Source organism: Barbus barbus (assembly GCF_936440315.1).
Source record: "Barbus barbus genome assembly, chromosome: 10".
NCBI classification, from domain to species: Eukaryota; Metazoa; Chordata; class Actinopteri; order Cypriniformes; family Cyprinidae; genus Barbus; species Barbus barbus.
The window spans coordinates 32,625,591-32,689,382 of record NC_136738.1 but is presented as its reverse complement, the minus strand read 5'-3'; the positions used below and the strand labels follow the sequence as shown (position 1 = coordinate 32,689,382).

Sequence of the window (63,792 nt, the reverse complement as noted above, 5' to 3'; positions counted from 1 at the left end):
TTCTGTTTGGGCACTAAACCAGAAATAACCTCTGGGTGACACCCAAACTCTACTGAATACTTTGATGCCATTTTCTGTCACAATATGACTTCTGTTACAAAACAGTCACCAGATATGGAGCCTTCACTGTCAGAACTTTCCAACAATGTGTTGTGTCAAGATTACAAAAAAGATTTGATTTTCTAAAACACAAGCCACAAAATCTCAGAGTCTATATATATGTTTTTATATCTTGATTTTTAATGATGCATTTTATTTTCTAATGCATCAAATTCAAGCCAGTTTTCTCGGTTTCCCAACACAGCTTTGACCGGACACTGTTTCTGTGTTTCTGGCCACCAGCAAATTATAGATTAAATTATAGGATAAAATTATAGGCTCCTTTTGCCCTTCACTGTTGACCTGTGACCTTTTGTTCCTACTGTTATTGATACAAGGATAGACATGAAGCGGTTCATTTAATTCGTTCAAATAAATAATAGATAACTGCATAAATTATTTTGGTCATACTTTAGATTAGAGTCCAATTCTCACTATGACTTTTGCCTCAATATACTCCTAATTACTAATCACTAATTAAAATAGTTGTTAAGTTTAAGAATTGGGTCGGATTAAGGATTCAGAATAAGGTCTTGCAGAATAAGACATTAATATGTGATTTTTGAGTAGTAATAAACAGCCAATATCCCAGTAATATTCATGCTAATAACCAACTAGTTAATAGTGAGAATTGGACACTAAAGTGTTACCAATATTCTTATTAACTCACCAAAGTATTTAAAGTGAGAAGAGTGCATAAAAGCATGCATTTTAATGTTTCAGCAAAAACAGACAAACCATCAAACCTCAGCAAACTAACAAACATCAGTGAGATAAAACACTGACAATGACTTCAGACCATCTTCTGAGCCATTCTTCTTTGATTCTACACACAATTCTACACAGAAAAACACAACAAACCATCACAACACGCGATTAATAGATTTAAACGATTTAGATGAAAGCTCTGGAACAAACTGTTGAAATCACTTCCAGATGAAAATTTGTTGCATTTGTTTAATTGTTTAAAGAGTCGATTCCATCTGCGTCTCATTGCTTTCTGTTAATGCTGTAAGAGCCAGTCAGCATTAAACCATGGAAATATGTGATGGTTTTGCTATTTCTATTTAGATGCTCCTTCAAATATGTCTCTCTGGAGGCACAATGCTACTAAAAAAGTAATAAATAAATTGTTAACTGAAATAGAATAAAAGTTAAATGGATGGAAGGAAGGAATAAATAAATACAGCTATTTGCCAAGGCATCTTTCCTTATTTTAATTTAGTTTAACGATGCAAAACTGAAAATAAATAAATAAAAACTACAGATATTAAAAAACTAAACTAATAAAATGGAGAAAAACAACAAAAAATACTGAGACGTTAACTAGAATTAAAACAAACATAGAAAATATAAAAATAAAAACTTTTAAAAATTCAAAACTCAATGAAACTAAAATGATTAAAAACTACACTCAGCAACATTAATATGTTATTATAACAATAGTTAATAGCATTCAATTTCACATTTAAACGCGATCAACATGAGCGCCAGAAACAATGAAAATCTGTGTGAGATCAACATGAAAATCAAAGAAAATTAGATTAAAAATGCAATAAAAATCTGATATCTGTGAAACAACAAGAAAGGGAGAAGAAAAACTCATTACTGTAGGATACATGGCAATCATTTCATAAATGCCAAGCCCAAGAAAACACTTATTTTTTATATATTTTGATGAGTTTCTAGGGATGAAAAACAGCTGCATGGCCAGAACTTCAGTAAATGATTAGAAACAATCAGCAGCAGGACGTCCAGACGCTTGAATTATGATCTTCAGTCTCACAGCAGCGACTGATCAAAAACTATGATCAACACAACTAATCATACAATCATAACCAAGCTCCTGTTTATCAATGCAAACATGAACTAATATGACATTGTGATGTACCTCACTGTTCTTCTGCTGGAAACTCCTAAAGCCTCTGGAAACCAGTTCAGCAAACCTGCAGCTAGAAATAATAAAGCAGAGTTTTTAAAGCTCACACTAAAGCATCTTTAAGCACACCGGTGTATTTTACACTCCTGATGTTTTGATGTGAAAATGAGAAGCAGGTGTGTCTGACCCTCTCTGAGTTTAACAGAAACCTGAGACGAGTGACCCTCAGCGATAAAACAAGAGCAGGTTTGTCCATTTAAAGCTCTTCTGTTTGATTCAACAGCACAGGTGGACCACTCTTACTGTACTAGCACTGAGACACTACTACAGTTTCTGCTAAAATTGTGTAAATTACTTCTTATTTTTATGTCTTCTGTTGTCATTTTAATGTTGGTTAGTTTTAGAAATATTTTTGTATTTGTTGTAATTTAATTAATTTTTGCTTTTTATAGATTTAAAAAAATATGTCTATATAGTTTTTGTTTTTATTTTATAGTTTTAGTTTATTTTGTTTTAGTTACTTTAGTACTATTTTAGCATTTTTTTATTCTGAATCAAATATTTATTATTATTTTATTTATTTTTTTTCTGTTAGTTTTGATTTTTGTCATTATTATTATTTTTTTTAATATATAGTTCTTATATATTTTAATTTCAGTTTGGTATTAGTTCTGAAGTACATCAAGATAAACTAAATAAAAATGAGAATGTTGTCTTGGCAAATAACTGAAATAAAATAAGTTATTTTTATTTCAGTTATCATTTCAGCGAACTATAATAACTCTGCTTTATGTTTAGCAATCTGTGTATTTTAGTCATTTTTTATTTAGATTGAATTAGATTTTCATAATTTAATATCATTTGTTTTCACTTTATCTTTAAAGTTTTTGTAATTTGTGTATTTTTTGTCATTTCAATTATTATTAATATTTTTTTGGGGGGAGCACATTATTTTTAATGGGTGCACATGGGGAGCAAAACACACACAGCCCATGTTCCTGACACGGAGTTTGTGAAGTGTGTTTCTCTCTGAGACACAAACATGCTTTATTTTCTGAGTACAGTGTTACCTCACTGCCTTCAGGATACTTCTCCCTTTCATCCCGCACAGAATAAATCCTCTTGCTCCGTCCAGATGCTGCGTTTGAGTCCATATGCAGTGATTTCTAACAGGAGTCCGCTCATCTCTTCAAAATGTTGCATTAAATTAAAGCAGAATGCTACGGTGACCGGGAGGGGACATGTTCGGTTCACTTAATTTTGTCATGGCCACAACACATTAACTCGTGGGAACGTGATGATATGTCATGGCCTCAAGATCGTTTGGTCGAGGAAACAACATATTTTCTCGAGGCCACAAGTTTAATGTGTTAACAAACCTACGTGACCATAGAAACCCAGGATTATCAGAGATGGATAAAACCTTTTTATTAACATTAAACATTTAATTTAATATTTGTATATTATTATTAGGATACACAGGGCTAAAGGCACACCTTAAGACCAATATTGATACAAATACTTTAGCTAAAATATATATTTTTTAAATATTTTAAAAATTTATTAAAGTTAATACTTGTTCAAAACAATCACTTTAGCAATGTTTTTCTGCTTTATAACAGCCTTAACCACTTTAAATAGAAGACTCTATAAATCTGATTTAGGGTGGGATCGTCAACTTAACTCTGCATAGCCATAAATTAATCAGATATACCTCAAATGACAGTAAGATACCAAAATGGTCATTGATATTTTATATAACCAACAAAAGGGTATATTATACACCAACAGTGAAAGTTTGAGAAAGAGAGAAACAATGAGCATATAGAAAAAGAAAATAAAGTATACAGATGCCAACAGGTTCGGCTGTAACTTCCCACAATCCTTGTAAATTGAGCCGCCTGATATGACCAACAGTAACAATCACATTAGTTGAGTGCATGAGCTAAAATGTATATGAAAGCCTTAACTGACATCCATCGGTGATGAGGAAGACAGTTCAGTAAAGATGAAGATGATAGTCTTGAACAGAGCAATCCCAGCTGCCAAACAGCTTCAATATTCAAGTAGTTCACCAAGAAAGGTTACATCTTCATAATCCTTGTGCATGAGATCCAAGTAATCCACAAGTTAAAGTCAGGAAATCGTTCATAAATAGTCAACCTCCTTTTGACCTCCAAACGATGAAAAGTTTGATTGCTAGTGGCAATAAAGAGTCCTTCTAAAAATAGAAGATTTAAACTTAACATTAGCAATGAATCTGATTAACAAGAAAATCTGAAACAATACAAAAAAAAACGTGTGCAAACCCATACAAAAACCAAACCAGCAAATACACAATATAAACAAAGGAAAATATCATACTCCTTACTTTGATTGAGCTCAAAACCAAGGTTTCCCAATCAGGACTACGAGTAGATAGTGGTAACACAGCCGGTAGGCCATGCTGCCTCTCCCCAACAATTCTCTCTCTCTCTCTACCACCCACCTGGGTATAAATACAAGTCGCTAGAGAACCCTATCACCCCTGGTGGTGTGTAGTAGTATTACTCTAAAAAACATGATAACAGGCCTAGGCCTGTTACATACCCTCCCCCTCAGAAGGCGGCTTGCCATGACCATGACACATCTTTAAATTTTGTACATGGTAAGTTTCAACATTATTAAGATCGTTGAGAAGAGAAACAGAGCAATTTACAGGTCCGAGGCATTTAACAACTTTGTCAGGGCCCTTCCACCTTGCTGAGAGTTTTGCCATGAACCCTTCATCTGCTCTGGACAGAGGATGAGTCCGCACCCAAACTACATCTCCTACTTGAAAATTAGCTTGTTTGCGGTGTAGATTGTAGTAACATTTCTGCTTGTCTTGAGCTCGTTCCACGTTCTTCTTTACCTGGCTGATGAGGTTCTGTTGTCTATCAAGGATAGGATAGGTAGGATTATCGGGGTCAGGTGGTCTATGTAAGGCTCTCTCCAAAGGTCCTTTCAACTTGCGCACCAGTGCCACTTCTGCAGCAGTATAGCCTGTGCTCTCATGCCATGCTGTGTTAATTGCGAACCGGAAATCGGGCAACCATCTATCCCAAAGACGATGCTGGTCCCCTACAAAGGATGCTATCATTGTTTTTAAAATTGCAATTGACGCGTTCTGTCAGATTTGTTTGGGGGTGATAGGCTGTTGTCAGCTTTTGTATTACACCCCACTGTTTGCATACTAGACTGATGAGGTTTGAAGGGAATTGAGCTCCTCGATCAGACACCAAATAGGCCGGAGTACCCCATCTAGTAAATATTTCCTCAACGAGAATCCGTGCTATTTGAGGTGCTCTTGCTGCCCTTAACGGGAAGCACTCAACCCACTTGGAGCAATAGTCGACAATGACAAGAAGGTGTTCGTTTTGTTTTGTGCTTCTAGGGAATGGTCCCATCAAGTCAATACCCAGCATATGTCCTGGTTCGACAACAGGGGTAGATTGCAAATGACCGGAGAGTTTTGAGAGAGAAGGCTTGTACTTTTGACAGGTGGGACACTCTTTACAATGTTTCCACATGTCCGTTCTCAAGCTTGTCCAATATACTACCTCTAGGAGTCGAAGGAGTGTCTTTAATCTCCCAAGATGACCGCTGAGGGGATTGTCGTGTGCGTAGCGTAAAAATTACCTAGTAGGAATGACCAATTGCAACTTCTGTCCTTTCTGTCCATCAGGAACACTGCAAAACAGAAATCCATTCTGTAGAACATAGTGAACTCGAGATATGTCGTGAATGGTCTGTGACTGTGCCTTACTAATTAACTCTTGAAGTTCAGCATCAGTCTGCTGAGAAGTGGCAATATGAGTGAGATCTACTGGAATGTCAGTGGAAAGTGCTGTGGTCTTAGTGGCCTTAACTATTGCAATTATATCAGGTGATGTGAGGTTCTCTTGGGTTCTGGATAATACATCCGGTACAACATTACATTGTCCTTTTCGATATTTAACGGTAAAGGGGAACCCTTGCAAACGTATAGTCCAGCGTGTGAGTCTCGAAGATGGCTCTGGGTGTTGAAAAACCCAGATGAGAGCTGCATGATCTGTTATCACTTCAAATGGCTGACCCTCGAGGTATGGCCTCCACTTCTCGACGGCCCATACAACAGCCAAACACTCCTTTTCTGAAACTGAATAAGCCTTCTCTGGTCCTCGTAACAGTCTGGAAGCATAAGCTATCACATGCTCTTCTCCTTCTGATTCTTGAGTAAGCACAGCTCCTAAACCCAGCTCGCTTGCATCAGTTTGCACCTTGAAAGGTTTATCAAAATCAGGTGGTATTAAGACTGGTGCTTGGGTAAGATCTTGTTTGATGGTATCAAATGAGTATTGACATTGTTCCATCCAAGACCAAGTGGAATTTTTCTGTTTCAGTGCATGCAAAGGTGCAGCTTTTTCAGAAAAATGTGGTATAAAACGATGATACCATCCCGCTAACCCCAAGAACCGTTGTACCTCCTTAATTGATTGGGGTGTTGGGAATGATTTAACTGCAGCTATTTTGGATGGGTCAGTTTTTATACCATCACCTGAAACAATGTGCCCTAGAAATGTAAGGGATTTTTGGATGAGATTACATTTTTTGAGATTGAGGGTGAGTGCTGCATCATGGAAGCAATGGAAAACTTGCCTGAGGTGTTGCAGATGCTCCTTTTCACTCTGGGAAAACACCACCACATCAATGTATACTAGGCAGCATTTGCCTTTGAGATCTCTTAGTACACGCTCCATTAATCTCTGAAAAGATGCCGCAGCATTTTTCAAACCAAAAGGAAGCCGCAAAAATTCAAATAACCCTGCTGATGTAACAAATGCAGTTTTCTGGATACTGTCCTTTTCCATCTCCACCTGCCAATATCCACTTTTCAAATCAAGAGTGCTAAACACATTTGCTCCATGTAACGACTCCAAGATATCCTGGATCTGTGGCATTGGGTATGCATCAAGGTGCGTCTTAGCATTAAGACCTCGGTAGTCCACACACAGTCTTGAACCACCATCTTTTTTTGGGACTACCACCACTGGTGAAGCCCAAGGGGAAATAGATGGTCGAATTATATCTTTGGCTAACAACTCCTTGACTTCTGAATCAATAAACCTTTGCTTATCTATCAAAACCTTGTAAGCACATTTTCTCACTGGAACCTTATCCGTAGTAATAATGCGATGTTTCACAAGACTTGATCGCCCAATCTCATGTGTGCAAACTGACGGCCACTTTATCATTAAATCTTCTAACTGTGCCTTAAACTGTTCACTGTTGTCGGCTTGTTGCGTGAGTTGATGGATGGAATGCCATGCTTCATCAGATATTGTAGAAGAAGGTAGAGCAAGGTAAAAGTTCATAGTTGAATAGCACTTGTCAGTTAGAAATGGGAAAGTGTTTTCTTCATCAGCCTCTTCTTTTGAAGTCAAACAGTACTATGCTTTTTGAAAATCTAACTTTATTCCAGAAGGGAGTAGGAAATCCATACCTAGTATGATCGGTACAATTAAGTCTGTATCATGCAAGATAAACAATGTCAGTTCCATGTGTTGGCCCTGAATCTCACAACTCCATTCCACCTTACCAATAGATGTTTGTCGCTGCCCATTGGCAAGCAGAAACGACTGTCCTTTACTTGAATGGAATTGTTCTTCTTTGCATAGCGGTTTCCAACAAGATTTCTGGATAAGTGACAAGGTACTGCCGGTATCAACCATAGCTTTGAAGTATCTGCCTTGTAGAATGATGGGAATGGTGACTGTCTTTAAATCAGATTGCACTGAATTATTATGGGATTGAACTATTCTGGTATTAGCATGTGGAGGTTTGTATTGTAGATCTTGAGAACGCTGAGCTTTCTTCTTTTGTTCCTCAGTATTGACCTGGCTCCAGTATCTCTTGTACTCGTCGAAATCTCTTTCTATTTGTGTCCCAATTCTGACCAACTCTCCAACCTCTTTAACAGTTCCTCTTAGTAAACTTGCAAGACGTGGGTTGCAGTTTCGTAAAATAGCCTGGACAACTTCCTTCTCAGGCATTTCACTCTTCCACCTCAAACATAAGGCTCTATATTGAAAAGCAAAATCTCTGATGCTCTCCTTCTGACCTTGTTTCCTTTCAAGTAGTTTCCTTACAGCAACTTCCTCATAATCTTCACTTAAAAATGAGAGCAAAAAAGCTTTTTTAAACTGTTTCCAATTTTGCACAGCCCTACGTTCAGCATGCCACCAGTCTTTTGCTGTACCTTTTAATACAGCTGTGAGCAAAGCCATTATCTCACTTTCCCTGAGGGGACGCACAGCGAAATATTCCTCACAGCGCTCAAGGAATACCACTGGGTCTTCATCCTGGCTATTACTAAAACTAGGAAAGTCAAGCTTCACAGGTGGATTATGTTGCATTGTGATCTGGCTTTCAGGGACAGGCAAATGCCTATACCTCATGCTATAAGTTTGGTCTCTAAGTTGGGAAGCATGATAGGCTACTGAAGGGCTTGGGCTATGGTGAACTGGCGTGGATATGGCTGGAACAAATGATCTAAATTTTTGATCAATTTGTAAGTCGCGTCAAACAGTCAACCATGGACTGGCCTAAATCTTGAATAGTGACCTCCAACTGTTTCTTAGTTCTGTCACATTCACGTGCTATACGGTAATTTGCTCTCTCTTCGTTGGCTTTGCACTTAGCCTCTAACTCAGAATGAGAGACACATTCACTCACCCCCTGGATGCATTCTTCCAAGCGGCCTTCCAATGAAGTAATTCTTCCTGTAAGTTTTTCTATTAACGATGTAACTTAAGTAAATGGGTTGTGTCCTGGTACTTCATCCATGTCAAGAGGTGGCGGTGGTAGATTGTCAACAGGAATGTTGTCCTCATCAGGAATGTTGTCCCCGATCCTTTCTTCCTCTTCCTCAGAGTCAATGTATAATTCACTGAACGTGTTGTGTGGTGAATGGCTCAGATGAAAAATCCGGTCTAGGTGCTGACATCCCCATCCAGAGCATTATTGTCTGCCATACTGAACTGGATGAAAATAAACACTAATCAATGGATGCAAAAGTATAAGTTTGAAGGTCCCTGTTCGGGCGCCACTCTATAACAGCCTTAACCACTTTAAATAGAAGACTCTATAAATCTGATTTAGGGAGGGATCCGTCAACTTAACTCTGCATAGCCATAAATTAATCAGATATACCTCAAATGACAGTAAGATACCAAAATGGTCATTGATATTTTATATAACCAACAAAAGGGTATATTATACACCAACAGTGAAAGTTTGAGAAAGAGAGAAACAATGAGCATATAGAAAAAGAAAATAAAGTATACAGATGCCAACAGGTTCGGCTGTAACTTCCCACAATCCTTGTAAGTTGAGCCGCCTGATATGACCAACAGTAACAATCACATTAGTTGAGTGCATGAGCTAAAATGTATATGAAAGCCTTAACTGACATCCATCGGTGATGAGGAAGACCGTTCAGTAAAGATGAAGATGATAGTCTTGAACAGAGCAATCCCAGCTGCCAAACAGCTTCAATATTCAAGTAGTTCACCAAGAAAGGTTACATCTTCATAATCCTTGTGCATGAGATCCAAGTAATCCACAAGTTAAAGTCAGGAAATCATTCATAAATAGTCAACCTTTTGACCTCCAAATGATGAATGAAAAGTTCGATTGCTAGTGGCAATAAAGAGTCCTTATAAAAATAGAAGATTTAAACTTAACATTAGCAATGAATCTGATTAACAAGAAAATCTGAAACAATACAAAAAAAAAAAAAAACATGTGCAAACCCATACAAAAACCAAACCAGCAAATACACAATATAAACAAAGGAAAATATCATACTCCTTACTTTGATTGAGCTCAAAACCAAGGTTTCCCAATCAGGAAGATAGATAGTGGCAACACAGCCGGTAGGCCATGCTGCCTCTCCCCAACAATTCTCTCTCTCTCTCTACCACCCACCTGGGTATAAATACAAGTCGCTAGAGAACCCTAGCACCCCTGGTGGTGTGTAGTAGTATTACTCTAAAAACATGGTAACAGGCCTAGGCCTGTTACAGCTTATTTTGATAAATAAAAGAATACATTTTTGTTCAATAAATATACTGTCATTAAAATATGTTAATATAAAAAATATATTTTAAAAAACAGAAACAAAATCATTTTAATAAGTAAAAATTCTGAAAGCATTGAAGGAGATCCAATAATAATTGAATATATATTTACAGAAGTAACAATAAATTATATTTTATTATACGATATGATTAATATCATGTTTTTAAATATGATGGTTTCATTCTAAACATGGTGATTATCTCTTTTTTGGACACCCATCATAATATATGATATTTACCATCTGACCATCTGATATTTACCAATCATGTCATGTCAACAAATGGAAAAGTCAGCCATCTATTAATTATCATGTTAATTACTTTAGCCCCATCAGATACCCCAAATACTATACTTTTACATATTCTTTCGTTATTTAAAAACTGTTGCTTTAATTATCTTAAACAAAACTGAAAATTGTTAAGAAGACCTTTGTCTCAAAATATATGCTTTAATTTGAGCGATTCTCATTTGCTACTTAAATCTACAACATTTAAAAAACATCCAATATTAGATGGAGTAAACACAGAATCAGCTTTGCTCTGCTGAGCGATCGAGTCAAGGATCAGACAAATATACACCTGCATCTTGAAAAGGTTTGGAAAGTGGCTTTGTACTCTATAATTATTATAATTATTATTATTGTATTAACTTGTTAGGGATATATTTTTATATTTATTATGCTTATTCCCTTTCGTGTATTGCTTTACTTAATGAATGTTCTGTAAAATTATGCTAGTATTTTTTGCCATATATTTAGCAAATACTGTAAACGCCTGACAATTATGCCAGTAAAGCTTTGACTTTATGATTGTATTTATGTCCATGTGTGATGATAAATGAGTGTGTTTGTGTTTTCATTTACAAATGAAACTATGTGATTGACTCATTCCTCAGCGAACAACACTAAATATAGTCTATTAATTATACAAAATAAAATGAAATATATGTTAAGTTTAAACTGCTTTCCAGTAAAAATTCCAGTCAGCATAATTAAACCTTTACTGGCATGTTGAGCTTTTACAGTAGGCTGTTATTTACAAAACTATTCAGAATGTTAAGAGATAGAAAATATAATAATAATAATAATATATAAATATTACAGGAAAAGACGATCAGTTAATGGACTTACAAGACTGTGGGATGGATAAAAATGTTTTCTTGTAGGCCTTTTTTATTTTTCATGCTTTTTGTAACATTTATTCACAATAAACTCAATTCAAATACTGCCTACATCACACAATACAGTCTGGTAGCCTAGACATATGGTTATTATAATACTTTAATAATGTAATAATTTATATAATGACGAATATAATCATTTCTTAATTCAAAATAAAATATTAATAAATCCATCTCTGATAATCCCGGGTTGCTTCACGCAGGTTTGTCTGTGCGTTAAACTATGCATTAATTGCTTAGTTAGGCTCTAAAAGATACTTAATATTCAGTAATATTATTGAATTGAGTAATATTTGCACAGACAGTATCAGCAACTGAATCAAATTGATGAGTTTTGCAACACTGACACTGTTATTGAACTGAATAAACATTAAATCTGACTCAACATCGACTTGGTCTTTAGTTCAGCTGCTTATCAATGAATTGATATGATTTCATAACTGATGAACTTTACAGTTATTGAACTAAACTGAATACACACTGAAGTTGAATAATCACACTATATACTATAATCTAATATTAACACCAAACAGAAAATATTAAAGAACAAAACAAACTTATTTACTTATTTTTTATGCAATTTTGCAAATGTGACATCACCAAAATAAGGTTTGGGGAGGTTTTGTAAGGCTTAGGTCACTTCTGGGTACAAATTTGTCCACAAAATATACTGTAGGTATGCACACACACACACACACACACACACACACACACACACAGACAGACAGACAGACACACACACACAGACAGACAGACACACACACACAGACAGACAGACAGACAGACAGACAGACAGACAGACACACACACACACACACACACACACACACAGACAGACAGACACACACACAGCTCTCGGTGTGGTCTTGTTGCTTCAGATGTTTCGTTCTCAGTCTCTGTGTCAAAACTTTTGCTGAAGCTGCTATAAAACCGCTTAACTAGTAGCTTGACGAACTGCAGTCAGGCTGCTCTTCTGAAAAAGACGTTTGCACTATTATCTCCTAACAAAACCTAGAACTGTTCAGCCATTTTTTTTGGGGGGGGGGGGGGGGGCACAAAATCTGAAAATTAGAGTGAAACCATAAATTATAATATTAAATATAATTATGAAATATACATTTTATATAATTAATGTAAAATATATTATTTAATATAATGTAATATAACATAATATAAATATATTTTCATAATTCTAAAAAATAAAATGCGCAACATTAAATAATTTGTAATACATCATAATAGCAGCATTTACCACATTTTATTTTTTTGCTTTTAAATCTATGATGGGATTTAAAGATGCAGAAACTCAAATCATATTAATTATAACTACTTAAGCAAAATGATTTACTCAAATTAATTAGTTGTTTCAGTTCTTCATATGAGAGAGATTGCGTTATAAAGCATGACTGTTTTGTACATTTTTAACATTTTATTTTTTAATTTTTGTTTGAGAAGTGTGAGATAATAATAAAAAAATATCTGCTAATGGGGTCAGAAAAATCAACTTGAATCAAATGGAAAGTACAATTATTTTTCTGACTCCAAAAAAACAAAAAACACACAAACAACAACAACAAAAAACAAATCCACTTCATTAATTTTTTTTTTTTTTTTAAATAAGACTTAATATCTTGCATCGCATAAATTACTTTTTAAGCAAATGTATCTTGATTTAAGAGTGTTTACATATTGAAACTGGAAAACAAGACAGAAATCCTGAGACAGAGCATGATTTTGTGCAGTCTGGAGCAAGTAGACACATTTTTAAAGCAGCTGGTCTGTATTTAAATGAACTGTGCTGCTATTTTTGGTTAGTAAGTCCAAAAAGCTGGTCAAATCTTGTGTTTCATTGTTTATTATCCGTGGGAACACAGACTACAAAGTTCAGACCGCTGCATGGGAAAGTCTGACACATGCTGCAAGCTTCATAATGAAGATCACGAGATCTTTGTGGATCTTTTGAGGAACAATAGCGGATAAAACTGAGGGCGTCACAAATGAGCTGCCTTTGCATTATTCAGCCACATAAATCAGCCCTGCATCAAACACACACAGATGGGAAGCGATCATTCCAGTTTCTGTCTCAGGGTGAGACTTTCTTAAAAGCATTAACATTCAGTCCTATAAACCTCATTCCGATGGCTTGATCTGCCCAAAAACCATGAATCCTCAGATCATCGCAAGGGAATTTTATATCAACGCTCAATTTACTTCACGTATTTTTTCTGAATGACTCAAGTTTTCATTTTACTGCTGACCAGGAGATCTTTGAAGTGCATTTGAGCAACATCTGCATGAAATCAAGCGAGTGGATGTCATAAACTCATACAATCTGTTTGAACATGACTTCGAGGAAGCATTTGATCATTCAGTTTAAGCAGACACACAAACACTTGATCAGGACGGTTATGGGCCAATGCAATGATTTCTAAAAGCTGAGATCAGACGTTCCTCCATCTCTAAAGCCTTGCAGAGATTCGTCTGTTCAACAAAACTCAACTTTTCAGGTCAAAAAACACCCCAAAGACACGCCATATCAGCACAAGACTGACGGAAATTAAAACAGTCATGCGAAATTAACTATAAAAGACCAATAAAAAGGGTTAATATGAGATACGGCCCTCATTTTTGCAAGTATTCAATGGGACAAACAATATTTTCCATTACTAACTTCTATTATTAAACATTCTCTCATCATTTCAAGATTGAAGAGCTGCAAGATTATCATGGATTAATTGTTAGGACTGTTGCTTGAACAATGATTTCAAACATATTCTCATTATAAACTCATCAGTCTTTAAATGACGGAAGACAGATTTTAATAGAATTTTATTTTAGATTGTAATTTATCTGCATCAAAAAAAAATATAAAATACTGTAGACTGCAAAAAGTGATTTTCTTCCTTGTCTTGTTTTCCAGTACAAATATCCAAACCCTTAAATCAAGATACATTTTCTTGAAAAGCAAAATGATGGAAGTTTTGTTTTCTAAGAAAGCTGATCAAAATTAAGTAAATCTATGCTATAAAAAGGAAAAAATAATAATAATATCTGCAATGGCATCAGAATGTACGTTGTAATGCATTCTCATTTCATAAATAATTGTAAAAGTCCAAATGCATTATAATATTTGCAGACACCTTGTTACATCGGAAATTGGTCATATTTTTAACACATCATATTTTTTTATTACAACTAGTTACAATTATTCATGAGATAATACAATGCATAAGGTGCATAATTAATGCAATAAATATTTTTATAATGCATTATATATTACAAATGCATATATAATGCATATTATATATAAAAGCTACTTAAATCAAGATGTATTTACTTGCAAAGCAAAATGACACAAGGAGTCCTGTTTTCTTAGAAAATTAATCAAAATGAAGTGACTTTATGCTATAAAAATAAATAAATAAAAAACTAAATTGCCAAAGGTGTTAGACAAATTAACTGAAGTTAAGTTCGTTTTTTCTTACTACATTGGCAGATATGTTGATAACACTTAACTTGAAGCCTTTGTGTATAATGCATTTTCAATGTGTTCATTATATGTTGTAATGCATTATATGTTTTCATAAATAATTGTAACCAAAGTTAAAATGCATTAGAATATTTGCATATTTCTTGTCACATCTGAAATTCGTTGTTTGTTGTGTGTTTTAATGCATTAGATTTTTAAAGGTGAAACAATGTATTAAGACTGTGGTTGCAATTATTCATCATTCAATGCATTATTAATAAGATGCATCATTCACGCATTAAACATATTTTTATATGCATTATATATAAAGCGTTACCGATTTGTTTTTTCTCAATTCAAGCAAAAAACATACATTTTTTTCAGAAAACAAGACTAATTATCATGAGTCATTTTGCTTTTCAAGTAAATGTGGCTTGATTTAAGAATGTTTAGACATTTGTCATGCATGGAAAACAATAAAAATGCAAGAGAAAAAAACACACACTTTTTCCATGTGTAAAAGCATGTCTGTTTACATATGTATTTAGTGATTTTTTTCCCCTCCCAAAAAGATGTTAACTTGAATTACAAAAAAAAAACTATGACATATTATTATTATTGTTTAGCATTACTTGCTACTTGACTGTAAATAATATAGATCTGTAGTGCAATAAAGCCTTGAGAAGCCGTGAGATCCAGTGAAGCTCAAGCAGCTGTTCTGATGAAGGTGGAAAAGCATCTCTCCAGTAAACTAACGAGACTAAATGATGCTTCAGAGACGTGTAGCAAACTTCAGGGCAGGATTTTGGGAGGAATGAGGCATACATTTGAGACGTGTGACTCAGAAACAGCTGCTTTTCCACTTGGACTCTTGCCTTTTGACCTTATAAACCATAAATCTATCATTCTTAAACTATCAGAAATCTTCAGGCTGGTTTAGACATGAACCTGTAAGAGGTGGGAGCTCATTTCTCTCAATTATGACTTATTATAAAGATATATTCAAATAGTCTAATTGTTTTAATAAATGTATGTTTTATTGCTCTACATATGAAACTGAGATAAGCATATAAACCTGTTACAACAGTCTATAATAAACTTGACAGCTGTTGTCATCACTATTACTTCAAGTCAAGGTCATTGTGCTTGAGCGGCTGTTTATAAATCATTAAATATTAAGAGAAATGCACTCTGGGATTGGAAAAGGAGAAATAGGTCAAAAGCGAGGAGGAGTCGAGTCCCGGCGGAGCGTTTGACTGTAAAACTCAAGGTTCTGCCAGTTATTACCTTCTCATCCTTCCCCAGTTTGTCCTTAATTGTGAAGACATCTGGAAATAACATCTAAAAATAATAATGAAATACAAGGTCAATTCCTGTCAACATGTCAGCAGCAAAAATCTTATACAGTCAAACAGTTTAACATTACATTATATGCAATTTTACTATAAAATACTGTCAAATGTATGATTTTCGTAAGAAAAAGCTATGTTCTATAAATAGTTTTGTTTTTGTTTCCAGTATGTTAGGGTGTTTTGAGTCATTTAGTTAATGCTTATTGTCTATATATGAATATCAGCAATGTTTAATGGACTTAAATGAATTTGTGACTCCAAAATATATTTAGGCTTGAATTCAAGATTTATGTTTTTGAATTGCATATAAAATGTCCATGCATTTGGACACAGTTTTAACAAACTAATAAACTTAATGTGATGCATATTTATCATTCATATGTAAATGAAGCACTCTGAAAAACATTGTAGTGTTTATTATTAAGTATGTATCCATGCATATTAACTATGCATATTATTAAGCATTTATTTGTTTTAAATAATGCTATTTTTCAAAATGCATTTATGCAAACAGCTTTGAATCAGCATAAACGTGTTTGTTACGAAAACAACTACATTTATTCAGTTAAAAAAGTATGAACATAGTTAAAATATGACTATAGTTGTGAAACAAGCAATATTCAGTTATTTACAATGAATGAGATTGAAAGAAATTGGATTTACTGATGATAAATATACAAAGCTGGTTACTGACTGACAAATATACATCACATTAAGTTTATTATTTGTAGCAATAGCCAATAATAGATTATATGGGTCAAAATTATAGATTTTTCTTTTATGCCAAAAAATCATTAGGATATTAAGTAAAGATCATGTTCCATGAAGATATTTTGTAAATTTCCTAACATAAATATTTCAGAACCTAATTTTTGATGCATTACTAAGAACTTTAGAGGTGATTTTCTCAATATTTAGATTTTATTTGCCGCCTTAGATTCCAGATTTTCAAATAGTTGTATCTCTAACAAACCATACATCAATGGAAAGCTTATTTATTCAGCTTTCAGATAATGCAGACATCTCAATTTCAAAAAAATGACTCTTATTACTGGTTTTGTGGTCCAGGGTCACATATATTGTATATTAATATCACTTACAGTCGTAAGGTATAAGCTGTAAAATATACAGTCAACAATATGACATAATACCTCATAATACCTGAAACACTGTCACCATATGTTTTGGTGAATTTCTGGCAACAGATAGATATTTATATTTTAATCGTTTTTACCTAGATGTTTTTAAAGTGTGGATGTAAAGCCTCCTACAGCCTCACCTCTCACCGGCTCTTCAGTCACTAGGAGAAAAGAGCCAAACTCCTCAAATTCTCTAAAGGCACCACTAAAAACATCTTGATTTGGGTCAGGGATGTCATATTGGCCATTTGCTGAAATCTTGCCCTCTTTTGTGAGAGAGCCCTAAAAAAGCAGAGAGAAAGCTACTGATCAAGCATTACAGAGCAGAAACTGAGATGTTTCAGAACAACACTCATTGATTATCATCTGATATTGTTCGACACATCATGACTCTCAGACCAGCAGTGATTCAGTATAAAGCCTCTGAATCAGAATCATTCTAGTGACTAAAGTCATCTTCATCATCCTTTCTTATTTTACATCCTCACCAGTTTGGCTGGAGCTGCAAAACAAGAGTAAAAGAGGATAACAATACATAAACTGACCGAAAAATGCAGCTGCACAAATAAAGCTCAATGCTTCTCTGTCACTTGAAGAAATTAATTCATATTCTCTTTTCGTTAGTCATGCATATCTGACTGATCTGATTTTGCTGACAGTTCTTGACGAGTTGATTGCCTTTGCAATGAATTACCACAATCTTGCGATGAATCTTACCTCAAATCTTTGGTTTCTACAAACCTGATGAAGAAACACACTCATCCTGATCTCAGATGATCTGTGTGGGTGAGCACAAACCAAGCAAATATTACTTTTTGGCTGAACTATGCCTTTTAGGCAATCATATTAATAATGCCGTTACATGAGAAGACTGATGTAAAAATCTCAAATAGTGCTGTCAATCTTGATCACCACACTATACAGTTTGACAAAAAACATTGAGGGGAAAAATATACTGCATAGTAGTGTGCATTGGGCTTTATAAATACTATACATCTAAAATAGTAGACATACGAGTATAGTACAGTATGTGTCAAATTAAGTTAGAAATAAAATCTAACAATTTAGTCCTTTAGATAAAAACATGCTAAAATTTACTTTACAGTAAATGTTATTTTTATTTATTTTGTAAAAATAAAGCACCATATGTTTACAAATTACTAAAGAAGTATGAAAACAGTATAATGAAGCCAATCTAAAGTACTGTTTACTGTGTTCATAAATAATACAATTGTGAACGTGGATTAGTTTTTAGACAAAAAAAAAGACAAATAATTTATTAAAATCAATGAAAGATGATATACAGAGAAGGCATAAACAGATGCAAATACAGATTTGTTTATTTGTGTGAACCATATTCATTCATGTATTAAATCATCTCTTGGCACAGTGTTGAGGTGTTTCACCACAGTTTCTCAACCTCAGAAGTGCAACATCATTGTTAATGTGGCAAAAGAAAACAAAAAGCTTAATAATGTGCACGGGAAGGAATCCCTGATTTAATATAATAAAACATGTTCATGATATTTTCATGTTGGCCAAGCATAGCTGTTAGTAGCTGCGTCTCAAAACCTGATAAAAAGGTTGTGTGCTGAGATGCAAAGACTAGTGAAATCAAAGCCGAGGGAACGATTAGAAAATCCTTTCAATAGCGAAAAGCACCAGTATGTTCCATAAGAATATGAATATAAAAATGCACCCAAATATTATGCTGCATACTGAGCATATTAGCTTAGCAGCATGCTAATATTATAAAAACTGTGAGCATTGATGTCACAATTTATCTGTTACTCATGCAAGAGAAGCTGTATAGAAAACATTAATGCTCTTACTCATCACTTGCAGTAGAAGTTATGTTCAGATTTAACCGAACTCCTATTTCATGCAATGAGCGCTTATCATTCAAAAGATGTGCATGAGTGGCTGTTAAAGAAGTTACTATTAAAGAACAATTCAATAAGGGTCAGGACACTGGCTTTATCTAGCTTTCTAATAAATGACTGAAATTATTCTCTATTGCATTTTTAAGACTTCATTCTGACATTTACGTCATTAACATTTGAGAAAAAAGCATCTGCTAAATGAATGCATGTAAAATGTGAAAATAATGTGGGGGCAAAAATCTGCAGGATATTATGAATGAATTGGTTACACTTTACAAAAATGTCCCATTTGGTAATGTTAGTAAATGCACTGCAACAATGAGCAATGCATTTGTTACATAATTTATTTAATCTTTGTTAGTGTTAATTAAAACAGCTGTTCACTGTAAGTTCATGTTAGTTCAGGTGCGTTAAATAATATTATGAGATACAACATTTGATTTCAATAATATATTAGTAAATTATGAAATTCAACTAACAATACAAAAAAATCTAAATCATATAATCAATAATCTTAGCTGATGCTCAATAATGTAGTTGGCAAACTGAATCGTATTGTAAAGTATTATCAATTAAATGAATCATGGTAAAATGTGCTAAATGGAGCTAATGCTTCTTGATAGCTAAAAGCACAATATAAATAGCAAAGATAGTAAATAAACGGTAACACTTTACTTAAAGCTTTTATGTATAATGCATCATAAAAGTAGTTGTAATGCATTGATTATGCCTTGTAATGCACCTTATAATGCATTGCTTATAATACTTTATAACACTTATAAATTAATTGTTACACTGTGCATTTTAAATTTGCTAATAATAATTTCTGAAAATATATTACAACGCACATTATGAATAATTATAATGCATTATAATCCTTTACAATGCATTATACATAAAGGCTTTAAGTAAAGTCTTACCAAATAAACAAACAAGCATGCATAGAATTTAGTGAATTTTGCAGTTCTATTTGTGCAAATTCCATGCAAGCTTGATTATCAGTTTACTTCCCTAGAGCATTAATGAACATCCATTAATGTACAGATTCTCCAGAGTTGCTTCATTTGAAGTGGATTAAAATTTCACGCTTTCATATTTACAAGAGTCAGTAGAAAGTGAATCCAAAAGATGATGCATTTTTGTATAAACAGTCTTAACACAGTTCTTCAAAGTTTGCATCAAATCACATAGACGTAAGTTGATCTACTATCGCTACCGACCACGTTTTTGGCGGTGCACTTATAAACGCCATTGTCTCTGCTGGAAGGATTTTGAATGACCAGTGAACCTTGTGGATGGAGATACTTGTTTCCATAAAGTCGCGGCTGGACACCGACCTTCAGCTGAAGACCATCAGGCATTTCCCAAACCACCTCGGCTTTAGGTGTAGCGAGAGGAATGCAGTTTAACTGAACCGCCACACCTGGGCGGGCATAGGTCACCGGCGAGGGTCCTTTGGTTATCCGCGGTGGATACGCGATCACGATCACCGAAACCGACAGGCTGGACGATCCATGCTCATTAGTCGTTTGGCAGAGGTACATCCCTCTATCATACACAGACGTCCTTTGGACAATAAGAGTGCCATTGTTTAGGACCGAATATCGTCCGGTTGTTTGCGGCCGGGTTATTACGACTCCGTTCGGTAGAGTCCAGGTAAGTTTTGGTAATGGCTGACCACCAGACAAACAGTTGAGATGCAGATTCTCGCCGTTTATGATGCTGACGAGTGAGCTGTACTTGTTAGTGATTTCCGGTTTTCTGTTGGATTCTAATGTCACGGTTCGCTCAACGTATCCAGCGCTGTTGCGCCCGACGCATCGATATAGTCCGATCTCTGAAAGCGATGGGTCTCTAATAACCAAAGTCCCATCAATTTGATGATGGAAACGGAAAATACTAGTTCCCTTAAGAAGAGATGTCCCATTAGGGAGAATCCAAGTGATCTCCGGCGATGGTTTTCCTTCTACGGAACAGTTTAGATTTATTATCCCATTGGTGAGTTGAACGGATTCTGTAAGTGGATTTCGCAACCGTGGCTTTTCAACTCCTTCAGTCACCTCGAGTTGAACCTGGAGTTTGGCTTCTCCTCCTTCATTGCGTGCGATGCAAAGAAGCGCGACGGAATCGCTTATCCGCACCGCATGGATGTCCAGCGTGCCGTTACGATGAACCGTAATCCTTGAGCCGTAGTACGGCGCCGGAAGCATGATGTTGTTGGGAAACACCCATATGATCCTTGGAATTGGGTTTCCGTTTGCTGTGCAGTCTAAAAGCACACGCTGATCCTTTACGACAGTTTTACGAACAATCCCAAGACTCTCGAATCCGTTTATAACCGATGTTGACACAAGGACTTCAACATGAACGACTTTCTTGTCAATCCCCGCAATGTTCCTAGCTGAGCACGTATAATTCCCCCTGTCAAACCTCTGGATTTTTTGAATGTGCAAAGTGCCATCCTTGGCAATCTGGTATTTGTTGGAAACTGGCATTATGGCGTGATGAGCTGGAGACGTCCATGTGATTATGGGAGTTGGCTCTCCTTTGGCGCTGCAGTTGAGAACGGCGGTTTCTCCGTAAGGTACTTTGACGATGCTGTAAACGTTGTTTCGGATGATCGGTGCATCCGCCACCACCTTGATATGAACCTTCATTTCATCTTTCCCAATCCGATTCTCGGCGTAGCACGTGTAGTCGCCTTCCTCCTTCATTCCGACTTCGTTTAAATACAGCGTGCCATTATCAAACATCACGTATCTCTTGGCGCGGACCCTGTTATCATCAGACTGAGGGATGCTGTTGACCATGGTACCATCAGGAAGACTCCATGTGATTTCTGGGTTGGGAAGACCAGAAGCGATGCAGTCGACTTTCAGCTCTCCTCCGTACAACACCTTGTAATCGCTCAGTGACCTGTGGTTGATTTTAGCGGCTTTCATCATCACTTTGACTTTAAGGAGAACGAAGTCATCACCCATTTTGTTTCTGGCCACACAGAGATAGTCACCCTCGTCCTTCTCGGTCACTGATGTGATGGTGAGCGTGCCATTGCCGAACACTTTCATTCGGCGATCAAAACTGAAACAAACGATAAAAAAGTTACATTCTGATAAGTGTGACACTAGTAAATGTAACATTTACTCATTTGAGGAATCAAATTGTCCTTGATCTTTTTAGATTAAAGTACAATGGAAAAACATAACTTTCAGAACTTAAAACTTCCTTCAAGTGTTTTCCCAGTTTTCCCAGCCATTGACGTCTGTCCATGTTATCACTGGTGTACAGTAGGGAGCGACATTACACATTTTCTAAAAGAGTACTGAATCCCTGAACCAAAACACGGTGAAGAAACAGCAGAAACTGATGCACATGCAACATCATCAACACTGGACAGCATACCTGCCTAAAGATACCAAATGACATTTTGACCCAGGAAGTGGTTTAGTACTGTGAAGCTTTGGGGGTGTTGATGGAAGTGATTGACTTCATCAATGTTTTTATCATTGATCTAAATCCAGTCCAAACAGTCTTTGGCAAAAATGGCATTTGCTCAGCTTTTTGTTCAAAATGTTTTTGTTTTTCTTTTCGTTATGAACCTTGCAAGTGTTGATAACAAAGAAAAAAGAATGCATAAAGCTAGAATTTTTTTTTTTTTTAAATTAAGTAGAGTTCTTTCTTTTGACATATTGCATGTTCAGATATTCATACAACAAAATACTCTGGGGGCCATGAAATTTTGTAAAAGTTATCAAAAATTGCAACTTTTTTTTTTTTTTTACGCTAGTGGGGAAAGAGTTGAGATCCATTTTTCCATACAAATTATAAAACTAAATTTAAATTAACTTATTTAAAAACCTTTTCAAGTGTTTTAACAGAGCAAACCAATATTCTCATGGGAGGAGAAATATTACAGTCCATTAAATTGTGTTTGACAGACAATGAGCTCAAACTTCATTCTAGTGAAACTAAACAAAAAAACGACTCGTTCTGAAATCCTTGATTTCTATTGTCAGAAACACCAAATATAAGCAAAATACTGCCCACATTTACTCATTAGGAATGCCTATTTGTTAATCTGTAAAGCTGCACGTATATAAAAGCATTTCTGTTTTAGTAGCACCCCATGACGTTTTATCAAAGTGTAACAAAAAATGCAATTGTGCCAAAATCACAAATTTACTAATCAAGGCTGTGTTTCCCAAAAGCATCATAAGCCAAAGTAGATCATACAGACCATTGGTGTTTATGGTTTCTAACATAGGCTCATGATGCTTTTGGGCTAAAAAAATGTTAATTCAGAAGAACTGTTTTCTTTCCTGCATTTGATTAATGTTCTTTTTGTCTTTCCTCTGTATCCATTTATTTTCTTCTGATTTGTCTGTCCTCTGTAATTAATTAGCTACACTTCAAGATGTTTTGCTATTTGGTTAATCATGTTCTGTAACCAATAGTGTATATGGAGAGAATCAAAAGAATTCCAAAGAGAGCCAGAGACAGTAAAATCCATGTGTGGTGTGCGGTCGGTCAAATTTTGTCCTATCCTAACAAACCATACATCAATGGAAAGCTTATTTATTCAGCTATTTATATGATATATAAATCTCAATTTCAAAAAATTGACCTTGACTGGTTTTGTGGTCCAGGGTAAAATATGAAAATTCTTTTACCTGTAATATGCATCAACTAGTTTTTTAGATGGCGTCCTCCAGATGATCCTGGGATTGGGGCTTCCAGTGGCCAAACAATTGAGAATCAGCTGACCTCCATAGTGGACATCAGTACTGTGAGCAGAAGTGGACATGATTCTAGCGGTAGTAGAGCTCCTCTTCACCTGCAGATTCACAGTCCTTTTAGCAACACCTACCGAATTCACAGCCACGCATTCATAATTCCCAGAATCCTTTTCTGTTGGGTTACGAATAAACAGCGTCCCGTTGGGAAAAACAAACAAATTGCCATTGATGAACTGTGAGGGGCGAAGCTGGGCGCCGGTAAACGTGACCCAACGGATGGTCGGATCGGGCGTGCCTTTAGCGGTGCAATGCATTAATGCTGATTGGCCATTAGAGACGGTGTGGTTCTCCCAGAGCTGCTCTTGGATTGTGGGAGGCAAGGATGCGATTTGGAGCCTCACGGAAAGCATGTCGGCACCAGCGGCATTGCTCGCTATGCATTTGTAGACACCCGTATCCAGGTAATTGGTATTTTTGACTTGAAGCGTTCCATTGCTAAAGAGCATGACCTTCTGTTCATTGTTACTAATGTCTCGTACCACCGATCGATCCGGAAGCACCCAGCTGATGTTTGGGTTTGGGAGACCTTGTGCATGGCATTCCAAGAGTGCACTGTTTCCTAGATAGACTGTTACGTCTTTATGACGTGGAAGCATCATCCTGGGTGCATGGGCCAACACCACTAGGGTCACCATCTTCTTATCAACGCCTTGTGGATTGCGAGCGATGCACAGATACTGCCCGCGGTCCTGGAGCTGGACGTTATGGATGACAAAAGTGCCGTTGGACTGGACCTCAAACCGCTGGACTCTGGTATTGGCTGACATGATGGCTCCTGTGGAAATAAAATAGAGGGAAAGAAATTTTTTTATTTAAATCAATAAAAATAGCTGCTTGTAGTCAATCAGACACGTATATACAAAGAGAGAAGAATAGAGATTAAAAACAAATAAGACAACAAGTGTCAAATTTATAAATATGTATATATATATATAATTTAGAAATATAATGTGTTCTATAAATTTTTAGGCATAGAGGTAGCACAAAAAGACCAATAATATTATTAGTTTTACATAATATCTCTTTAGTCCCTATAATGAAATATAAATAAATATATTTAATGTTATATGTATATATGTGTGCAATAAATAACATATTTACATATTATATATAAATATATATTTTACATATTATATTATATCATGGTATATTTCACACACACACACACACACACACACACACACACACACACACACACACAGAGAGAGAGAGAGAGAGTGACTGAAAACAAAAAAGAAAACAAAAGTGTCAAATTAATAAATAAAAAAAATAGAATTTAAAAATATATACTACAAATTTGCAGACACAGAGGTTGTAAAAAAAGCATTGTCAGTTTTAAATATTCTCTGTCTAGTCTCTGTAAGAAAATATATGTACATTTAATGACATAAAAACCTTACATTTTAATCTTGTATCTTAATATATATGTATATGTGGTGTATGCCAAGCAGTGTATGTGTGTGTGTGTGTGTAATATATATATACACACAGACACATTTTGAAATATATGCTGTAATATGTGCACAAAAACATGAATTGTCAAATTAACCACATGCAATGGTTGTAACTTTAAAAATCAGTCAATCACATCACCTTTGAGGAAGGCTGTAAGAAAAAAACACATTTCTCTTTTGTTGTAAAGTATATAAAGATCACATTCGGTTTATGCATTAAAATTAGACACCATTTCCTGCATATATTGTAACTGTAACTACTTGTCATGTAATATGTGAGTTACCTGTGGAGACTTTGGTCCAGGTCAGGAGGGGTTTCGGCTCGCCCACAGAATCACATGGTAACTGCACATCTGTCCCAGCATTCACAGTGACAGTGTGGAGTTTGGCAGCAGTGATCCTGGGCCTCACTTGCAGGACAGGAAGAGTTTGCGCTCCTTGAGGAAACAGAACTGCACCTGACTGTCTATTCACTGGTTCATCGATCTGAATTTGGTTGTTTGGGTGTGTGGTGCTTGATGCACTTGTGGGACTCGAATTGGCAGATCGAGCAGTTGCTGTCAATATCTTAGGTGTAGTAGTTGATTTGACGTTGTTGAGAGAGTTTACATCCACAGGTGAGGTGGTGATGGAAGGTTTTCTGATAATATTAGGTCTAATATTCACAGAAGGATTTGTACTGTGATAGTATGGATACCTGTGGTTAGTGCTGGGATATCTTCCCCTGTGCCTGGAATCAATGTAGTTCGTTCCAGGATTTCTTGAGTAAAATGGGATTCTATTGTTTGGTAAGAGATAACTGGGTGTTGACTTTAGAGCAGGTGTAGAAGTAGTAGTAGTAGTCGTCATCGTAGTAGCTGAAGTAGTCGAAGTAGGCCCAGAAGTAGTAGCAGCTGTCGACAGTGTAGTAGGTGCTGTTGTTTTTCCAATGAGTTGGGTTGTAATGGGAATTGTGGCTGTAGTTGCTGGTAATGTAATTGAGGGCGAAGTATTCAGTGATGTAGAAGGAATCAAAGATTCATCGAGTTCACGGACTAATTCCCTCTGGTCTTGCTCAGAAACAGAGTTTGGTTGTAAGAAGTAAATCTCATTGGTTTGAGTAGTAAGAGTAGGCGATGGTGAACTTGTGGCTAAAGACTCGGTTTGTCTCCCTACAGATATTATGGATTCTGTAAGTGTCTCTGGTGTTGAAGGAAAAGATACTTGGTTGTGAACGGATTCTTCTTCTTTAAAGCTTTCATTTGGTTGTGAAAGTGGGTAGTCTTGTGGTCGTGGCATGGAGGTGACTACAGATTCTTCTGTAGAACTTACTTCCAACGTATCGTTCTCTCTTAGAACATTGCTAAAGTGTGATTCAGGTAAGTGGAAGACATCCAACCTGTCTGTGTCCAAAGTAAAGCTGATCTCTGTTGTATGAATCTCTTTGTTGGCCTTTGGTAATGCTGTTGAAAGCATGTCTGTGAACTCCTGCCGAGCAGCTGTCAGTGGAATGGTTTTGATGCCAAATCGAGATGTCGGATCTTCACTTGTGGGAACCAAGTACTCATCCATCTCCTCTGCAGATGCAATGTTTCCGTCCTCTTCCTTCTCGAAAGAAGTAATGTCTTCATTCTCTATCTCTGATGTTGTGCTCATGGAGGGAGATGTAAATGGGCTTCTAGAGTTTGGAGGCATCTTTTGGATTTGGAGGAAATTGCTTGCCTTCACTATGTGGATTTTTGAACCTGTTTTCTCATCCGGGAGGGAGATGGTGTTTTCCTCATTAATGGCATTTGGAAATACCCTCTGTACTGTAGGATAAATGAGACTAGTAGTCTGATATTCTGACGTGCTTCCAGCTAAGGTTGTGGAGTAAATGTGAGCAGTGGTTGTACTAGTTGGATGGATCATCATGTGTCCAGAAGGGGTTCTAGAGTAAACACGAGCAGTAGTTGTAGTTGGATGGATCAATGTGTCTCCAGATGGGGTTCTGGAGTAAATGCGAGCAGTAGTTGTAGTTGGATGGATCAATGTGTCTCCAGATGGGGTTCTGGAGTAAACGCGAACAGTAGTTGTAGTTGGATGGATCAATGTGTCTCCAGATGGGGTTCTGGAGTAAATGCGAGCAGTAGTTGTAGTTGGATGGATCAATGTGTCTCCAGATGGGATTCTAGAGTAAATGTGAGCAGTAGTTGTAGAAGTTGGATAGATCATTACGTCTTCAGCTGGGCTTATCAGATCTGCTTTCAAAGTTGGAACATGAACTCCTGCAGCTGTAGAGGTTGACCATGGTCTTCTTGTCGGAAAATTTGAGAACGGTCTTCTCAATTTTATTCGTCGTCTACCTCCAAATCTTCTCCTGGAGCTCCAGTGATCTTTTCCTCTTGATGGCGCTGAACTTGGTGGAGCATGTGGGCTTGATGTGGTAGCAAATAAATTGCTGTCAGGCTGCCCAAAATCAAACCCCCCAATCTGCGAATGGACGGCAGTCTTTCCGGAGAAATTAAGCTTATTTTCCTTCTCAGCCTCCGGTTTGATGACAGACCTTGAATATACTTGGTCATTTTTGGCACTTATGGTGCTCACATGCCCTCTTTCTACAACATTCACCTCTGTCATAACATAATGAGGTCCAGATGTGGGATTTGAGATGTAAGGCACATCATTTGAGCTAGTTTGTAATTCTGGAGCAGGCGTAAGGTATACGTTATTATTTTGTCCCTCGATGTGAGGTGTAATAGCATTCCTGTGGTAAACATCCATTTGGTGTGGCATGCTGAAAGTGTTTGACTCTTCCTGTGGACCGGAGTCTCCAGAAGAACTCTCAATGTTGTCAATCGACCCTACATTCACCGTCTGTAGACTTTTCTCTGCAGTGCCATGTTGGACAATGTTAACTGATGAGTTCTTCGAAGAGGTTTTCTCACGGATTTTGGCCAAAAGAACGGCCCACTTCTGAGGGTCTATTTTGTTCTTGGTATTAACAGTTCTTTGGTTTGTTAAGCCAGTTCTGTTTGGTTGTCCATGCATGCCCTTTCTAAAAGGTCGCCTCTGGCGGATGTTGCCAAAAGAACGTCCTTGAGTTATTGCATTTGGACCCTTCCTTCTATTAATAAAGCTTCTGTTTGGTACTTCTCTCTTTTGAGTTTCATCTCCAGAAGCTTCCTCTACATCCTCCAAAAAGGCTTTTACCTTAGTGGACACTCCCGCGGCAGACTGCGGTCTGATGGGATACTGTCGAAATGGCTGGATTCCTTTCCGTCTCATAACAGTCAGTTTTGTCGCCAGTACATCCACACCATGTTGGTTCATGGCGATGCATTTGTGATATCCATTATTGTTGAGCTGACTATAAGGAATGAACAAAGTCCCGTTGGAAAAGACTAAAGCCCTGGATGTATTTGCTTTGGCATTCAGTACACTGCCATCTGGAAATATCCAATTCACCACAGCATCTGGAGTCGCCGTAGTAAGACAGGGCAAAGATGCAGACTCGCCAACGAACTTTGTTAAAGCATTTCCAACTTCTTCACCTGGAAGCGGGGTTGAAGACTCCATAACGGTTAAACGGAAAGGCAGAACATCAATATCTCCTGCAACCTCAACAATGCAATAATAAATTCCAGAGTCTCTGTGCTCGACAGATTTAATGTGAAGTTTGCCGCTGCTAGAAACGCTCACCCTTTTGTTGGTCGAGCCGAATGCAGCTTTAATCTTTGACCCATCGGGTGCCATCCAATGAACGGCTGCATTTCCTGAGCTTTGCACACGGCAGTCCATTTCAATCGCACCACCCACAACAGAACTGAAGCTCGTCTGGGTTTTATTGTCATGTTCAATCATGACCCAAGATCTGACCGGCTCCTTGTCTGTGGTGGTAGTCAAATGAGTATTAAGAATGAGTCTCACACTCTTGGAGGAGGAATAAGGCCTGTTTAATTTGATGTTCATGAAGGACTGCATGAGCCAAGATGGACGGGCTACAACATTGGCTCGGACGCCAGTGTAAAAATAGGCGTCCCTTTCGATGTCCTGTCTGTATCTGTAGCTCAGCTCCGGCTCTCTGCTTAGCATGATTTCCCTTCGCAGATGCACAGGCACTTCACTATAGTACGCAAGAAGCCTCCAAAAGCTCTCATAGTTGTCTCTGTCCACAGGACACTCCAGGTCAAAGAAGAGAGTCACGTTAGCAGCGATCTCCAGAGATTTTGTATAATTCCAGGTAATTTTAGTGGATTCTCTTGGTTCAAGTATTTGGCAGATCAAGTCCACTTTAGTCCCATGCTCGTCGGAAAAACCAAGGGAGACGTTTCCAAACGGTGGTTTGATCCTGTCGATGGGTAGGCGTTCACTCATATTGTCCTCGTGTGAGACGTTTTTTCCTGGAGAGCTGATAGCTGGTCCAGAGCAGATGAACTCTTTGAGATCTGAGATGTCTTGTCCTTTGAGATGTTTAGGAGACGCGCACAGTGGACAGAGCTGACCGCTGGCAAATGATCTGTCCTTCTTGCATTTCATCACCCCTAGGAAAACGAAACAAATCCAGACTTTAGAAAATGGAATGAGTTTTTCACTCAGTGTTCTAAATATTCAAACATCTCTAATTCTCTTATGCACATAAAGGCTGCATTTATTTAATCAAAACACATTAAAACAGCATAATATTGTGAAATATTTGTATTATTTAAAATAATGGTTGGTTAGACTTTATTTTCGATAGTCCACTTTAGACATTCTACTAACTATAAGTAACTTTATAACTACATGTCAACTAACTCTCAGTAGGGTAGGTTTAGGGTTAGTAGAATAAGTTGACATATACTTGCAAAGTTTCTAATAGTCAGTATGTTGTGGATCCATCAAAATAAAGTGTTAGAAGATATTAAGCAGACAGTCTACTAATACTCTAATTACTGCTAGTTGTTAGTAGAATGTCTAAAGTGGACTATCGAAATAAAGTGTTACCAAATTATTTTCTATTTGAACATATTTTAAAATATAATTTATTTCAGTGGTGACAAAGCTGAATTTTCATTAACCATAATTAGAGTCTTCATTGTCACATGATCCTTCAAAAATCATTCTAATATGATGATTTATTATACAACAGTTAATATTTTGAAAGTAACAGTTAATCTGCTTAATATTTGTATGGAATCTGTGATACTTTTCAGGATTCTTTGATTAATAAAAATAATATATTAAATAAACAGCATTTATTCAAAATAGATTTTTTTGTAACAATATAAAAGTATTTACTGTCACTTTTTATTAAACTGTATTAATTTAAGTATTATTTCCTTTCATAAATAAATAAATATACTGTAAATGTATTGACCCCAAACTTTTGAAAGGCAGTGTGTGTGTGTTTTATATATATATATATATACCTGTATGACCCTGGAGTACAAAAGCAGTCATCAGTAGCACAGGTATATTTGTAGAAATAGCCAACAATACATTGCATGGGTCAAAATTATACATTTGTTTTATGCCAAAAATCATTAGGATGTTAAGTAAAGATTGTGTTCCATGAAGAAATTCTTTAAATTTCCTTCTGTAAATACATCATTTGATTAGTAATATGCATTGCTAAGAACTTAATTTGGTCAACTTTAAATGTGATTTTCTCAATATTTAGATGTTTTTTCACCCTCAGATTCCAGATTTTCAAATAGTTGTATCTCAGCCAAATATTGTCCTATCCTAACACCAATATTTATATTTACTGAGTGTATAAAAGTATAAGTTATAAGCAACTTTCTCATTATAATAGAAGTTTAGAAGATTTTCTTTATGAAAATTAAATTGCAATCAATTTGCATTCTGAATGTGACTGGCAGCAGTTTATTTACACAGAACCAAAGACTACAACCTGAACTTACCTCAAACTTCAACTCTATTCATCTACTGCTGCACAAACTCTGAGATTTCCTTCAGATATAGTTTATACTGACATATGATATCTAAGCTTATACAGTGTGATATTTGGACAACGATCATCTGAAGCACTCAGAAACAGTTTAATTACCTGGATTTTGTGCGCTCCAGTCCTGTAACCAGCTCATCCGGCAGTCGCAGCTCCAGGGGTTTCCGTATAAGAAGAGGTTCTCCAGCTGTGGCATGTTCTCCAGCATGTTTCTGGGCAGCGTGCTGAGGAGGTTTTCAGAGAGGTACAGATGCTTCAGGGTGGACACGGGGAAACGCTGCAGCAGTGAGAACGTGCTGAAAGTATTGGGATGGAGCTTCTGTAGATGGTTGGCCTCTAGATGGAGCAGACGCAGTGATGTCAGCCCACTGAACGCATCCGGGTGGATGAACTCGATGTGGTTGTGGTCAAGATGGATTCTAACAAGAGCCGTCAAACCAGAAAAGGTGTGACTGGTAATGACTCGCAGTTTGTTGTAGCTCATCTTTAAAACCTGCGGGAAACACAGTGAACTCGGAGTCATTTTTACTGTACATTTCTGCCATATGGACATCAACTTGACAGTCACCACTGATAAGCTACTACTAAATATTTTTTATTTATTTGTAGTGCTGTCAAACGATTAATTGCATCCAAAATAAAAGTTTTTGTTTACATAATATATGAGTGTGTACTGTGTATATTTATTATGTATATATAAATACAAACACATACATGCATATATTTAAGAAAAATACAAAAAACTTTTATTTTGGATGCAATTAATCATTTGACAACACTGTTTATTTTATTTACTTAACCAGAAAAAGACTCTCTGAGATTAAATATCGGTTACACTTTATTTTGATGTCAGCTAATTCTTATTAATTTGCAACTACATGTCTACTAACTCTCAGAGAGTAGTAGAATAAATTGACATATTCTTGTAAAATGTCTTATAGTCAGTATGTTGTATGTTGTGGACCCATCAAAATAAAGTGTGTGAAGATATAAATACAGTATAATGTAGAAACTTTAAAATACAAACTTAAATTTCCCGTAAAGCTGCTTTGCAATGATTTGTATCGTGAAAAGTGCTATACAAATAAACTTGAATTGAATTTTGATAAAAAAACAAGACATCATTTACAGCTACAGTCTTAATATTTGAAATCTAACACAACACCATAGTTACTTTTACTTTGAATCGTTTTAAGTTAGAATTGATTCATTAGATCTACATGAAGCACTTCTAGTGTGCGTCAGCGGATGACTGTGACGTTACCTGTAATGAAAGCAGATCCTGAAAAGCAGCATCAGGTATTTTCTGCACGTTGTTGCCGTGCATCATGAGCAGCTCTAGTTTTCGAAGGCCAGCAAAGGAGACGTCTGTGATGTGATTTATAGTGTTAAACCTGTTCGAGAGCAAATACATTGTTACAAATACTGTTTTCAATTAAACTTTATGCAGAAAAAAAATAGGCCGTATTTTACAAATATTGTTGGCTCTTTGACTAATTGTTTTCACTCCTCTTTTGTAAGTTGCTTTGAATAAAACGTTTAAATATAAATGGTTAATTTTTATGTACACTTATATAATATGGAAAGCCGGGGCTAGTTGTCACATGGAGAGGGTGCATTCCATTAGGAATTAAAATAAGCCAGCATGAAGATAAACGAGCCCAGGAGTATTAAAATTCAAAGTTGTGTCTGTTAATATTAATTAATGGACCTGAGCTAACATGAACTAACAATGAACAGATGTACTTTTACTAATTAATGGTAACAAAGATTCATAAATACTGTAGGAAATGTATTGTTAATGTCATTTAGTGCATTAATTAAATGTTAACTAACGGACCTAGCATTTGTTTTTATTTTTTTATAGGCAGTACGACAACAAAAACATTAATGTGAAGTTTTCAACCATTGAGCAACAGATTCTTAATGTTACATTATAACTAAAAGAAAAATTGGCATTTATGTTATGAATGTTGTTGACAAATAGCTTTTGTTCCTCTTTTGTAATACGCTTTGGATAAAAGTGTCTGCTAAATGCATAAATGTAAATGTAGAAATGCTCCATTTTTAAGTGCATGAAGGGGCCGAGGCTAGTTGCCAGGCTCTGTACTGTGATCACACCCTAAACACTAAATATTAAAGTTAAGTTTGTAAGACTCACGATTTCTACATGAGAGACCTGAGATATATTTTGAGACCAGAATACCACCCTAGCGACACATTAACAATCATTTGAAACACCTTAGCAACCACCCATGACAAGCAACTTTTGCCTTGACAGAACTGCTCTCAATGTCTTCAATGAATCTAATAATTGTTTTATTTTAAGTTTTGCTAAAAGGCTATACTAGGCAACTTACCCCATTTAGTGTCAGTGAGTGTTACATTAACTATGTTTTTTTCCTTAACAGTTTTTGAAGTCAAGACTTTAAGGTTTGAGCCTGTACAAAAACATTTTAAATGTTTAAAAATATTTTATAAACTATTAATATTTAATAATTGGATAAGAACAAAATCTGAACTGAATTGAGCTTGATAATGACACCACTTAAATCAATATTGAACTGAACATTGTCTTCTGTATAGAGCTGCTTTACAGCTGAATTTAATTAGTTTCATAACAATTTTACAACATTAACACATTAACATTAACATTATTTTCCTGTTATATTACCATGAAGCTGCTTTGAAACATTCTGTATTGAATAAAGCATTAAAAAATACATGTGATATGACTGACAAACTCACCCTTATTAACCTAATATTTACAGGAGTAAAAACTGTGCAAACTCTAATATTTCAGAAATGTGTCCCTGCAGCACAAAATCAGTCATATGCAACACAGGTATATTTGTAGCAACAGCCAACAATACATTGTACGGGTCAAAAAATTAAAGATCATGTTCCATGAAGATATTTTGTTCATTTCCTACCATACATATATCAAAACTTCATATTTGATTAGTAATATGCATTGCTAAGAACTTAATTTGGACAACTTTAAAGGAGATTTTCTCAATATTTAGATTTTTTTGCTCCCTCAGATTCCAGATTTTCTAATAGTTGTATCTCAGACAAATATTGCCCTATCATAACAAACCATACATCAATGGAAAGATTATTTATCCAGCTTTCAGATGTAGTATAAATCTCAATAAAAAAATAAAAATAAATAACCTTATGACTGGTTTTGTGGTCCAGGGTCACATATATGATCCTATCATAGACCTCCAGTTTATTCTGTGGATGAGATGATTGAGTGATTTACCCAAAGTTAATGCGCTGGACCTGTCTGGAGATGCCGGTGGGAACGGTCAGGAGCGCACGGAAGGTGCAGTGCACTTCAGCAGGAGCAGAGCAGGCACACTGCCGCGGACAAACCCCGCCGGAGCCACGAAAACTGACCAGCAGCATCAGCATCAGGCCCACGCATGAAGAGCCCATGATGCCCGCTCTGAAGCGTTCACGTCCCTCTAGTGCTGAAACACAGAATCACACCTCACACACAGCCAACAGGTGTCCACAAAAACATCCACATGCATGCATTTGGCAGACTCTTTCATCCATTTAATGTTTACAATTGATCAATTCATGCATTCCCTAGGAATCGACCCCATGACCTTGGTGTTGCAAGCATAGTCTGCTATTGTTTGAGCTACAACACTTGAATAACACAAAGTCATTTCAGTACAATATCTATCATAATTTGTAACATCTATGGAATCAAACACAATCCTGCTGGATAAACTGAAGTATCTTCAGTTTATTTTTCTGCACAGTTCATTCGGCAGGATCCTGTTTGACTTCTCAAGCTCTTCAGGATTAGTTTCAAACTATGATAGAATTCCTTTTGCATTCCTTAAGGATATCTCGTTTTAAAATTTCATTAGGAATTAAATTAAGCCAGCGTGAAGCCAAATAAAAGAGCCCAACAGTCATCAACGATTAAAGACTGAATGCATGATTCCACAATAATTTAGTATATACTGTTGTTGTACTGCATATAGAAATATATAGAATAGGCTAGTATCTATAGAAAATTGTTACCTTACAGAGCTGTTTTACCTGATTTAACCCTTAAAAAAATAATTTTTGTTGGTATAAATTAATGCATTTAAGCAATTGATTCAGCAATATTAAATAATATTTAAAATATTTTGAATAAAACCAATTACTTTAGATGTAACATTTTTTGTAATAAATTAAATTAATTGTATTTATGAATAAACATATAAAATGTAATGATAAATAAATATTTAAAATATTATTTATACAGTATATATGCAGTACAACAACAGAACCAAGAGAACAACATTACAAATTTGATGTTATGATAATGCTTTAATGTTAAGTTTTCACTTAAATCCACTGAGCCATGAATTCTTAGAAACTGAAACAGAATGAAATTAATCTCACCTCGATGTTCTTGTGAATGACTGCCTTTCGAGCCTTCATTTCCTTCAAGCAGATCTCGCTTAGATCAGCTTCACACAGAATCCACCAGAATAAAATATCACAGCATTCTTTTATAAATGTTCGCCCGCTTTTCATAAACTTGATAAATGCAACAGAACTAAACAGCAGCAAGTAAAAAACAAAAAAAAAAGCACTGAATATCAAAGCAGAGAAAAACAGGTTTCTTTTTCAAAGCCTCATGTGATAAATAAACTCCATGAGGATCCTGTGAGGTGCTTCAGTGTCTGCACAGGAACTCAGAGTAGAGCTGGAGAAAAGCGATTGTGAAACCCAAGCCTGAGTAAGGAGGAGCTACAGGAGAGAAACCCCCTCAGATCAGCGGCCCTCCTCTGAACACAGCTGCTCAGAGACGAAACACCCATCTACTGCTTCTGCTCCTGAAACACAATCAATTAAACAACAGACACAGACTGAGCAGAAACATCTTATCGTGGAGTTTGTTTTAAGGCAATTGCATTGGATCATAATCGGAAACAATTTCATGCATAAAATCAAACACAATTAGATTTGTTTTATGATCATTTGAAGGTAGCACTTTAGAAATAAGGTCATATTGGTTAATGCTAATTAATGCATTGAATAACTAACAATAAGCAATGCATTTATTATTCATTTTGAGGAATTTTGGCATTTGTTTTAAGGCAATTGCACTGGATTATAATACTCAAACAAGCAATTTTGTTTTCATGCATAAAAACAAATATATTAATTTAAGACATCAGTATGCATAGCTAATTACTTGATTCAAGTTAGCAACAGTGTCTTTTAAAGTCATGATTACACCGCAGTCTATTTTAAGAGTCTCCTGACCATCTGCAATCCGAGACCATTCTTTACTATAAATAATTGTGCCAAAGAATGAACTATTTGTCACTATTTGTTTCAAACACAAAAAGCATTCTAATCTCTTCAAACGGAAGGTGGTATTAAAGTACGTACTGTACTGATGCATGCAAAGCTTGATTTACTGTGTGTAAAGTGAGGCAGTGATTGTTTAGTCAGCGGTTCAGTGAACGGTTCTAGGTGGTCCTGGTCCTGATTCACTGGGTTAAAAATACCTTGGACTGCTGCTTTTATTGCCTATTTTACACAACAACAACAACAGAGCTGTGTAAAATCACTGCAGAGCACTGAACTAATACACAAGCCCTTTGTATTATTTTTATTTTTTGCAATAATTTTCCTGGCAAATAATTCCTTTGCAATGCAGCTTACTTTATGAAGAGTTGCACAATACATTTTCTTCATAAGTACCTTAATTAGCAATTGAGATTCAAGGAATTCACATTTTATAGTCATATAATGTTTTATAGTCACATATTATATATAAATTATGTTATATAAGTATAAGTATAAGTTTGCTTCCTCTGTGGAATTAAAAAAAAAAAAAATAAAGATAATTGTGACTTTTTATCTAACAAATTGGACTCACAATTCAGAGTTAAAATGTAGGAATTCATTTTTTATTATTTATTTTTTTTGGCCACAGAATAAATAAAAAAATAACTATCTATAAATATAACTTTATAACTTTTAAAAAATGACTTTCTCACAATTCTGAATTTGTTTCTCTAAATTACTAAGTTTGTATCTAGCAATTCAAACTTCTCGTAAAGTTATAAGCCACATAATAAAAAATAAAAAAAACTACATTGAAATAATTGCATACCCAGATTATGACAATTTGACATTTTAGAAACAAGGTCACATTTGTTAACATTAGTTAATTCATTATGTAACTAACATACTAAAATAAGCCCATACATTTATTGCAGTAATAGTTTAATAATAATTATATAATTATTTAATAACATGAACAGAGAATGAAAATGACTTATAAAACATGTATATCTTTGGTTAATGTTAATTTCAACATAAACTATCTGTTCATGCTGGAACCTTGTTTATCAAGCATTGTTGCATTTTATTATTTTACTGTTTTTGGATTTTATAATAGCAATAAGCCATGTAGTTGGTTCACATTGTGCATAAGAAATATAAAATAATGCTAAATGCACAGCCTTTAAATATCCGATTAGTGAAAATCCTATTATATTTGCTCAGGAGGCTCACACTGAATGAGATGTGTGTGTTGATATCCGATCCTGTTTGACCTGTAGGGTCATTTACTTCTGTTTATGTTGAATAGTTTTACAGCTGATATTGAATGATATTTCTGAAGCGTGCGTCTCATTGGCAGAGCAGATGAAACCTGCAGATGGCCAACATCTTCTCAGAAGAGCTGGAGGAAATTCACAGAGATCTCCAACTAATAAAAACTAATGAGCTGCAGACCATATTAATATCATTACTGAGACGGTTTGTTGTTTTTCTTTCTCAAATGAGACACTTGAATCCTATTAATTCATAATATGATATTAAAACACGGATGGATTCTTAATAAAAAAAAATTTGACCGCTTCAACTAATATCTGCAAACAGAAAACAGACTGATATTTCTATAACCATAATTTCTATAATGGTTATGAACAAGAGAAAAGGCATTGGTTTTCAAATGAGACAAAGCTTTCTTTATCAAATTAGTCTTAGTTTTAGAGAATTTGTACATGTAAAGATTCTAAATTATAAAAAATTCAAGCATAATCTTGAGTAAAATAAATAGACACGTTTTTTGGTAATATTTTGAATTTTATTTTAAAATTTTGTTTTTGTGTTTTTATGTGTTAGGTGTTTAAAATTTAATGTACTTTTGTTGTGAATTTTTGCCATTTTTATTACACACACACACACAAACACACACAGAGAGAGAGAGAGTATACCAAAACATTTAAATAAAACTAAAATAAAGTAAAACTAAATCTAAACTAAAACTAATATATTAAAAATAATTTGCAAATATAAATACATAAACTCTTGTAGAGCTTACTAATATATATATATATTAGTATGCATAAGCGCTACATTAGTTTATTTATTTATATATATAGATGTTATTAGCTTTAGTTTACATTCAGTTTTAGTTCTTATAGTACTTCAAGTTAAAAGGAAATTTTGATTACATAATAAATTATTATTAGAAAGTTCTTACATTTTTTAAAAATGTATTTCAGTAAATTTTACTTCAAGTAAAACAAATATGGTTTAAACTAAACAGAAATGAGAAATGTTGCCTTGGCAACTAGCTGAAATAAAATAAGTTTAGGTTTTTCAATATTTTATTTTATTTCATATTTTTGAAATAATGAATTTTTATTTAAATGGTTTTCGGTTTAGTTAATGATAATAACCCTAGATATTATCATTAACTTGTGTTACCTAGTGTTCACAGGTCAAATAACTTTATTTATTACTTTAATAAATTACCAAGCCATTCATTCTCAAGGGAGAAATGCACTGCATTCATTTAAAGATCCAGTGAAAATCTCACGCTTGTGTTGATCCAAACCTGTATGATTATCATCCTTCACTGGAAGACTTGAGCAGAAGAACAAAAAGCATCATAAATCATTATATTCCAGCTCACAGGATGCTCTGCATGAGAAACAGACTCAAATAAGTCATTATTCCCTGATAATCTGCTCTTTCACTGCAGCATATAAACAGCAGAAATAAAGCAATAATTCAAGACTGGCTCTTCATATCAGACATAAATCAACACATAACAATATTATCTGTCAGTTTTGAGTTAGTGATGTTTTGATCACGAGACCGAATCAACCATTAAAGTTCGTTTAGAGTTCATTCTGTAAGTCGTGTTGAGATCCCAGACACCTGCTAATGAGCGAGTCCAAAACAGCTGCATCTGTGGAGCACAAAAATCTGCTCTGATGTCCAACAGAGGCAGATGATTTTATAATCAGCAGTGAACTGTTCAGTCTGTTAGATCAACAACAGAAGCTCAGCAGCAGATCAATGATGAATATTCAGCTTTAAGAGTCCATTAAAGGAATAGTTCACCCAAAAACTAATAGCCTATGTGCTCATCCTCAGTTCATCCAAGATGTAGTTAAATTTGTTTCTTCATCAGGTTTGGAGAAATGTGTCTCTGCATCAGTGTCTCAGCAATGGATGCTCTGCAGTGAATGGGTGCCGTCAGAATGAGAGTCTAAACAGCTGATAAAAACATCTCAATAATCCACACCACTCCAGTCCATCCGTTAACATCTGGAGAACACAAAAGCTGAAACACATCCATCATTAAGACGTTTTTAACTAAAATAAGAGTCCATAATCCATAATAACTCTTCCTCCAGTGAAAAAGTGTTCTGGTCTGAATCAGGAGAGAAATCTGCAGATCAAGCAGCGTTTACAAGACAAAACAGCGCTAAACAAATATGTGGCTGGATTTTGATGTGAGAGACAACAGGAGATGCACTTTTTCACTGGAGGAAGAGTTATTATGGATTACGGATATTTTAGTTAAAAACGTCTTAATGATGGATGTGTTTCAGCTTTTGTCTTCTCCAGATGTTAACTGATGGACTGGAGTGGTGTGGATTATTGTGATGCACATTTTCAGCAAACCTTCATTACTGGGTGAACTGTTTCTTTAATAAACAATGAAACAATTAAATATGGATTGCAAGATCATTACAAGGTCTGGCCTTATGTGCATGAAAGAGAATAGCAAAGACACAGACCTGTAAATTAAAAGAATGTACCATAGAATGCATCTGTTTTTTTTATTTGACCTCAAACTCCAGTCCAAACCCTAAACTCAAAGCTAAAGACGGGGTTTATGGGAGCATGTTGATGCACATAAACCATACGACCTGCAAAAGATAAAAGCAGCCAAGAGTCAACAGCATCTGAAACTCATTGACCAACACACTAGACAACATGGCTTACAGACTTTAAACTTACTGAATTCTCTCAAATCATCCGGTTTTAGGCAGAACGTTTCAGATTTCTGCTCCATGCAACAAATGTGGATGGAGATTTATACTGATCAAGCTTTAAAAAAGGGAAAAGCACTATAAAAGGTATTTTAACACTAGCTCATATATGATTCGTAAACTACACTGAAAAAATTGTGTTGGATTTACTTTTCACACAAAAAAACAAACAAACAAACAAGCAACCGTATTAAACATATAATTTTGAAGAAAGACTGTCAAACATACTCTACTACTTATTTCTGAAAAATATTTTTTTTACAGTATATATTCCAAGTCATATGTTGTGCGTGAGGAACAGACTGACATTTAAATTCATTTAAGACTGGAAAAGAAAGAAAGAGAGAAAACAAAGCTTTCTGGTGCAGTAAACATCATGGAAAACAGATCCTCAAACATGCAAAGCATCACAGCCCAGTTGTTCAAAATAAATTTAATTCAATTTCTGCTATCAGATTGGATCAAATCATAAAAATGGGCTGTTCAAAAGAAAACAAAAAGAATTATGAAGTTGGATTAGATCATGCAATTCAGTTTTGTTTTTTATCTGGATCAAACCTTCAGTATGTGTTGCTCAAAGCTTTTTAAAAAGGATCCCAGCATTTATTTTATTTTATTTATGTATTTATTTTTTTTGCATACACATTTCAACTTAGTTTAACCACTGCAGTGATAAAGTAGAAGGTTATCTATATGGCCTTTCAGTAAAGGAAAAACAAAAAGATTTTCATGTACACAACAAGCCAAACGTTTACGATAATTAAATATTTTCAATGTTTTTGAATAAATCCTCTTCTGCTCACCAAGGTTGCATTTATTTGATTAAAAGTTCAGAAAAACAGCAAGTGAAATATTATTGTGCTTTAAAATAAATGTTTTCCATGTAAATATACTGCAAAATATCATTTCTTCCTGTGATGCAAAATTTTTTCTGCATCATTACTGCAGTCTTCAGTGTCACATGATCCTTCAGAAATTGTTTCTAATATGCTCTAAATAAATTACATTTTAAAATATATTCAAAAAGAAACCCGTTATTTGAAATTGTAATACTATTTCCCAATATTACTACTTTTACTGTATTTTTTTATCAAATAAATACAGCCTTGGTGAGCAGAAAAGACATCTTTCAGAAACAATAATAACCAAAAAAACAATTATTCAAAACGTTTGACTGGTTGTGCACGTGCAAAAAGGGCAAAAAGTGATGAAGTTGTTAGAAACACCTTTTGAGTGGTTTAAAGCTGATGACTGGAATAAATATATAATTTGATAATTATTCTTTAAAAGAAACTGAAAATGGAAGAGACTGTTTGTTGTTTTATGTTTCTTCAAATATACAGAGACCCAGCACCTGATGCTCTTTATATAGCCAGTCCCCCATATTTCAGTACTGTATGTAGTCTCATTTAGAGCTCTCTACAATCCAGATTTGGTAAATTTGAAACATTTGTATCAGGATCATAGTAATCCAGTCCAATGCTGCATTGAGAAACTGTCACAAAATTTCCTGATCCTGGCAGCAAAACATGCCCAGAAAACCATTGAAAGGGAATGAGGGTGAGTCATTTTCATTTCATGTGAAGTGTCCCTATATGGGTTAGGGTTAAACGTGTGTGTTTGAGGTCAGTTTGGGTGTAATTGAGTTCACAGTTCTGGGAGATTGCGTGTTCACTGAGAAGGGTGTGCAGCACAGCTGACCTTGCAGTTTGACTCATGATCATCATCTCGTGTCGTCAGCCGCTCGCTCGGTGTTGGCTGGCCTAGTTTAAGATCTGCCGCTCCCCTGAGGTCCTTCTGAGGAGCCTGGAGAAGTTCAGCAGGTTCAGCCAATAATCAAACTGTAAAGGAATCAAACAGTCCTGATCTTTTTAGATGAAAATTGTTCTGTACTAATATCCTGATGAAAACACACGGCGACTTTCAGAAGAAAAACACACTGCAGCAAGAGGAAAGGTCATATAAAAGTTAATTATTACTGTTTTGGTGCCAAATATCTAAACACTTTACCTGAAGTCTTTATACATAATTATATATATTACTTATTCATTACTTACTCAATATTACTCAGACAGACCACACATCCTCTACTGAACTAGGTATCCACTAGTTATGACTGAAATTTAGTTCTGGATGGACAGAACTTCTGATCGTGCAACTCTTTGCTGTTCCTTCAGAACAAGCCACAAAGCCACGATCCAGACCCTTCACCCTTTCTGCTCCTCTCTGGTGAACAGAGCTGCCAAGCTTCAAACTTCACAACGTTCAGGAATCAGCTGAAGACAACTATTCTACCAGCATTTATCCACTCAGCAACAATACAAATGCAATAAAAAGCAATGCATTTCTCCTCCTTTTTTTATCTAGTATTCTAATAAACATGATGTTATAGAGCCCTATGCAATCAGTTTTATTATTTTCCAAATTCCTATTTCAATTTTTCCAGATTAAGTTTTTTAAAATTTTTGAATTGGAATTTTCTGGATTCCATCTTAATTAATCTACATTTTTACGATCACAAAATCTAATCAATTGAGTTCATAAATCAACTTAATTTATTATTATTATTTTATTTTTCCTCCTTGTGGAAATCACAGGGCCCTAAACATGGCATTGTATATGAATATTGTTAGCTCTGTTAGTTGTATTGGATAAAGGTGACTGCTAAATGCACAAATGTAAAATGCATAAACGTAAATGAAGTCTACAGACATTGTGTGAGATTCTGAGGGTTTTTTCACTGTTCTATTATTACAGTATTAATCTCGGTACTTTAAAATCAAACTGAACTATGACTGTACTCTTTTCCTGTGGTTCAGATGTAGAAGATGCTGTGAACTGCCAGCACACACACAGGACTAAATTCTCATCCTAAATGCTAAATTCAGGAATTGATGGAATCTCTCAATAATAAGCAACACCAACCGTCCTCAACAGAAATCAAAACAGGTTTGATTTAGAAACACTTTACTGTCATCATCCCTGTTGAGCAGGTGGTGAATAAACATTAAAAACGGACAGACAAACATTCATAAAGCGCACAGACTGAACGAGGGGGATTTTGAGATGCTGCAGTGAAATGACAGATAAATATTTACTCTGGGGTTCTGCAGTAGATTAGTCTGAGTCGAGAGGAATGTCTGAGCGTCGCTCCTGCCAAAAACAGAGACCTGAGAGACACAAAACCATCAGCAGCAACACAACTTCACTATTATATTAACAATTATAGTTCACAAATTTCTGAAAGGTCTGTTTCTTCACTGTTAACATAACAGATTTCAATTGTTCTTCTTATATTAGGGGAAGAAACTGTTGCACATGCCTTCACCATTCAAAAGACTTTTATGTGTTTTTGATTTTATTCTTTTATTTTGATGTGTTGACTAACATATTAAAGCATGTGTGAAGTATATTACATCTTCATGTAATATAATATTAAAACATCATATAATATTATTGTATTATATTACATATTAAATATAACATATACAGTAATTATATAAATATATTTATATAAAATGTATATTGTAAATGCAATAAATATATTTTGTACTAAATTGCAACTTCATTACAAACATGCAATTACAAAAGCATTAAAATACATGAGAAATAACATTAAAATACAGTTTAGTTTACCATAAATGCTTTCCTATACATTCCTAACCATATTTCAAAAGCAATAGATGTTAATATGAAATTACATATAATTTCTACTACTTCAGTGTCAAAAACAGCACTCTAAAAGTTATAATATTTGCATTCAATTTCAAATTAAAGTATAATGCATTGTCATTTATTTTATTTTATTGTTTTGAACCAGTCCCAGACTTTGTGTGCAATTAGGACATAAAATTAGCCTTCAAAAGACAGAAGCTGTTATATTTAAGAAATATTTTAAATGTAATTTCCACCAGATATTCAACGGTGATTCAGAATAGTGGGACTGTTCGTAATGGTTTTGATTGAAGAAAATTTAGTTTGAAAATGTTAATCTATTAAAGGGATGCTCAACATCTAAAAGGTCTGTAAAAGTTTATTGTATGTGGATATTATGCTATGATGACCTAGTTGGCCACAGAAAACCAAACTGCTTCTCTCCTCTGACAGGAACACAAGCTCCGTGATTTAATTGGGACTAAATGGGAAGCAGCTGCTAGACAGCAAAGGATTCTCAAACCTTTCATACCTTTGACAACAGAAAATTGCTAAATAGCACCAGGATGTGAGGTCTGACAGATAATGAACACGTGGTGTTAATTAACTATCAGTGCTGAGGTGATTATTCTCATCAATCATCAGGCCTTGAACTTGAGCGGAAACAGAGTTGCGCTGGTAATAATGAGGCTGACGGAGCGCTGGCCTTTATCAACTCGCCTCGACAGAGACACACACTTTATACAAGCGGATAAAAAAATATAATAATCTCTTATTTATTGATTTAATTAAACCGTTTAAGTTGCAAACATCATTTTGATGGGTTCTGTTGACATAATAATGCAACTTAATGTTGTGTGTAAATTAAACGGTTATTATTTCTTTAAAAATGTAATTAAATAACTGAGTAATTAACTTGAAGATTTGTGTTTATGACACAAGTTCCTCTGACTTAATGATAATATAATATTACTGAAATAAAAGACCACTTAAGTGTACTTAGAGAACACTTTCATGTGTTTCTTAACACACTTAAGTACACTTTTAAATAGTGAACTTTGTAATGTCAAATAACAGTTTCCTAAAGTACATTTTTAATCATTATGTTTTAATCTTTTGTGGTGCTTTAAAGAAGCACTTATTTTGATATGTTGACTAACACACTAAAGCACATGTAAAGCACTTGAACTTTGGTGTATTATTCAATATTACATCTACAGTACGTATATTTTAAATGTACTAAATCGCAAGTAAATGTGCAACCATGAATATATTTAAATGACATACAAGATTCAAAAGAAATTACATACAAGTATATTGTAGTTTATCATAAATGCTTGTCAGTATATTCAGCAGTACTTTAACCATATTTCAAAGGCATTAGAGGCAATATGAAATTGCATATAAAAATGGGTCAAAAAAGCACTAAATCCAACTAACTGCATTTAATATAAATGTAAACTATAATGCATTTTCATTTAATTGTGAATAGCATGCAGTTAAGTGTCTGAAAACATTACATTCAGTTCACACTTAAGTATATTATGTTATTTCCATAATAAGTACTCTTTTTTTAAAAAGCATGCTAAAGTTTGCTAGTTTTTCCCAAGGCTGCTGACGCCATCGGATTGAGCACAGGAGAAGCAAAGCCTGAAAGCAATGAACGCTGGCAGCACAAGGGGGTTTGGCGACCTTCACAAGGTCAAACGGCACAACTGACGCCACATGCTGAGGACACCAGCGGCCTCGATGAAGCCCTGCCAGCGCCGCTGAGAGATCCCAGATCCCACGAGAGCATGAGAACATCTGCAGCAGAAGACCAGAGACACATTACTGACCTGCAATACAGCTAAACGGGAGGAAACGTCAACGCACAACACACCTCTTTATGCAGTGACATGTTGAGAAATGCAAGAAATAAATTCCCATGTGCTTCTCAAGTAAGTGTGCAGATGATTTAGGGTGTTGTTACATGCACCACACGCGCAGACTGAAACAAGACCAAGTAGTGTAATAAGTGCAAACACTTGCAATGAGGGAAACATGCTTGTGCTTGTGCTTAGCTACCTTATAAAAATGAAAGAGACAATCTCAAATGCATTTTTTAAATAAAACAGACCGCATTTAAAAAAGTTAAATGGTAAGACTATACAATAAGTCCCCATTAGTTAATGGTAATACATACATTAACTAACTAACATTACAGGAATAGTGCAAACCAAAATAAAAATGTGCTGTAAATGAATGTCTCGAATGCTGGATTTGCTTCAGCTTTTGTCTTCTCCAGATGTTAACGGATGGACTGGAGTGGTGTGGATTATTGTGATGTTTTTATCAGCTGTTTGGACTCTCATTCTGACGGCACCCATTCACTGCAGAGCATCCATTGCTGAGACACTGATGCAGAGACACATTTCTACAAATCTGTTCCTATGAAGAAACACCCTCAGGCCATCCAAGAGGTTGATGAGTTTGAGTACATTAGTGCTTTTTGAGCACAGAGAAGGTCCCCTATTGATGCATATCAGATCCACATCTCTTCTTCTGGACCATTTCCATTTAGTTGAGGTCATCTTTGTTCGTGCAGTCATCTTGAGATCATATGTGTGCAATTTGTCATATGTGACTCATGACATCATACTCTTCATCTTCGGGTGAATATGACACACTTTTGCCTGGTTTTCCTCATGTAGCTTTCATGATTTGTACAGGAAATATTTCTCCTCTTCTTCTTGAGTAAAGCTCATCCAAAACACAGAGATAGTTCTACATTGTGCCTCAGGACTGAGTTACATGCACACACACACACACACACACACACACACAACCATTAAACGTTTATTTAAGGTGCCGTGTGTCTCCTGACCACTTGTGATCAGATTTCATTGACAGAAGAGTCTCTGGTTTCATTGCTTCATGCAGTAACACTTTGATGTGGTAACTGATCCATGCTGATAAAGAGCAAAAAAGTGCATTGTTTCTTGACAGTGTGAGTATTTTATTTGTTATGAGACTCTTCATCTAAAGAGTCTGTGGATTCTGTCAGTGATTATTAGGGCAGACGGCTGTCTTTTCTCCTCATAACCGCACCCACACACTGCTATTCATTTCACTGCCTCTGAAAATAATACAGACATCCTTGTGTCCATTTATGTCTTAGTTTCTGCTCTTCAAGTCTCTGTCAGATCCTGACAGTAACCTGGGGCTGCACAACACAACACAAACCAGCAAAGCAAACACAAGCTGAAAACACAACAGGATTGAAAGTGTGTGATGAACAGAGACACTTTTCCTTCTCTGTAACTCAAATACACACAGTCATAATAACAGATAAACACCTTATAACACATAATTTGCAGATGTTTCAGCAGGAAAAAAAGTGGGATGAATTGCTCAGCAATGGATGCTCTCTCTATCATTAAGACTTTTTTAACTAAGATATGAGTCCATAATCCATAATAACTCTTCCTCCAGTGAAAAAGTGCATCTCCTGTTGTCTCTCACATCAAAATCCAGCCACATATTTGTTTAGAGCTGTTTTGGCTTGTAAACGCTGCTTGATCTGTGCAGATTTCTCTCCTGATTCAGACCAGAACACTTTTTCACTGGAGGAAGCGATATTATGGATTATGGACTCATATTTTAGTTGAAACTGTCTTAATGATGGATTAGTTTCATCTTTTGTCTTCTCCAGATGTTAACTGATGGACTGGAGTGATGTGGATTATTGTGATGTTTTTATCAGCTGTTTGGACTCTCATTCTGACGGCACCCATTCACTGCAGAGCATCCATTGCTGAGACACTGATGCAGAGACACATTTCTACAAACCTGATGAAGAAAAACTCATCTAGACATTATTCTGGCTGGACAAGCGTCAAGCGCTGGTTCTTTGTGAACTCAGGTGTCTCTGTGCTCGGCATCGCTCCCTCATGACACAGCGTCTGAATGGTGAAAGCAGAGTCGGTTTGGCTCGTTTTCATGACACATTGACCATAACCAGGTCCTGGCACACTCACAAAACCCCTGAAAAACCATCAGAGCTGGGGGACGGATGCGTCTCAGACTGTAAGCCCACAGATAAGACTGAAGAGTGAAAGACAAGCTCTGCTGTCTGATCCTAACAATTAGAAAGAATAAAATAATAATTTGTCCAAAAATGAAAAAAAGCAGCAATTCTGTCATCATCTTTCATGTTCCATTAAAAAAAAAAGGTGTCTTGGACAACTTTTGAATGCATTTTCAAGACTTTATGTGGAACACGAAAGTGAAAAATTCTGTCAAGTAAAAAAAATAAAATAAAATCAGAAATACATGAGATATAATAATATTCTATATGACTTGTGCTCTGTAAGTCTTTTGAAGTCATATAATCCACTGAAGCCCCTCAAATATCAAATATGGTGCCTTTAGAAGGATTACATCATGTTTGAATTTAATTAATTATACAGAAAATGCAATATTATTAATAATAAGAAGATATTAATAAAAATAATAATAATCATCATTATTAAAATGTTATTACTGTTATATTTTATTCTTGATTACTATTAATATTAAGAAGAGGAAGAATAAGAAAATAATTTTAATGCAATTATTAATAATTGAAATAATATTATATTATATTTTTATTCTATTATTTTAAGTATTATTAAATATTCATTTAAATATTCAACAGCTTAATCCAGCTTTTGAATAAACAAAATATTTTAATAACAATAATAATAATAATAATAATAAAAATAAGCAACATTGAGAAGACGAAGAAAAAAATATACTATATTTATTTTTATTCATTTGAAATATTTTACATGCAGCTTTTGCTTTTCAGGGAAGAAAGTCAGTCATAAATATTTGCATGGTGAGTAAATGACAGAATGATCATTTTTGGTGAACTATCCCTCTGGTATCAATCACAAATCCTTACAAACACAATGCATTCTGGAAACAGATACGGCACACTCCTAACACAACAGATCGGTCCTATTGTCCATTAATCTGCTGCTCAACTGCACTGCAGAATCCAATCTTGAATGCTTTATGATAATCAGAAACAATACTTGACTCATGAAGTGTACTGCCGATGGAAAATCTGCTGTTGATCTTTGCATCCATTTGTTTCTGGCCCACATTTGTTCTGGTTTAAAGCAGAAATCTATGTGAGAGCATTACAAAGATCTTCAGAGAGAAATAACTAAATGTCCTCTTTCATTGCTAATCAGCAGATATCAAACATATTCACTTCATACTCCAGACTGACAGACTAAAACTGAACATCCTCAGTCCTGATATTCTGTTATTCATTTCGCTTGCTAAAACAAATATGTGACTCTACAAACAATAACCACCATGCAAAGAGCAAGTCAAACAGACAGACATTTAGTGCTTTGGCCGAGCATCTGATCTGCTACAGATATTAAGAGCATAAACCTGGAGGTCCTGGACAAACCTCACGGGACGGCCCTCGATTAAAGCACCAGAGCCGTTTAATGGCCAAAACATCCCGTCCACATAAACAACATTACCTGTCCTTTACAATGAATCACTCACACACAAACAGAATTCACAAATAAACCGGCTGGAGAATATTTACTCCGCTCTAAACTGTACAAAAACTTTTTAATTAAAGATGTTCAAATATGCTTCAATGACAATCAGACCACTTGCATCTTTAGCCTATATAAACAAGTCAAAAATATCTCGGCCTGAATATAAGATGCATTTGGATTAACACAGTTTTTAATATAAACTGATCAATTTAATGTGATGCATGCGTCAGTCAGTCATAAATCAAACGGGTCAGATTTCTGTAATAGTACTAATAAACTGAATGTGTTTTAAATACACAATAACCAGGTTTGTGTGTTTATCATCGATAAATTAAATCTTTCAAACTAATACATTTATTTAATTGAATTTAGCTTCTTACACAGCCATATTTTATACTTTTTGAATTAATGAATGTAATTGTTTTCACAATTAACACATTTATACTGATTCTAAGCCATTTGAATAAATGCATTTTGAAAATATGATTAAAAAATATAATTTATATATATATATATATTTTTAATAAACAATGCCATGACTTTTTGAATGACCCTTATGTATGTTTTGACTGATTTATGCACTACTGACAAATGCATTACATGCATACCTATTTAAGTTTATTAGTTTCATATGCTATTAGTTTTCAATTCTAATATAAAATTCTTATAATGTAATTCTTATAATACAATTGTTTTATGAAATTCTTGTAAAATTTTATAAGCAATTTTGTTTGCCAATTAATAACAATTTTTAATGAATTTTTTTCTACTACCAGAGTACCCAACAGAGCCACAGAAAACATGACCAGACCATCAGCATTAAAAACACAGTTATGAAATCATTCACAACCAGAATTACAAAAATACAAAAAGCATGGTCCAAAAGTGGCTCAGATAAAATCAGATGTGCCTTTTGTTGAGAAAGCCCAAAGAGGTTTTGTGGAGTATTAGGCAATGGATCTGCATCTGCTCCCCTGAAGCCAAACTCCTGAGCTGTTTAGTGATAATTGAGCTGCTTTACCTGCAGATGATGGCACGGATCCAGAGGCTCATTCCTCTGATGGGCGCAGAGAAGAGCTGCAAGACTCTACTGATGTCTGTGGCTTAAATGACAACTTATTATTGATCATTTTACGCCATATCAGCATCAAAAACTATATTTATGGGAAACTCGAGAATAAGAATAAGAGAACTTCAATTGTATAATTTGACAATATTACCTACAATATTTAAAATTTTTATATTTTGTGAGGTAAAAAAAATATTATTATCATTTAAAGACCCTTTGATAAAATGTTAATTAATGTTTTACAGTCATGGAAGACATATGTATATATTAAAAAAATAGTAATAATAATAATACTAAATAAAAATAAATCACAGAGGCATTTCTTCTCCTTTTAATACATGTCCAAGTCTTGTGTGACCAATTCTACATCTTGTATTTACAGTCATTTCTATTAAATACAAAATAAAAGCAATGCTTACATCTTTCATTTATAACTGGATTCACTTTATTACATTTGTTATGGATACATTCCTTAAAAGACATTTAACATTCATAAATATCATCAGTTTAATTGCACACTATCAGATGACTAATTTTTAATTTATAAATAATGTTTCTATATTTTAAATATATATTTTGTCTTATTTAATTTATCTATTTTTCAAAACAATTTCAAATTTTTCTCATTTTAATTCATTCATTCATGCATTCAATATATTTATTAATAAAAAAATACATATTTTGTTTATAACTGGATCAACTTCATATAATTTATGGATACATTCCTTAAATGACAATTAACATTCAGAAATATTATCAATTTAATTACACTGATATTTTCAGATGAGAACAAAACTGAACTGAATAGATCTGAATAATGGCTCTATTGTCTTCTATAGAGCTGATTTACAGATTAAATGGAATTAGATTCATAATTGAAGTTTGCATCATTGAATCTGTTATTTTCTGTGGAGCTGTTTTAAACGGTATGTATTGTATAAAGTGATATAGAAAGAAATGCAACTTGGCTCTTCATAAATGCATGAAGTCATTCTAAAATGCAATGAATTTACTGATAAATAACAGAGGAGCAATGAAAGAGTCTCTTTGCCTGACTGAAGTATAATAAGGTGAATACTGCACAGGCTGCTCTTCAGGAAGCTGTTAGAGGAGATTTGTTCGTATGATTTCCAGCTCTTGTGTGAGGCCCAGATAATCGTGATGCACTTTTAAAAATCGTTTCCACCGTTCTAAATGCATGTTTACATGCGCTGGGCTGAGAAAGAGTTATAGGAGCCAGACCAGGTGTCTAATGTGCTTTCAATTACAGCTCATATGAAGTGTATTACTGAACACATTCTCTGAGGCGCTGCTGCTCTGACCTCCGGTCACAACACAAACCACAAACCACTCCTTTCATTTCATTTCATGCGTCTAAAACGTGTTCTCTTTCTTCACACCGCAGATGCACACAGAAGAACATGTTACTGCTCAGAAGTTGCTTTTTTTATTGCTCAGGTGCTGCATGATTCAATAGAACAAGTGGATTTAAACTATCCGAAAAATTGAGATTTGAGAGCATCAAAGAATCATATGACTTATATATGGAAATATATGGAAAAACAGAGCATAAAATACAGAAAGAAAATAATGAGTGATGCAAGGTTATTATCATTAGCTGAAGCTAAAACTGAAATGAAAAGAAAAAAACGTTCAAATATTAAATAATATAAAATTTCTAATATTTTATTTCAGCTAGTTGCCAAGACACTGAATAACTAAAAATGAAATTAGATTTTTTTAATTAAAAATGACAAAAACGCATTAAAATTACTAACACTTTAACTAAAATTAAAATGAAAACACAAAATCAAAATATTAACAAGAACTACAATAGCATAACAGTGATACCAAAATAATTATTGAATGATGCCAATTTTAAATATGCGATATGAGGTTTATATATGAATTTAAAAAAATGTTTTGCTTCATTGATTTGGGATGACACTAGTTGGTGATTTTTGTTGCATTATGTATGTGAACACAACAAAAATGTTAAAAGGTTGAAAAAAAAAAGCTCATAAAATTGTATAAATATAGCCTAAAATGCCTTCAAAATTCTAAATAATCAAAAAATATTACTAAACACAAATATATTACATTGATATTCCTAAAAAAAGAAGTTATACTTCAAGCGTTCAGTCACTTTTGACTGCGATGATACGAAGAAGTGTGACCCAAAAATAAATGTTAACCTGGTCATGTCCAAGTCGAGGTCATGTGACTCTTCAAGTGTCTGTCTGGAGAAGACTGAAGTGTCTGGATTTGAGGTCAAACTAAACTGTGGGATGTGTTGGTGAACTCCTGCATTCACTAAACTCAGCAGAGATCTTCAGCCTGAGTGTGTTTTATCTGCTCTCATCAAACTGAAGACGAACAAAATCCCAGAGATTTCCATCTGACTCTGAACTCCATCTGTCCAACAGCTCAACATACAGTACGAACACAAAACACCATTAACCTGCTTCAACCCACTACTGTACCCAATTACAGCCTTACACTGAATCCTGCACACTTTAAGATTTGAAACCTTTTTGAAGCAACATCAATGTTTTCTGGACAAACACTCCATTTCTACACTGTAAGAAAAACAGACAATACCCTTGCAGAAGCTTTTATTAAAATTAAAACTAACTTAAAGTAAGAACTAAAACACAATGCAATGCATAATTCAAAATACGGAAGAAAAACAATAGGCTAAACAATATTCCTTAGGGCATTATTTTTATTATTTAGCTACAATTAGGCAGCAACTACACAATGAACCCAACATTATTTCTCAAACTCACAGGCATTTTACTGTCATCTAGATGACAACACGTCGATTAACCAGATTCCACAACATTCAAAGCTATTTTGAGGAATCAAGACTGTCAAAACTCGCTTACTGGAAACAAAAACCATTATTAAAAGGCAAAGTTTGTTTTTCAGATCTCTAAGAAACTAGACACTAGAAGGTAACCATGATAAATCCCTGTATTAAGGTCTTTGTAGGTCATAGAATCAGAAGTGAAAGTCCCTCGCTCATGTGAAAGCATGTCTCTTCTCCTGCTTTGTGTCAGTATTAAACCTCTCTGCCTCGGCCTCATCATACGTCTGATGAGCAACAACGGAAAAGAACATTAAATTAATAGCTAAAAATAAATTAATAATTAAATACAATATTTTAATACATTAATACAAATTTATTCACTTTAATGTAAATTTAGTGTAATTATTTAATTGTATTTGTAATTTAATTAATACATTATTTATTTAGTTTTTTATTTAGCGTTATGTTTTCCTTATTTATTTATTTACTAGTTTTTTTCTACTTTTCTATATTATTTAATTTATTTAAATATTTTTTAAACTATAATTATGATAAAAATAATGTTTACCATTTTAATAATTTAATTAAAATATAAAACATAATTAATTAAAATGAGTTAAATGTAATGTAGTAATTTATTTTTTTATTATATTTATAAATGTTTTAATTTTTAATTTATTGTTTTAGTGTTCTGTTTTTCTAATTAATGAATACAGTATATGATCTGTGCGTCAAGAGCGCTCAAACACTGTGTATTTTCAGACTCACGTGTGCTTACGACTCCATAATCATCTTTACCTTGATTGCAATCCTCAAACATCAAAAGAAGCTGGTTTGCTTTATCTAGCTGAGAAAACGTAGTTTGCATATCATACAGTGACGTTATGTTCAGTCTGTATTTCACACTTCAGAAACAATCACAGAGCTTGAGTGAAACACACTGGAATGAATAATTAACTGAAAATGCAACGTGAGTATCTATTCTCTCCACCATCTCTTATGTAATCAGCCAGGCTTTCCTTACATTAGCCCTGTTTTGGACTAATTGCTTGAATGGATTCTCTTGCTGGATCACTCGACTGAAAACTTTCCCGGAGTTTAGCGGCTTAAAATGATCTGACTGCAAACAGAGAAGCGAAATCGGGAAAAAGGTTTAGAATAGAAATTGTGTTTCAGTAATTTTGCGTTAATTGCGTTCAATTATTTTAACACATTACGGGTTTTGAATTAATCGCATACGTTAACGCGTTAACGTTGACAGCCCTAAATTTTATTGACCGATTGATTTTAATTATTTGGTTAAATTGTTTTCCCTAATTAATCTTAATTTTATTTATGTAACATATATTTATTTAATTAAATTATATTATTTGATTTAATTTATTTATTTGATTTAATTGTCATTTTTCTAATGTATTAATTTATTGTAAATTACTTATTTAACTTAATAATACTACTACTAATTATTATTATTATTATTATTTATCATTTAAATAATTAATAATTCAATTAAAAGTAACTCAATTATAAGTAAATAATTAAATTATAAGTAAAGCTCTCAGCACTGATTCTGTGATGAATGTATTCATTTGGGCAGGCAGCACTATTACACTAGTTGTTCATGTTATATTCAGTCTTTTAAGGCAGGATAATACAAGCAAATCAATAATGTGCTTTTCAAAGGTTAGGCTGATGACATTCTCCCACAGACTCTTGTAGAAAGAGTCATTCACGGCCGAGCCGCTAACCGTTCTAAAGAGACTGAAAACAAATAAAGTGCATGACATGCATTCATTGAGCAGCTGCTTTCAAACACAATACAAGCCGCACCTCACTGTATTTCCGTCGAGTTCTAGAAAAGTACAAGAAGGCTTCAGTGAACACCTGGAGACTCAAAGCAGACGCTGGAAAGTGTTTTGTAGAGCTGCAAACACCTCAACAATCTGCTGGACAAGAACATGTGTCACAGTCGACCCGCTGTCCTTCTGAACAGATATCTGAGTCAACACAGCTGCTCTCTCTCTCTCTCACACACACACACACACACACACACACACACACACACACACACACACACACACACACACACACACACACACACACACACACACACACACACACACACACACACACACACTCTGAAATCAGCGTCTTTGAAAAGCATTATTCTGCTCACTCAGGATTAAACCGTCAGAGACTCGACAAACACAGATGCTGGAGCAGTTCAGGTCAAGTCGAACTTTTAGGCCGTGTGATACTTTATACAACCACTCGGTTAAATTAAATCTGCATCTATGTGAGACTTCCATGTGATTTGGTGGAAAAACGTAGTTTATTGAAACCAGGGGCCTCATTCAAAAAACGCATATATGATCAGTTTTAATATTAAATTCCATGGATTTCATCCTACATCACAAGTGAGGAACAAATCAAGATTTATAAAGGAAGAAACTGGCATGAATGTTATGCATACACCTGAGGAGCATGTTTATGAACATTTTGCGCTCATATATTCCATTATTTAAAATAATACTACATTGTGTACTGAAATGTAAACAAAATAGACAATCACTATATGCATTAAAACTGTAATTTACACAGATGAGCAACGGTTTTGTGGTAAATATTTCACTGAAATGAATTCATTAAATGATTTTCTAAAAAAAAACAAAAAAAACATTATATATATATTATATATATATATATATATATATATATATATAATAAAAAAAAACTTTTATAAATACTCAATATGTATTAATATTATTATATGTACAAATGAGAAGCGGGTTTGTGTTATTTCACTGAAATTCATTTATTAATTACAAATAATTTTATGAAAACAAAATAAAATAAATAGAATAAAATATAAATAGACAATAAAATTATGTATTAATATTTTATGCACAAATGAGCAACTGCTTTGTGTTAATTACATCACTGAAATTAATTCATTAATTACAGTATAAATGATTTCCTGGAAAAATAATAAATAAAATAATAATAAAAAATAATATAATAGACAAACAAATTAATAATGAAATTTATTTTTAAATTATATATGATTTACTGGCAAAAATAAAATAAATAGAAACAAACAATAAATGAATAATAAAAAAAAAATTCATAGAAATAATTGAATGGATCAATTCATGATGCATAAATCAGATGTATTTAGAAACTCTTTTGTGCATATGGACATTTGATAAATCTTTTGCAGGAACATTCTGTAATTATTGAACATTCACAAACTAACATCATGATATATGTGTCTTCATAAACGAGGCTGCAGAAATTCAACATATGCTCTTGATCGTGAGTAACATCATCTGAAATACACCTGGTTCTCCGCTATGCTCTGGATTCTGGAGGTCTGGGCCATGATATTCACATTTATTCATTTAGCAGATCCGTCAGTTCAAAGTGAACTACAAATGAGAATAAAACACGCAACCGTCAAACAAAAGCTTGCTTGATCTGCCATCGCTGCAGAAGAGACAGAAGCTGGATGTGAACTCACACTCATTACCTCACAATCCTGCTAATCGACAAACCATATTATACAGCACCAAACCACAGCCTCTTACTGAAGCAAAGCCATTTACGACCATCATAAACCATCAATTTAAACTGCGCTGGTTTCAAATTGCTCTGGATTTGATGTCTAACGCAGGAAGGCTGAGGGTTAACGGCCGAGTCACTTGTACAAAACAAACTTTCCAGGAAGGAATCTCTCCGGGGTGCAAGTCAACGCCGTGAAAGTGACCTGTTAACGAAAAACAAATGCTGCCAGAAGCTGCTCTCAATGCTTCTCCATTGTAGAAGTAACAACCTGCAATTGCAGAGGCGTTTGGCAGGACCACAGTGTTTTAAGTGCTTTCAGCGGTTACAAATTGTGCCTAACTTTGGTTTGTTTGAGCTTTATATATCATTTATATTCTCTCAAGAATGCATTTACAGTCCTGTTGTTTACGCTCCTGTTTACGGTAATGTTTCAAGTAAAAAATATATGTATTTGTTACTTGAAACATTGTTTTTATTTACGTATTTATGTACAGAATAGTTCCTGAAATGTATTTGACTCAACAGGTTTGACGTCACTTTGTTTACCTTAAAAATATTATTAATGTCAACAAATTATACTCTTTTGAAAAGTCTAAGGGTCAATATCCAGTCAATGTTTTGTGATATATTATAGTATAAGTATCAGATTTATGCAAAGAGACCCACATTGGATTTTCGATCATTGAAAATGGGTAAATTCAATTTGCACATGGAGGCATTTTGAGATGCTTGTATCTGTGGGACTAAACCCTATAGGCCTTTAAAAATGAAGACGCCAAAAGAAAAGTTTGCTAAGAACCATAATCTAATGGGATATTTAGATATGTTTAATAATTCTTGAGTTATAGGCATGACAACTTTGTTAAAAGATCATTTCTGGCACTCAGACAGGTATGTTCTATGCAATTGTTATGATGGAGGAAACAAGATACATTTCTAGTTTCAACATAATTTGTTCTTTAGACATTCCTCTTTAAAAGGAAAAAGGTATCAGATGTATGCAAAATGAAACATTTGGTTTTTGACCAGTGAAAATGTGTACAAATTAAAAAATTACTTATGGAGCCGCATTAAGATCCCCATATCTCTAGGTTTGAATCATATTGGGCCTTAAAAATAAAGATAATAAAAGAAAAGTTTGTGAAGAATAAAAATATAAAAGGACAGCATTAATACTTTTTAAGTTACAGGCATGCACACTTTGAGGAAAAACTTTTTTTTGTACAGTTTACTCATGCAGCTGCATTGAGATCCCCGTATGTTTGTGTCTGAACCATATTGGGCCAATATATATATATATTTCAATTACATATTTAATACTTCTTGCAAACTTTGAGGGAAAGCACACAAAAAGTGTGTGGAAAACCGCTATACAAAAAAACTTGAACAAAAAGTGAATTTTTCCCATTTTTGAACTGTCACCATTGGCATATAATGTAACAAAGATGGCTAAAGTCAACAGATTTTACTAATAGAGCTACCAATCTCTGTGTAAAAATAACATTATGATGACGCCATCTTCAGAAGTCATTTTTAACCCCCTGTAATTTGGCTCCGAATCTCAGCTGAACCACCCTCTACAAAAAAGTGTATTACTTAGAAACATTCATGTATGACATTTAATATGATGGCTTTCTTCTACATTTATGCATTTCATTCACCAGAAAAAGTTTTAAATAACTTTTAGCCGGGGACTTCTGACACAAAATGACCAAATTACCAAAAAAATAAATTAAAAATTTCTGAAGGCTTGTTAACAAAGACAAGAAAGGAGAAGAACTCTGAAGCAAGAAGGCAGTGATCTTCTCTTGTGGCCCGAGTGCTCATCACGTCCCGCTGTGGGGCCCGAGGGAGGCCCTACAAACACTTGTAACATTCCACTGCACTCAGCATCTTACTCCATCGCCATGGCAACAGCAGCTCGTCATGGGGTTAAATGGCCTTGACCTCGGCGTTGCCAGATCTCATTAAGATGCGCGGCACAGCAGATCAGAGACTGCATGCAGACACACAGAGACGCGTCTCACCTCATAAATCCAGCAGAGAGCCCACGTCAGCTCCAGCACACTTATCTGCTCACTTACAGGAAACAACATGTCATTACTGGCCCACGCGGAGACCGACAGACACACACTCATTTACTGGCCACCAGTGTTTGATGTCTTCTGTACAAATTCTGTCATTATTTACTCACACTAAAACTCACTACTGATATCAAGGTAAAATAATTAAATAAGTACATTTTATATGCAGACCTTGAGCCAAAAAATCATCACCAAACACCAATGACTTGTACATAAGGTTACTGTCATTTTAGACACGTCCTAAACTGTTGCAACAGATGGAAATACAGTTTTTAAATACATGAATTATGTTTCCATCTTTGTTGCCACAGTTTTGTTAGTGACTTCTTCTGTTCTAAAGAAGGGGGCGTCCCAATACTTTTGTCCTTATAGTGTCTGTACAAGTCATTGGTGTTTGGTGATGAGTTTCTGGCTCAAGGTCTGCATATAAAGTCACACCAGAGGAGTTCAGCTGGGATCAGGACTGGGCTTTCTGCAGACCAGTCCAGTTCTTCCACACTGACTCAATCAATCATGTCTTTCTGAACCGTGTCTTATACACAGAGACACTGTCATGTTAGAATAGAAAAGGCTTCTGTCCAAACTGTTGCTATAACATTAGAAGCACACGATTCCCTAGAATATCATTATATGCCTAAACATTAAGATTTGTACTCATAGAAATGACTAAAGTAGTCAAACCTGTTCATTAGAAGGGGGTGCCAATACTTTTGGCAATATAGTGTGTGTGTATATATATATAAATTGGGGGAAAAAAGTTTAATCGCAAGTTACTATAATAGAAATGTACAAAATCTTCTAAAATGTATTTGACTTGACAAGCAAACCAAAAGTTTGTTTAAATTCATATAGTGCTGATGTAAGAATATAGCGACGACCTGTCTTTATATAAGAAATGACCTGATTCATCTTCATAAAAATAAATAAATAAACAACCAAACAATTTGGACCTAATTGTGCATATTTATTTATTTATTCATTAATTTATTTAATGCCATAATAGCAGCAACGGTTATATCCTTTGCAAACTCAGTGGGGAAAAAATACATTTATTATATTTAATTAAATTCTACAAATAATTTATATATAAATGCCTAGAAAATGAATTGGAAAAATACTGCACAGAGTTATCTTTTTCTTGACTTAAGACATTTACGAAGTTTTTATTTTTGCAATGACAACTGGACGTTTTCTTGCACAACATCATGTGTTACTGTTTGAAATAATAATCACATGCAGCACATACTCTGCAGTATTTAGTATTCCTTTCTGAACACAGACACTTTTCAACTAAATTAGATGCACATATGTAAAGCATGTGGAAACTTTCAGCTGTAATGCAATCACATACAGCGAGTGAGATCATACAGGACCGCAGCCAGACTGAAATCAATGCAGAATCATGTCACTGTTCAGCATGAGCTCAATGATCAAATCTCTGACTGTCCAAACGCCCTTCAGCTCAGCTCTGTTCAGCACAACAAGCCTTTATATGCAAGCGTTCTTGCATCTTTACAGCTGCTGTGTGTGAAGCTCAAGAGCTGGCAAACACCCGCTGACATGCTGCTGCGCTCAAATCTCTTCACAAACGATGAGCTCAAGACTCTTAATAAACTCTGACTGGATGAACTGCATTTGAAGCGGCTGAATATTGTAGATAAATGCACATTTTATCCTGGTTTGCAATGTTAGACAGAATTAAGCGTCCAAAGTGTCTGCACCAAAACACTTCATAACAGTGTCACTTACATTGTCATAAAAGAAAACAAAATATAATTTACATATTTAAAAATGTTATATATATTATACACACTACTGGTCAGAAGTTTGAAATACTTAAGATTTTTCAATGTTTTTGAAAGAAGTCTCTTCTGCTCACCAAAGCTGCATTTATTAGAAAAAAAAAAAAAAAAAATATATATATATATATATATATATATATATAGTAAAATATTATTTCAATTTAATGGTCAGATACAATTTACTTTACCAGTGATATTTCTCCAGGATTTTTTGATGAATAGAAAGTTCACAATAACAGCATTTATTTGAAATAGAAATCATTATTGTAACATTATAAATGTCTTTATTGTCACTTTTGATCAATTTAATGCATCCTTGATAAACAAATGTATTCATTTATTTTATTTTTTATTTTCTTATTACATTCTTCACTGTTTTCAACATTGATAATAGTCAGAAATTTTCTTGATCAGTAAATCAGTATATTATTATGATTTCTGAAGATCATGTGACACTGAAGACTGGAGTAATGATGCTGAAAATACAGCTGCAGATCAGACACACACTCATCAAAGAAATAAATTACAGTTAAACATATCATATAAAAACAGCTATTTTAATTTGTAATAATATTTCAAAATTTTTACTTTATTTGTGATTTAATAAATGCAGCATTACTGAGCAGAACAGATTTAAAAGCATTAAATAATCTTAATTATTCTAAACTTTTGACGTTCAATTGAGTTTACTACATTTTATCTGACATGTATGACCCTGGAGCACAAAACCAGTCATAAGAGTCATTTTTTGAAATTGAGATTTATACGTCATCTGAAGCTGAATAAATAATCTTTCCATTGATGTATGGTTTGTTATGATAGGACAATATTTGTCTGAGATACAACTATTAGAAAATCTGGAATCTGAGGGAGCAAAAAAATCTAAATATTGAGAAAATCTCCTTTAAAGTTGTTCAAATGAAGTTCTTAGCAATGCATATTACTAATCAAAAATTAAGTTTTTATATATTTACAGATAGTTTTAGAGATAACATTTAAGTATTTTTGCGTGGCCCCGGCCTAGAGATTTAAACTTTTTCAAAATGTGTTGTGGATATATGAGATGGCCTGGATGAGTGTGAGATTTCCCGGCCTGAACTTTTGTCCCAGTCCGCCCCTGTGTGCTACTTATGACTGCTTTTGTGCTCCAGGGTCACATACATGATGGAGACATGAAAATGTACATCACAGGAAAGACTCTGCTGATAAAAGAGCTTTTAACACTGATCCAACTTTTCCTCCTGATCCTCACAGCGTCGAGGCCAAATGTGTGTCAGTATGTCATCTTTTCCGCATTGAAAACAGACGTCTCGCTGACCCGCCTGGCTAATGTCAAGAGACTCTCGCTGAGCCTCAACTTCCCCGAGACTCTCCTAATCATACGCTCGGGCTGACGGCTCACTGACGAACGGCACAAATGACCTAAACTGGAAAAGTGCAAAGGGTGTGAGTGGGAAAAGTCAAAGGTTGAGCCGCTTGTGTCAGTCTCCATTCACTCCAAATGATGAAACGCACTGGCATAACTGGTCTGTCCGACAGCTAAGATATCCGTCAAACGCTCGGAAACAAGCAACAACTTATGTTCAAATACAGCTCTAAAGCTTCTGCTTAAATGCTTGAAATGAGCCTTTTGAGTATTATAATCAGAATATTTTAATTTAATCCTCCTGTTGTGCTGAAAATCTGGGAACATCTCAAACTGACCTCCTTTGGTTTCCAAGCAGTTTGCCAAAGACTACAGAGTCATGTAAATACATAAAACCTCTATTGACACTTGTCAGAAAAAATTAAAAATAAAATAAATAAAAACATATAAGAAAAAAAAATGTATCCCCTTGTTTTACGGGTATATTTTTATGTTCAAACTTAGCTGCACAGACACAAAATTCAATAATTTCCTGGATTTTTTATTTTTTTTTATGATTACTTGCAAATATAAGGTGCAAATGACCACAACTACTTGTCTTTTTTTTCTTAATTTGTTGTTGCTTATTTATTGCTTTTATTGAAATTACTGTGATTGCTAATTGTACAGGGTATAAATAGCCTCTGCATGTTTTTATGTCTGGTTTTCAAACCCTTGTGAGAGTAAAATGGGTTTCTCAGTATTTTAATTTCTGCTGCAGACTACTTGAGATCCTAAATAATTAAAAAAAAAAAAAAAAAAAAAAAAACTTTTTGACTGTAAAACTCAAACAGATGAAGAAACAGCAAACTCGCCTCGGATGATTCAAAAGAAGTCTCAATTTTGAGAAAAAATTTAATAAAAATCTTGAAGTCTTAAAATTCAAGTACAGTATTTAATAACTTAGTCTTTGACGAGCTACAATGAAGGTGTTCAGATTTTAATCTGAATCTTTTCTGCTTTTCAAAGTGTTGATTTTTGACTAATTGCATGGAAACCAATATAAGTCACGTTGCACACAATCATGGCAGCATATATACGTGCAGTCTTTTCGAAACAGATACGTTGCATGCGCATTCTTGACTCAAAATGAGAAAATCTCACCAAATTTCATGAAGAAATAAACCATTTAACCAGTATTTCAAGCAGTTTTTAAAAATTGAGAGTGGGTCAAATTGACACACAGTCAGAGGAAATTAAAGGAGATTAAATGTTTATTAA

At 34.7% G+C, this 63,792-nt stretch overlaps 1 protein-coding gene across 1 annotated transcript; it reads right to left on the bottom strand.

The window, feature by feature from the left end:
- Window positions 1-18,518: 18,518 nt before the first annotated feature.
- Window positions 18,519-34,989, bottom strand: LOC306875670 (matrix-remodeling-associated protein 5-like). Its single transcript, XM_079426349.1, has 6 exons — window positions 34,569-34,989; window positions 32,565-32,694; window positions 31,403-31,793; window positions 25,677-29,894; window positions 23,813-24,713; window positions 18,519-22,223 (listed from the first exon to the last, which is right to left on the bottom strand). The coding sequence occupies exons 1-6, from the start codon at window positions 34,742-34,744 to the stop codon at window positions 20,321-20,323; spliced, it is 7,719 nt and encodes a 2,572-aa protein (XP_079282475.1). The 5' UTR covers window positions 34,745-34,989; the 3' UTR covers window positions 18,519-20,320.
- Between the last annotated feature and the right edge of the window lie 28,803 nt (window positions 34,990-63,792).

Coding starts and splice junctions, on each gene's coding strand:
- LOC306875670 (XM_079426349.1), bottom strand. CDS start 34,744: ATGGGCTCTTCATGCGTGGGCCTGATGCTGATGCTGCTGGTCAGTTTT. Junction 24,714..25,676: donor CTGGACCAAAGTCTCCACAG/GTAACTCACATA, acceptor TTATTTCCACAG/GAGCCATCATGTCAGCCAAT. Junction 22,224..23,812: donor CTAGTTGATGCATATTACAG/GTAAAAGAATTT, acceptor CGTTTGTTTCAG/TTTTGATCGCCGAATGAAAG.